Raw genomic sequence first — 64,979 nt, forward strand, 5'->3', positions numbered from 1 at the left:
GATAATGCACGGCCATATGTCACAAGGATATGTACACAATTCCTGGAAGTGGAAAATGTCCCAGTTCTTCCATGGCCTGCATACTCACCAGCCATGTCACCCATTGAGCATATTTGGTATGCTCTAGATCAACAACAAAAAAATGGTGTAGAAAAGTATTTAGTATTTTGAAAATACAAATTACAGTACATTGAAAATGCAAAATACAAGATGAAGTGTAGTTCAAACCAGTGTCAAACTACAAAATACTCAGAAGTAATTAAAATACGTATTTCAAATACATGTATCGGAAATATTGCCCATCTCTGGCTGCCTCAGACCACTGGTAGAACAGCTAACTGGGTCGTTAGATGCTTTTTTTGCACTCCCATGTAATTTATACACAAAAGATCTCCAATAAACAAAGAATCACATGGTTTATCCGCCTCTCTGTTAACACAGATAACTTCAGAACAAAGTTGACTACAAACACAATTGAAACAAACAAGAGATATATAAAAAAAATGCTTCAAATTAAAACCGAGATGACTTCGTTAAATAATAAATACAGTAGGCGATAGGCCTTTTTCAATCATATTGAAATACATGTAATGTTCAATCAACTGAGTATTTTACTACTTGTATAGGTTACTGTCTGTAGTTTGTCTCAATATATTTCATGTGTAGCCTAAAAAGTGGGCAATGATGTGCCAAATCTTGATTTAGTGCATTATTATAGTGGGTGTAAGCATTATAATATTTGCAACCATAGGTGATATCTTTCTAGCAGCTGATCCTTCGTCATTTTTGTGGAATAATTCTAATGCTTAACTAAGATTTGAATGGAGAAAGCTGATACGAGAGCAGCGGTGTTTTTTGGAAAATAGGGTGCTTGCCACAGGGCAGCTGTAACAGCATAGTGTCGCCAGCGATAAGGATAGCAGACTGCACAATAAATAACGAATATTGGTAGCCATCTAGATGTTACCGTGGTAGAGTCTACTCAATAGGGAGAACATGAATGGCAACAACATCGGGACACAGTGTCCTCCTTTGTTTTGTAAACCTAAATTCAATCGCTGTCGGGAACTGGGCACAGAACAGTATGCAGAAACACAGGGCTAGAGAAGAGAAGTAGATGAATAGGGCCACACCAGTACCATAGGTGGCACTATAAGCACCTTAAATTGGTTGCTATCTGCCAATACAAATTTGAAGAAGAAGAAAAAGAAGAAGAAATAGACCTCACCTACCTGTTACATGCATTCATGCTCCGTACACTGCGCGCAAGGACATTGCAACTTTATCCCTATCTGGATTGAAAGCGGAGTATAGAATAAATAATGTGCAGATATAGTTAAGGCCAAAATAAATGTTGGTTTGACATCGACACAGAAGATACATGTTTTGGACACTCCAGAAAAGTGCCTTCGAAGGTGAGAGATAACGTACTTCTATATAGCCTACTGTACAGTAATAGCTCATTGCGATGATGTAACGTTAACTGGCTTAGAGTAAATCGAACGTTGGTTACCGACTGGATTTAAACCTGGTTCCATGTAAAAGGACATTGGTGGACAAGACAACTACTGTTGCTATTGTACTTTTTACCCCCCCCCCCCTCCCAATGAGGCTTTCTTTCTTGTCTTTCAGATTGTTTATAGCAACGACATGACTACAGCAACAGGTGTTTTTTGTAGTTTATTTGATTAATGCATTAGTAACATTCACATTGGAAGCCAGTGGATTTCCTTGTCAGCCTTGTAACGTTATTTATGTAGCCTATCAAATGTGCACATTTGTGCCTACCAGCATAACAAGGTTCTCATAACATTGCATTGGTTGTCTTGAATATCATAACCAGAGGGGTGACACTGAGACTTTCATATTGTGTGTGTGTGTGTGTGTGTGTGTGTGTGTGTGTGTGTGTGTGTGTGTGTGTGTGTGTGTGTGTGTAATGCATGCATGCATGCATGTATCTGTAATGTATCAGTGTGTGTGTGTGCATATGAGTGTGTTCACGTGATCTGTATGTGTGTGTTTTTGTGTCATGTTTTCCATTCTCCTTTAGGGGGGGCCTATGTGTGTGTCAGTGAGATTTGGACTCGTCTGTGTGTGTGTGTGTCTTTTGTGTGTAGCACGTAAAGTGTGTATCTTCCACATGTATCCAATACACATCTGTTCAAAACAGCAGATCTGATTTTAGATGGAAGCTGACAGCTCTATTGGCTGCATCTTGTGGGGAGGTCCAACTCCTTTACCTCGGACCAGTACTTGATGCTCTTCCTTCCTTGCTCTCTTCCAGTCTGCGTATCCATCCCTGTTGTATCATTCCCTGTGGCTGACCTCTCTGCTCCAGCATGTCTCGAGTGTCCTCCACCCCCAGGTACAGCCCCAGCTCCAACCCCCTGGGCTACTACAGCGCTTACGAGCCCACCATGAGCTACCCCCGTAGGGGATCAGAGCTTCTCCACCTCGGGTTCCCATCTTCCTCCATGTACGCCATCTCCACCTCCAGGAACCTGGGCCTCACCAGCCCCAGCCACAACCACAGAGGGACAGAGAGGGGGAGAGCCCAGCTACCCCTCCCCAGGATCGAGGTCCCCCAGGCAAGTCGGCGCAGTGAAAGCTTCAGCCGAGCCCTGGGGGCCACCAACAAATGGTGGCCGGTTGGGGAGCGTATTAACACCAATGGGGGTAGTAGGGGTCTCTCGCCAACTCGTCCAGGGTACCTTATGGTGTCCACCTCGCCCTTGTCGCGCCGGCATCGCTTGGTCAGCCAGTCGGCCCTCACCCAGGACCTGGCCTCCATGGGGCTGTCGGACCAGCAGCCCTGCCCTGCCATCAGAGGACGGAGTCCAGCCAGAGCTGACTACTATAGCTTTCCCTACTGGGTCTCTGAGGTGAGTTAGTGGGACGGAAGTACTGTACATACTATATGCATAGTTCTATACATAGTTCTATGCATAGTTGAATGGTGGGTGAAGGAGAGTGAGTGAGACATACTGATACCATTATTCGTTAAAAGAATAAAATGTTATATACTGTGAGAGGCTGAGCTGATCTGTAGTTGATTCATAGTGCCTTCAAAGGTAGACTCAGCAATATGACGTACAATTGAAGTCAGAAGTTTACATACACCTTAGCCAAATACATTTCAACTCAGTTTTTCACAATTCCTGACATTTAATCCTAGTAAAAATTCCTTGTCTTAGGTCAGTTAGGATCATCACTTTATTTTAAGAATGTGAAATGTCAGAATAATAGTAGAGAGAATGATTTATTTCAGCTTTTATTGCTTTCATCACATTCCCAGTGGGTCAGAAGTTTACATACACTCAATTCGTATTTGGTAGCATTGCCTTTAAATTGTTTAACTTGGGTCAAATGTTTTTGGTAGAGGACATTTCTCCAAAAAGTACGATCATTGTCCCCATGTGCAGTTGCAAACCGTAGTCTGGCTCTTTTTTTGTCCTTAAACAATTGTTGGAAAAATTACTTGTGTCATGCACAAAGTAGATATACTGACTTGCCAAAACTATAGTTTGTTAACAAGAAATTTGTGGAGTGGTTGAAAAAATAGTTTTAATGACTCCAACCTAAGTGTACGTAAACTTCCGACTTCAACTGTAGATTCCTAAAGTAAACAGCAATAGTGGATCAATTTCCACAACAACTACGAGTGTGGAAGCTCAATGTGTTAAATGTGTCCGGATTCCCTATGCCTGCGCTATATTCAAATGCCAGGCTAAATATGATAATAACACAACAACAACTGATGGCAGTAGCTAACTAGCCAGCTAACCTCTGTAGCTAGCAAGCAATGCTAAAGTGATTGCAAACTGGTTAGCATAACTCTAGCCAAACAAACATATTTTTTTCAAAATATTAGCCAGCTGGCTAGCATTTATGAGGCCAGCAAACACATTCCTCACACACTAGGAATGTATTCCCTCTAACGTTAGAATGAAAAGATAGCCTAGTGATTAGAGCGTTGGACTAGTAGAATCCCCAAGCTGACAAGGTCAAAATCTGTCATTCTGCCCCTGAACAAGGCAGTTAACCCACTGTTCCTAGGCCGTCATTGAAAGTAAGAATTTGTTCTTAACTGACTTGCTTAGTTAAATAAAGGTGCCTCGGCCCAAAACACAAGTTTTCTGGAGACTTGTGGGAGGAGTCCTGATGACGTCGCCCACTGTATGCGCTTTCGGTAACCTGATTGCGTCCAGACTGAGGAGAAACCCGCACACAGTGCATCCCTGACCACCTTCTGAAGTGGTCAGCCAGATCTGAACACAATCAGACCACAGTGACTTTTGTGTATCTAGACCTGTCTTTTCAATGTGGTATTCTGATAGCAGAAGTCACATGTAAGTGTCAAGTGTAGACACAACCTAGGCTCTCAAGACACAGGGCTGGTGGTAAAAGCACACAAGGACATTGAGGTGAAATAATTTAGGTATTTGTTCAATACTCACTGTAGACCACTTGATGGCATCCTTGCCTATGTCCAACAGAGAGGGCAAAGAAATACTATCTTTGACAATATAGTACCAAAGTGGTAGAGACCAGAGAGCACTGAACAACTTGAAACCTTCACACAAAACTTTCATTGACACAAACGTAATACTTTGAGTTATGTGCATTTGCGCATGTCTCTCAAGTTAGGATTCAACCCTGCATTCTAAGAAACAGCAGGGTTGATGACTGTTCAGCCGCACATTTAAAAATCTCCTGAAAAGAATTACAGTCAATTGCATTTTTATTCACCTCACTGTCAGCAATTGTACTCACAGTGTGACCTCTGGAGGTGCCACTACTATGAGAATGACAACAAGACTGAGATCCATATGTAGGCATTCAGCCTCTGCCATAACCAAACTCACTTATTAGTCATCATAGATTGTATTTATTCAGGGTTTTATACAGCCTTTTCAATGTTTCAGTGAAATGAGTTGTGACCTTTATGTCCTAAATAAGTTTAGTTGGTTTCAAATAATTAAAAAAATGGAAGGGAGGACTGGCCTTATTCATAGTAGTGATGGGGGAAAAAATCTATAGTTACATCGGGATATTATCTTTGATGATATATTTTATTGTTTTGACAATATTGCAATATTTTTCCTTCATAGCTTGTCATCCATCTTTTTTTGAAAGATAGAGAGCCTATTTGTTTTCAGCCATTTTATTTCCATGACTGATCAAAACTAATTTACTCATGGCTCTCTTGCCCCTCTGCAGCAGACAGACATATGGTGAGCAATATGTTTGGACCATGGACTCGTAATAAAATCACAGTATTGAATAGCGATACATATAGAATCGTGAGAATCGCAATACATATCGTATCGGCACCTAAGTATCGTGATAATATCGTATCGTGAGGTCCCTGGCAATGCCCAGCTCTAATTCCCATTTACAACACCATGTCTTAGCCTTTTCCATTTGGTTTTATTGAATGTATGATTTAGCCTTGATGGGAGAATGTAGTGGTAAAATATAGGTTGATGAACCCTGAGCACTGTGGGTAAACCCTAAATGCAAACCCCCCCCCACTAATGTAAGAGGTGGAAGAAGCCAAACCACAAAATAAGTTGTGTCTACATCATTGGTTATTAAGTGTATGTTGTTTGTTTCTCAGTTTCTCAGTATCATCATCCTAGATGAGAGTAGACTTATGACTATCCATATCTTCTGAGTGGCAAATGTGAGTCATGTAGCCTGATCTACTGATGTGCTGTCTTGTTTGTTTGCCAGGGTGATGATGCCTCATCTAGCAATAGTAGGGTAGGTTTCCCTAGAAGGGCTTTTCCCACAGAGGCTTCCCTGGAGTCGTGGATATGTCCTGAATGACACCCTATTCCCTATATAGCGCACTATTCACCAGGGCTCTGGTCAAAATAAGTGCACTACGAAAGGAATAGGGTGCCATTTGAGATGCAGACCATGTGATGTATTGAGTAATACCAGGAATATTAGTCATGACTTTGGTGTTCTTTCTCTCTGATGTGAGCAGAGAGAGAGTGGGTGTGATATTTCAGAGTGTATGACTGTGGGTGAGAATGTCTTTTCAATTCTGTGAATGTATTCTAATGTTTATGTAGGTTTGTTTGTGTCAATATTATTGTGTGTATGTGGAAGTTTGCATTTCAGTTTTATGGCTTACATAGCATGTGCACTACCGGTCAAAAGTTTTAGAACACCTACTCATTTAAGGGTTTTTCTTTATTTTGCTATTTTCTACATTGTAGAATAATAGTGAAGACATCAAAGCTATGAAATAACACATGGAATCATGTAGTAACCAAAAAAGTGTTAAATAAATCAAAATATATTTTATATTTGAGATTCTTCAAAGTAGCCACCCTTTGCCTTGATGACAGCTTTGCACATTCTTGGCATTCTCTCAATCAGCTTCATTCCAGCTTCCTGGAATGCATTTCACTTAACAACTGTGCCTTCTTAAAGGCTTTTAAGCCAATCAGTTGTGTTTTTAGCCAATCAGTTGTGTTGTGACAATGTAGGGGGTATACAGAAGATAGCCCTATTTGGTAAAAGACCATATTATGGCAAGAACAGCTCAAGTAAGCAAAGAGAAACAATAGTCCATCATTACTTTAAGACACGAAGGTCAGTCAATGTGGAACATTTTAAGAACTTTTAAGTTTCTTTAAAGTTTCTTCAAGTGCAGTTGCAAAAACCATCAATCGCTAAGATGAAACTGGCTCTCATGATGACCGCCACAAGAATGGAAGACCCAGAGTTACCTCTGCTGCAGAGGATAGGTTCATTCGAGTTACCAACCTCAGAAATTGCAGCCCAAATAAATGCTTCACGGAGTTCAAGTAACAGACACATCTCAACATAATTTGTTCAGAGGAGACTGTGAATCAGGCCTTTGTGGTCAAATTGCTGTAAAGAAGCAACTACTAAAGGACACCAGTAAGAAGAAGAGACTTGCTTGGGCCAAGAAACATGAGCAATGGGCGTTAGACCAGTGGAAATTTGTCATTTTGGTCTGGAGTCCAAATTGGAGATTTTTGGTTCTAACCGCCATGTCTTTGTGAGGCGCGGTGTGGGTGAATGGATGATCTCGGCATGTGGATTTCCCACCGTAAAGCATGGAGGAGGAGGTGTTATGATGTGGGGGTGCTTTGCTGGTGACACTGTTGGTGATTTTATTTAGAATTCAAGGCACACTTAACCAGCATGGCTACCACAGCATTCTGCAGCAATACGCCATCCCATCTGGTTTGGGCTTAGTGGGACTATCATTTTGTTTTTTAACAGGACAATGACCCAACACACCTCCAGGCGGTGTATGGGCTATTTTACCAAGAAGAAGAGTGATGGAGTGCTGCATCAGATGACCTGGCCTCAACAATCTCCGACCTCAACCAAATTGAGATGGTTTGGGATGAATCGGACTGCAGAGTGAAGGAAAAGCAGCCAACAAGTGCTCAGCATATATGGGAACTCCTTCCAGACTATTGGAAAAGCATTCCAGGTGAAGCTGGTTGAGAGAATGCCAAGAGTGTGCAAAGATGTCATCAAGGAAAGGGTGACTATTTGAAGAATCTCAAATATAATGCTATATGTGCTATTTCATAGTTTTGATGTCTTCACTATTATTCTACAATGTAGAAAATAGTAAAAATAAAGAAAAACCCTTGAGTGAGTAAGTGTTCTAAAACCTTTGACCGGTAGTGTATGTGTGGTCAATTGAATTGTTTTTAATGCATTTCTGTAATGTTTCTGATTTTACAGCCATTCTTGGAAACCTTTATTAGTAATAAGACACATCCTAGCTTTACTGTTTCCAGAGAGACACAGCTCCTCTTCCTTTTCCTTCACTGAGAAGTACTGAGACCATGGGCATGTTCATTAGGCACCAAATAGAATAAACCGACTGAAATGAACTGTGGGCACTACTTGGACTTGTCCAATGAGAGAGGCTCATTTCCGTTTACATTTTAAAACGTTTCTATTGTTTGCCCTAATGAATACGACCCAGGATTTTGTAGGTAATGTAATTGTCCCCAAAATAAATAGTTTCCATGCTAACTTTTATCAGAAATCTATTCAGTACCCACTGCTGGCTCTAAAATATCCTTGTTAAATTGATCTTGAATGGAACTCTGCCATTTGAGTATTTTAGCCTTCCTCACCCAGAGAGCTCTTTCCTGGAGTGACACAGTGATTGTGGAATGCGGTCAGGCTGAAACTGTCCTGGTATAGTATATTGGCGAGGTGAGGTGACATCGGGAGGGAGAGAACCGGCGGGTTGAAATGTGTGCCTTGAATCACAACCAGGTTTGTGTGTGTGTGTGTGTGTGTGTGTGTGTGTGTGTGTGTGTGTGTGTGTGTGTGTGTGTGTGTGTGTGTGTGTGTGTGTGTGTGTGTGACAGATGTGTGTGTGTGTGTGTGTGTGTGATAGATATATATATATATATATATATATATATATCTATCAAGGACATCTCACTTACGACAGATGTCATCTACCATCCACCCATCCAATCATACCTGATTCATCATCAAAGTACATGATGGAGTTACGTGGCTGTGACATTGGACTCTGCCCAACACACGCTTAATGGCTCTGGGCCACCCAGCAATAGGCTGTTAACTTCACCTGTCTCCCTAATGTTCTGTACAGAGCTGTAAGGTTTACAAGGACGCTATCAAATCAAGGCTACAATTGCTGCTGTCCTCTGCGCTTTTCTGTGTCACGCTAGCTATATAGATTGATGTCAGGGCCGATGAGTCCTCCTAGGATGACGGCGTCTAGTCTAACCAGCTCATTCATTGTTCCTGTGTCCGTGTGTGTGCGTGACCATTTACCTGCTCTTTGATGTAAATGTCCACCTCTGACAGAACCCAGAGCGACCAGAGACTGGTGAGGTCCATGTGGGTTCTAGCACGTATACAAGGAACTGCCCAGACACTTCAGTCCTCTCGCTGTCCGGCTTTCCTTCTTACAAGGAACCATTTGTGTTTACCCGACTCTTAGAAATAAGGGTACAGTTAGGGTACAAATTGTTCCCTGACGTACAAAAAGATAGATCAAAATACACGATGTACCTTCCGAGGTACACATAATGATCTCACATGGTACTGTTCGGTACCTTTTTTTTTAGGTTACATGTGTGGATAATCTAGTATAATGGAACATTTTTGTACCCAATATTTTGAATGTAAAAGGTACAGTCATGACATTCTACGGTGAAGGTACATTTCTGTTTTCCAGGGTACGAACATATATTTTGTGAACCCTTAATACTCTCAATACCCACCATAAGGTACAATGATGAACTTTTGCCACTTGAAATTAGCTAACGGCTTTGTCACTGTGGTGCTATCCTAAAAGGAAGATTTGTACTATAATCATGATCATATTTCCCAGCATGCTGTACTGCAGGTAGATTTTTTTTTAGAACTGTTTTAAGTATCTAAACGAATTGAACAACCATGTCATGGGTGGTAACTCTACAATTTACTCAAAGGCAAGGCACACTGGGAAATTATATTGGCGGTGTGGCTTAGTGGGGGCGTTGCTTTCAGTTAGTTATTTTTGTCCACCTTTGAGTGGAAGTGTGGTACCAGTTTTAAGTGGTCTATGGTAGAGGTACATTTTTGCCACTTACAAGGAACAAGTGGCTCTGTCACTGTGATGGCACTCTATAAAGGCTAAGTGTACTTTATCTAAAGGCACGCTTTTGTACATGTGGACTATATGTAAGAAAGGTACTATCTGAGGTATGAACTGGGGTGCAATTATGTTCCTATAAAAAAGGTACAAAGGACGTATCTTACAGGGTACAACTACAGTGACAAGCTTTTGTAGCCCATTAAGAACAAATCTAAGCCTTTGTTTCTAGGAGTGTAGTGTTTACTTGGAAATTATCTGGTAACCACTTTATTGCCTCATTATTACCTGCTTAAATTCCTTTTAAATTGCAGTGGGATTCAGTGAAACAAGTAGGAAATAAACCACTTGGTTTCAGGTAGTTCAACATTTTCTTAATAAGCACCAGAAAGTACTCTAACTTTCTATATTGCCTTTTCTTTGTCTTTCTCTCTATTTTGCCTCTCTCTGTTTCACACTCTCTCTTATCTCTCTCTCTCGCGCTCTGTTTCTCCATAAAAAAATGCTATGAAGCAGGAAGATCATATTAGCAGAGACTATGTATTGCCATGTTCTCTAAGTTGAACATTACGTCATGAAGTCAAAACAATAGTTTAGATGCATGAGGCGCCCTAAAGCTGGCCTATTGGCTGGCAGCAACGGCACTGGCACTCACCAACCAATCAGAACCCCAGGACCACAACCAGCTAATGTTCCACCTTAAAGTGTGGTATTGTGGGAGATGACTCAGAAGCGATAGAGGTAATTGACAGCTGGCTGGGAGCGGAGAGCAGAGTGTGGGTGGTGGTGATGATGTCAGAAGACCCTGTCAGGAACTCTGGGGCTGCGTCTCAAATGGAAACATATTCCCTATATCAAGGTTCCCCAACTGGTGGCCAAGCGTAGTTTTATTTGGCTCCCCAAGATTTATTTTTATTTTCCAGGAAATCAGTTCCAAGTGATTTTAATTTTGGAAATAGATAGACATAGAGTGCCTTTAGAAAGTATTCACACCCCTTGACATGTTCCACATTTTGTTGTGTTACAGCTTGAATATAAAATAGATTAAATGTAGATTTTTTGGGTCACTGGCCCCAGAATGTCAAACTGGAAAAAGCAATGAAAAAATAAAAATCAGAAATGTCTTGAGTCAATAATTATTCAACCTCTTTGTTATGGCAAGCCGAAATAAGTTAAGGAATAAAAATGTGCTTAACAAGTCACATAATAAGGTGCATGGACTCTGTGTGCAGTAAAAGTGTTATAGCCTCAATAATAGTCTCTGTACTCTTTAATCGAGCAGTAAATTTCAAACACAGTTTCAACCACAAAAACCAGGGAGGTTTTCCAATGGCTCGCAAAGAAGTGCTGTTATTGGTAGATGGATAAAAAAGAAGGCAGACATGGAATACTCCTTTGAGCATGGTGAAGTTATTAATTACAATTTGGATGGTGTATCAATATACCCAGTCACTACAAAGATACAAGCATCCTTCCTAACTCAGTTGCCGGAGAGGAAGGAATCCGCTCAGGGATTTCACCATGAGGCCAATGGTGATTTTAAACAGCTAAAGAGTTGAATGGCTGTGAGAGGAGAAAACTGAAGATGGATCAACATTGTAGTTACTAACCTAAATGACAAAGTGAAAAGAAGGAAGTCTGTACAGAATGCAAATATTCCATAACATGCATCCTGTTTGCAATAAGGCACTAAAGTAATAATTCATTTTTTTTTGACAAAGCAGTTAACCCTTTTATTCCGGACAAATTATGTTTGGGGCAAATCCAACATAACACATTACTGAGTACTACTCTCTATATTTTCAAGCATAGCGGTGGCTGCATCATGTTATGGGTATGCTTTCAGTCGTTAAGGACTGGGGAGTTTTTCAGGATAAAAAATTAATGGAATGGACCAAGGAGCTCTCTAAACAGGTCAGGCACAAAGTTGTGGAGAAGTACAGATCAGGGTTGGGTTATAAAAAAATATCCTAATTTTTGAACATCCCAAGGAACACCATTAAATCCCTTATTAAAAAATAGAAAGAATATGGCACCACAACAAACCTGCCAAGAGAGGGCCACCCACCAAAACTCACGGACCAGGCAAGGAGGGCATTAATCAGAGAGGCAACAAAGAGACCAAAAATGACCCTGAAGGAGCTGAAAAGCTCCACAGCAGAGATTGGAGTATCTGTCCATAGGACCATTTTAAGCCGTACACTCCACAGAGCTGGGCTTTATGGAAGAGAGGCCAGAAAAAATACATTGCTTAAAGAAGAAAATAAGCAGACACGTTTGGTGTTCGCCAAAAGGCATGTGGGAGACTCTCCAAATATATGGAAGAAGGTACTCTGGTCAGATACGGCTAAAATTTAGCTTTTTGGCCATCAAGGAAAACGCTATGTCTGGTGCAAACCCAACACCTCTCATAACCCTGAGAACACCATCCCCACAGTGAAGCATGGTGGTGGCAGCATCATGCTGTGGGGATGTTTTTCATCGGCAGGGACTTGGGAAACTGGTCAGAATTGAAGGAATGATGAATGGCGCTGAGTACATGAAAATTCTTGAGGGAGGCCTGTTTCAGTCTTCCAGAGATTTGAGACTGGGACGAAGGTTCACCTTCCAGCAGGACAATGACCCTAAGCATACACCTAAAGCAACACTCAAGTGGTTTAAGGGGAAATATTTAAATGTCTTGGAATGGCCCAGTCAAAGCCCAGACCTCAATCCAATTGAGAATCTGTGGTATGACTTGAAGATTACTGTAAACCAGCAGAACCCATCCAACTTGAAGGAGCTGGAGCAGTTTTGCCTTGAAGAATGGGCAAAAATCTCAGTGGCTAGATGTGCCAAGCTTATAGAGACATACCCCAAGAGACTTGCAGCTGTGATTGCTGCAAAAGGTGTCTCTACAAAGTGTTGACTTTAGGGGGCTGAATAGTTATGCATGCTCAAGTTCTGTTTTTTATGTCTTATTTCTTGTATATTTCACACACAAAAAAAATATTTAGCATCTTCAAATTGGTAGGCATGTTGTGTAAATCAAATGATAAATTTTGGGGGGGTTTGTATTTTAATTCCAGGTTGTAGGGCAACAAAATAGAAAAAATGCCAAGGGGGATGAAGACTTTTGCAAGCCACTGTACTGATCTAATTAGTAGTTTTGTTTATTTTTTAACATCTTTCTAAAATAAATGCTGCCCCACCATTTGAGATCACTACCGAAACACACACATTAAAATACTGTAGAATAATTGTGACTTAAGCCACACCCCAACAAATATCACCAGGTGATGGGATTGCACCGCTCTCCAGCATGACCACATGGTGACTATTCTCTCTGTAAACTTCAGTAAATATATATACAGTGGGGAGAACAAGTATTTGATACACTGCCGATTTTGCAGGTTTTCCTACTTACAAAGCATGTAGAGGTCTGTAATTTTTATCATAGGTACACTTCAACTGTGAGAGACGGAATTTAAAACAAAAATCCAGAAAATCACATTGTATGATTTTTAAGTAATTAATTCGCATTTTATTGCATGACATAAGTATTTGATACATCAGAAAAGCAGAACTTAATATTTGGTACAGAAACCTTTGTTTGCAATTACAGAGATCATACGTTTCCTGTAGTTCTTGACCAGGTTTGCACACACTGCAGCAGGGATTTTGGCCCACTCCTCCATACAGACCTTCTCCAGATCCTTCAGGTTTCGGGGCTGTCGCTGGGCAATACGGACTTTCAGCTCCCTCCAAAGATTTTCTATTGGGTTCAGGTCTGGAGACTGGCTAGGCCACTCCAGGACCTTGAGATGCTTCTTACGGAGCCACTCCTTAGTTGCCCTGGCTGCGTGTTTCGGGTCGTTGTCATGCTGGAAGACCCAGCCACGACCTATCTTCAATGCTCTTACTGAGGGAAGGAGGTTGTTGGCCAAGATCTCGCGATGCATGGCCCCATCCATCCTCCCCTCAATACGGTGCAGTCATCCTGTCCCCTTTGCAGAAAAGCATCCCCAAAGAATGATGTTTCCACCTCCAAGCTTCACGGTTAGGATGGTGTTCTTGGGGTTGTACTAATCCTTCTTCTTCCTCCAAACACGGCGAGTGGAGTTTAGACCAAAAAGCTCTATTTTTGTCTCATCAGACCACATGACCTTCTCCAATTCCTCCTCTGGATCATCCAGATGGTCATTGGCAAACTTCAGACGGGCCTGGACATGCGCTGGCTTGAGCAGGGGGACCTTGCGTGCGCTGCAGGATTTTAATCCATGACGGCGTAGTGTGTTACTAATGGTTTTCTTTGAGACTGTGGTCCCAGCTCTCTTCAGGTCATTAACCAGGTCCTGCCGTGTAGTTCTGGGCTGATCCCTCACCTTCCTCATGATCATTGATGCCCCACGAGGTGAGATCTTGCATGGAGCCCCAGACCGAGGGTGATTGACCGTCATCTTGAACTTCTTCCATTTTCTAATAATTGCGCCAACAGTTGTTGCCTTCTCACCAAGCTGCTTACCTATTGTCCTGTAGCCCATCCCAGCCTTGTGCAGGTCTACAATTTTATCCCTGATGTCCTTACACAGCTCTCTGGTCTTGGCCATTGTGGAGAGGTTGGAGTCTGTTTGATTGAGTGGGTGGACAGGTGTCTTTTATACAGGTAACGAGTTCAAACAGGTGCAGTTAATACAGGTAATGAGTGGAGAACAGGAGGGCTTCTTAAAGAAAAACTAACAGGTCTGTGAGAGCCGGAATTCTTACTGGTTGGTAGGTGATCAAATACTTATGTCATGCAATAAAATGCGAATTAATTACTTAAAAATCATACAATGTGATTTTCTGGATTTTTGTTTTAAATTCCGTCTCTCACAGTTGAAGTGTACCTATGATAAAAATTACAGACCTCTACATGCTTTGTAAGTAGGAAAACCTGCAAAATCGGCAGTGTATCAAATACTTGTTCTCCCCACTGTATATATGTGTGTGTGTGTGTGTGTGTGTGTGTGTGTGTGTGTGTGTGTGTGTGTGTGTGTGTGTGTGTGTGTGTGTGTGTGTGTGTGTGTGTGTGTGTGTGTGTGTGTGTGTGTGTGTGTGTGTGTGTGTGTGTGTGTGTGTATATGTAAACTTTTTATATATATATATATATATATACATACACACACACACACACACACAGTTGAAGTCAGAAGTTTACATACACTTAGTTAGGTTTTCAACCACTCCACAAATTTCTTGTTAACAAACTATAGTTTTGGCAAGTCGGTTAGGACATTTACTTTGTGCATGACACAAGTAATTTTTCCAACAATTGTTTACAGACAGACTATTTCACTTATAATTCACTGTATCACAATTCCAGTGGGTCAGAAGTTTACATACACTAAGTTGACTGTGCCTTTAAACAGCTTGGAAAATTCCAGAAAATGATGTCATCACTTTAGAAGCTTCTGATGGGCTAATTGACATCATTTGAGTCAATTGGAGGTGTACCTGTGGATGTATTTCAAGGCCTACCTTCAAACACACTGCCTCTTTGCTTGACATCATGGGAAAATCAAAAGAAATCAGCCAACACCTCAGAAAAAAAATGGTAGACCTCCACAAGTCTGGTTCATCCTTGGGAGCAATTTCCAAACGCCCGAAGGTACCACGTTCATCTGTAATAACAATAGTACGCAAGTATAAACACCATGGGACCACGCAGCCGTCATACCGCTCTGATCAAAGAAAGTAGAACTGTTTGGCCATAATGACCATCTTTATGTTTGGAGGAGAAAGGGGGAAGCTTGCAAGCCAAAAAACACCATCCCAACCGTGAAGCATAGGGGTGGCAGCATCATGTTGTGGGGGTACTTTGCTGCAGGAGGGACTGGTGCACTTCACAAAATAGATGGTATCATGAGGCAGGAAAATTATGTGGATATATTGAAGCAACATCTCAAGACTAAAGCTTGGTTGCAAATGGGTCTTCCAAGTGGACAATGACCCCAAGCATACTTCCAAAGTTGTGGCAAAATGGCTTAAGGACAACAAAGTCAAGGTATTGGAGTAGCCATCACAAAGCCCTGACCTCAATCCTATAGAAAATGTGTGGGCAGAACGGAAAAAGCATGTGCAAGCAAGGAAGCCTACAAACCTGACTCAGTTACACCAGCTCTGTCAGGAGGAATGGGCAAAAATTCAGCCAACTTATTGTGGGAAGCTTGGAGAAGCCTACCCGAAATGGTTGACCCAAGTTAAACAATTTAAAGGCAATGCTACCAAATACTAATTCAGTGTATGTAAACTTCTGACCCATTGGGAATGTGATGAAAGAAATACAAGCTGAAATAAATCATTCTCTCTACTATTATTCTGACATTTCACATTCTTAAAATAAAGTGGTGGTCCTAACTGACCTAAGACAAGGAATTTTTACTAGGATTAAATGTCAGGAATTGTGAAAAACTGAGTTTAAATGTATTTGGCTAAGGTGTATGTAAACTTCTGACTTCAACTGTATATACTGTATTCTACACCATCTACTGCATCTTGCCTATGCTGTTCGGCCATCGCTCATCCATATATTTATATGTACATATTCTTATTCATCCCTTTACATTTGTGTGTATAAGGTAGTCGCTGTGAATTTTAGATCACTTGTTAGATATTACAGCAGTGTTGGAACTAGAAGCACAAGCATTTCGCTACACTCACATTAACTTCTGCTAACCATGTGTATGTGACCAATACAATTTGATTTGATATAGAAAGAGCATGGAACTAAAGCATGGACTGTGTACATTCACATATGACTGACACAATGCCACATAAGACATAAACATTCTGCTTGGCATCAACACGATGTGAAACAAGAGATCTGTTGTTTTACTCCTGCTGAGTCTCATTTCATTGAGTGACCAAAAGCTCTTGGGTAATGTCCTACACTTTGGCCACAAACTGACCGGGTACCCATGCCCAATGCTGTTGCTGTGCCCAACGTAACGGTGCCACTGTGTCAGTCTTATGTGAATGTACACAGTCCATACTCTAGTTCCATGTTTTACTCAATATGTTTAGGCCACTATAGGCTATTTCTATACCTACATTGTATTTGAGTTCCCTTTCCTCCACTTCCCCACACAGGTGCGTCCACAATGGCACCCTATACCCTACACAGTGCACTCCTTTTGACCAGGACCCCTACACAGTGCACTGCCTTTGACCAGAGATCTATGGGCCCTGGTCAAAAGAAGGGTGCAATGTAGGGAATAGGTTGCAATATCAGACACAGCCAGGGCCTTAACACCTTGAGGCCATAAGAAAGTTCAGCTCAGTGGGGGGAAGAACATGTTGGTCAGACCATGTTTACTGTAAGTGAGCCTGTGTTGCTGAAAAGACCAGAGGTACTTTGTCACTTGAATTGCTACATGAAGGGACATTACAGGACATTTTCTACAGCCAACTCCTCAGAGTGTCTATGTGTGTGCTTGGCCCAGGACGCAAGCTCCTGTATGAGCTCTTCCTTCCTCCAATGTAGGTAGAGCTCTACCTTCCTCCACTGGAGGTAGAGCTCTTCCTTCCTCCACTGTAGGTAGAGCTCTTCTTTCCTCCACTGTAGGTAGAGCTCTTCCTTTCTCCACTGTAGGTAGAGCTCTTCCTTCCTCCACTGGAGGTAGAGCTCTTCCTTCCTCCACTGTAGGTAGAGCTCTTCTTTCCTCCACTGTAGGTAGAGCTCTTCCTTCCTCCACGGTAGGTAGAGCTCTACCTTCCTCCACTGGAGGTAGAGCTCTTCCTTCCTCCACTGTAAGTAGAGCTCTTCTTTCCTCCACTGTAGGTAGAGCTCTTCCTTCCTCCACTGTAGGTAGAGCTCTTCCTTTCTCCACTGTAGGTAGAGCTCTTCCTTTCTCCACTGTAGGTAGAGCTCTTCCTTCCTCCACTGTAGGTAGAGCTCTTCCTTTCTCCACTGGAGGTAGAGCTCTTCCTTCCTCCACTGGAGGTAGAGCTCTTCCTTCCTCCACTGTAGGTAGAGCTCTTCTTTCCTCCACTGTAGGTAGAGCTCTTCCTTTCTCCACTGTAGGTAGAGCTCTTCCTTCCTCCACGGTAGGTAGAGCTCTTCTTTCCTCCACTGTAGGTAGAGCTCTTCCTTCCTCCACGGTAGGTAGAGCTCTTCCTTCCTCCACGGTAGGTAGAGCTCTTCCTTCCTCCACGGTAGGTAGAGCTCTTCCTTCCTCCACTGTAGGTAGAGCTCTTCCTTCCTCCACTGTAGGTAGAGCTCTACCTTCCTCCTTTGCAAGGCCTGGTTTGTTTGTTGCATACTTGTGATGTGTGGGTTGTTTTAAAGATCAAATGCCAGCCAAGTTAAAATGGAAATGTTGAAACGAAAACACACTCACGCATGTGAACGCACGCATGCACACACACACACAAAGATGCAGTAAGTACACGTTCACCTAGTAACAAGGTGAAGTTATGTATTTTTTTTTTCTTTACGTAATATGTAATTGTTGTACTGTATGTGTGTCTAGTTTTGTTCAATGTTGTTAGTGTAGCGAAGTTGTTTTGTCTGAAACATTGTTCCCCCTGCTGCTGTGGACCAGGTCTCTCTTGAAAAATATATTTTATCTCAATGAGAAAAACATGTATAAATTAAGGTTAAATAATTTTTGGGAATAAATAGCAAAAAACAATGAGGACAGAAACACACATGCACACAGTGATGCAGGCATGCAACCAGTGACATCGAGTTTGTTCACAGAGTTTGTTGTGGACCTGTTCCGTGTCAGTCTGTGAAACACTGCTCTTGAGGGGATAGTTCACCCAAATTACAATGGACAAGGTATGACAGCAATCCATGCTTTGGTTTTATTTTCCTGGCACTGTTTCGAAATGCTAATGTTTTAGCATTTGTGGCACAAATCCCATTCCAGTCATGATACCGGTATTAGCACTTTTCGGTGGGTGCTACACATTGGTGGTGGAAGAGGTGAGTTTCAACCTTACTATGTAAAGGGCTTTGAGTGCCTCACTTGGTAGAAAGGCGCTATATAAATCCAATCCATTACGAGATGATTTGAACATGATGCGCAAAACATGCTAATATCGGTATCATGACTGGAATGGGATTTGTGCTACAAATGCTAAATTGTTAGCATTTAGAAACTAAACCAAATGTATTACTTTTATTAACCTTTATTTAACTAGGCAAGTCAGTTAATAACAAATTCCTATTTACAATGACGGCCTACCAAAAGGAAAAAGGCCTCCTGCGGGGATGGGGGCTGGGATTAAAAAAAAAATATATATATATATATATATATATATATATATATATATATATATATATATATATATATATAAGAAAGCTTTGTAGAGCATTTAACACAAAATCCAGGGAGGGGCCAGCTGAGTATAAGACTATTATTTATTTATATATATATATATATATATATATATACAGTGGGGAGAACAAGTATTTGATACACTGCCGATTTTGCAGGTTTTCCTACTTACACAGCATGTAGAGGTCTGTAATTTTTTATCAAAGGTACACTTCAACTGTGAGAGACGGAATCTAAAACAAAAATCCAGAAAATAACATTGTATGATTTTTAAGTAATTAATTTGCATTTTCTGGATTTTTGTTTTAGATTCCGTCTCTCACAGTTGAAGTGTACCTATGATAAAAATTACAGACCTCTACATGCTTTGTAAGTAGGAAACACTGCTGATTTTGCAGGTTATCAAATACTTGTTCTCCCCACTGTATATATATATATATAACACACATGACAAGAGAGACAACACTACATAAAGAGAGACTTAAGACGACAACATAGCAAGGCAGCAACACATGACAACACAGCATGGTAGCAACACAACATGACAACTAAATGGTAGCAACACAACATGGTAGCAGCACAAAACATTGTACAAACATTATTGGGCACAGACAACAGCACAAAGGGCAAGAAGGTAGAGACAACAATACATCACACAAAGCAGCCACAACTGTCAGTAAGAGTGTCCATGATTGAGTCTTTGAGTGAAGAGATGGAGATAAAACTGGCCATTTTGAGTGTTTGTTGCAGCTCGTTCTAGTCGCTAACTGCAGCGAACTGAAAAGATGAGCGACCCAGGGATGTGTGTGCTTTGGGGACCTTTTAACAGAATGTGACTGACAGAACGTGTGTTGTATGTGGAGGATGAAGGTTGCAGTAGATATCTCAGATCGGGGGGGGTGAGGCCTAAGAGGGTTTTATAAATAAGCATCAATCAGTGGGTCTCGCGACGGGTATACAGAGATGACCAGTTTACAGAGGAATATAGAGTGCAGTGATGTATCCTATAAGGAGCATTGTTGGCAAATCTGATGGCCGAATGGTAATGAACATCTAGCCGCTCTAGAGCACCCTTACCTGCCGATCTCCAAATGATGTCTCCGTAATCTAGCATTGGTAGGATGGTCATCTGAATCAGGGTTAGTTTGGCAGCTGGGGTGGAAGAGGAGCGATTACGATAGAGGAAACCAAGTCCAGATTTAACTTTAGCCTGCAGCTTTGGTATGTGCTGAGAGAAGGACAGTGTACCATCTAGCCATACTCCCAAGTACTTGTATGAGGTGACTACCTCAAGCTATAAACCCTCAGACGTAGTAATCACACCTGTGGGGCCGAGGGGCATTCTTCTTACCAAACCATATTACCTTTGTTTTGGAGATGTTCAGAACAAGGTTAAGGGTAGAGAAAGCTTGTTGGACACTAAGAAAGCTTTGTTGTAGAGCATTTAACACAAAATCCAGGGAGGGGCCAGCTGAGTATAAGACTATTATCTGCATATAAATGGATGAGAGAGCTTCCTACTGCCTGAGCTATGTTGTTGATGTAAATTGAGAAGAGTGCGGGGCCTAGGATTGAGCCTTGGGGTACTCCATTGGTGACAGGCAGTGGCTGAGACAGAAGATTTTCTGACTTTATACACTGCACTTTATACACTGAGAGAGGTAGTTAGCAAACCATGCCAAAGACCCCTCAGAGACACCAATACTCCTTAGCCGGCCCACAAGAATGGAATGCCCTTGATTCTAAGCAACATTGCTTTGAATCAAGGGCAATGATGACATCATTGAGGACCATTTAAGGTGACAGTGACACATCCATAACCTAAGCGGAAACCAGATTTCATACCAGAGAGAATACAATAGACATCAAGAAAGCCAGTCAGTTGATTATTGACAAATTTTTATAACACTTTTGATAAACAGGGCAAAATAGAAATAGGCCTATAACAGTTAGAGGTGAGTTGGATTGCTGCATGGATTGCTGTCATACCTTGTCCATAGACTGCTTACAGGGTAAAGAAACCAATATGTAATTTGGGTGAGCTATCCCTTTAAATATCTTTGTCTCCCTCTCCACCCACTTCTTTCACCCATCTCTTTTCGCTTTTCTCATTAATTGCCCCTCTACTTGTACCCCTCCCCTCTCCCTCGCTTTCTCTCAGTCCATTCACCTCTCTCAGCAGCAGTCCAGAGGTGGCGTCCATCCAACACCATGGGTCACATGCCCACACCACTGTGCTTACCCCCCTCTCAGTGTACTAACACTCCTATTAGCATTTGTTACTCATTTGTCAGGCACATGGCCCCAAACAGCAGCTCAATACTCTAACGCTGCCACTTTGTGTGTGTATGTACGGTGCCTTCAGAAACTATTCAGATCCCTTGACTTTTTCCAAATGTTGTTACGTTACAGCCTTATTCCAAAATGGATTAAATCATTTATTCCCCTCATCAATCTACACACAATAAGCCATAATGACGAAGCAAAAACAAGTTCAGACATTTTTGCAAATGTATTACAAAAATAAAAAACAGATATACCTTATTTACAGAAGTATTCAGACCCTTTGCTGTGAGACTCGATATTGAGCTCAGGTGCATCCTGTTTACATTAATCATCCTTGAGCTGTTTCTACAACTTGATTGGAGTCCACCTGTGGTAAATTCAACTGATTGGGCATTATTTGGAAAGGCACACAACTGTCTATATAAGGTCCTACAGTTGACAGTGCATGTCAGAGCTAAAACCAAGCCATGATGTTGAAGGAATTGTCCGTAGAGCTCCGAGACAGGATTGTGTCAATGCACAGATCTGGGGAAGGGTACCAAAAAATGTCTGCATCATTTGAAGGTCCCCAAAAACACTGGCCTCAATCATTCTTAAATGGAAAAAGTTTGGAACCACCAAGACTCTTCCTAGAGCTGGCCGCCGGGCCAAACTGAGCAATCGGGGGAGAAGGGCCTTGGTCAGGGAGGTGACCAAGAACCTGATGGTCACTCTGACAGAGCTCCAGAGTTCTTCTGTGGAGATGGGAGAACCTTCCAGAAGGTCAACCATCTCTGCAGCACTCCACCAATCAGGCCTTTATGGTAGAGTGGCCAAACGGAAGCCACTTCTCAGTAAAAGGCAGAGCCCGCTTGGTCCCAAATCTTTCTCCATGTTTCTTTGATATCAGTATCGGTGTTTAAATGACGTGAAATCTCCCTCCAGCTGTTGTTTTTGCTAGCTTGTCTGAATACAACCGCATTGAAGGGTTGTAAAGGTTCTTGTATTGTCTCACCAGATCGCACAGACGCTCCTCCAAACTGGACATTGACATAATTGCGCTTAGCAAATCTCTAAATAAAAAGCACAAAAAAGGAAGCTTACAAGTCCTAAAAGAAAAGTAGAAGAACGTCCATGTTTTCTGTGTTTATACCAGAAAGAATACCAGAGAAGATGTGATGTAGACACGGGCGGGACTTCCGTTGCAAAACTCACTCAATACTGCCTCTCAGTCTTCGCAAGAAATGATACGTCAGGTCTCAATTTCCAGGTCGGAAAAAAACTGTGTCGAATGACAGAGCATATTACAAGGATCCGCCCCTTTTGTGACACAAAACTGCATTGCAACACTGTGCTACGCGCAGTCGGCCCTGTATGTGTATTGTCTGTAGACAATGTAAATCTATGGAAGGGCGTGAGAAACATGAGCCTCCTAGGTTTTGTATTGAAATCACTGTACCCAAAGGAGGACGGAAACTAGCTGTCCTCTGGCTACACCATGGTGCTACCCTACAGAGTGCTGTTGAGGCTACTGGGACCAAAAAACGGTCTTGGCATTTCTAACACACCAGACATTATTTTCCTTGAGGCGTCCACACTGGCCCATTATTTTCCTTGAGGTCCCCATTATTAGCCACTTAATGATAATTTTGCGCAAAAATGGACCAGCCCATCTGCTAGAATTCCAACACATATATATGGCTTATCGTATGCTACCACATGTTTCAAAATCTGCTACAAGCCTAACGGCCTCTCCCCTCCCTGGGTGGGGTGACTTTCTTCCTGTTATCAGTTTCACAATGGTCTGTCTAAATGTGTCTGTTTAACACTTCCTCTTTTAAGTGTAGAAACATGCATTTATCAGACTGGTTAGAATTCTGTTTGTTACAATTCTGCATTAAATGTAACAATTCTGCATTAAATGTATACCTTATTTAGTCATTATTCATAAAATTCCCATAACAAAACATGACTAAGAAGCTAAGATCCAAAATAGTTTTTTTTTATATCGAAATAAATCATGCCTCAGTATTGACAATTGGAGAAAGATTGTTCTAACAACGGTTCTCCCTGTATTGGTTTTTGGTGGTATTGTTTACATGCATGTGGCAACCTCTGTTTTGAAACCCTTGGACACGGTCTACCATTCCACAATACATTTTATCACAGGGGACAACTTTAGGACTCGTCATTGTAGTCTGTATAAAAATGTGGGATGGACCTCTCTGTCTGTAAGAAGAGAGCTGCATTCTCTTATTTACAAAGCAATCTTAAAGAAACTCCCTTCATATGGAACTTCATTAATTAAGTTCAGAATCATATGTTACCAAACCTGTTCTCAGGAATGGTTAACACTCAAGATCCCTTGAGTCTCCACAGATTTGGGAAAATCTAGGTTTCAACAAGCTATTCTAGTCTAGCTTTTACTGGGACTCCACCACAGCTAAAAGAAAAGCCTGGTCTTGTAGACTAGACGTAGCATAGTAAACAAAAATCCGGGACACTGAAATTAGTATGACATTTTCAGTTTGGTATGGTTACATAAGACAGAAGGTTACTTAACACCTCTTCGGGTTAGGGGGCACTATTTTCACGTCTGGATGAAAAGCGTGCCCAAAGTAAACTGCCTGCTACTCAGGCCCAGAAGCTAGGATATGCATATAATTAGATTTGGATAGAAAACACTCTGAAGTTTCTAAAACTGTTAAAATTATGTCTGTGAGTATAACAGAACTTATTTGGCAGGCGAAACCCCAAGTACAAACCATCCAGGATTTTTTTGTTTGTTGAGGTGACTGTTTTTTCAATTGTTTTTCTATGGGAATCTAGATTTCTGAGGCATCTGGTTGCAGTTCCTATGGCTTCCACTAGATGTCAACAGTCTTTAGAAATTGGTTGATGTTTTTCTTTTTAGTAATGAAGAAGTAGCCCTTTCCTTTCTGGGTGTCGAGCTAAGTGGACTGTTTTGTTTGGGGCGCGCGACCTGGGGCTCACTCCCCTTTAATTTTATCCGCTATTGAACACAGTATATTCTGTCTTAAATTTGATCGATTATTTATGTTTTAAAATACCTAAAGTTGGATTAGGACAGTTGTTTGAAATGTTTGGACCAAGTTTACATGTAACTTATTAGATCATTTGTAGTCATGTTGGGCGAGTTGGAACCGGTGTTTTTCTGAATCAAACGCGTCAAATAAATTGACATTTTGGAGATATAGCGATGGAATTTATCGAACAAAAGGACCATTTGTGATGTTTATGGGACATTTTGGAGTGCCAACAGAAGAAGATCTTCAAAGGTAAGGCATGAATTATATTGTTATTTCTGAGTTTTGTGTTGCGCCTGGCGGGTTGAAATATGATTGTCATGTGTTTGTACTGTCCTCAGATAATCGCATGGTTTGCTTTCACTGTAAAGCCTTTTTGAAATCTGACACGGTGGCTGGATTAACAAGAAGTTAAGCTTTAATTTGGTGTATTGCACTTGTGATTTTATGAAAGTTAAATATTTCTAATTTTATTTGAATTTCGCGCTAACGGAACAGGTTTTAAGGCAAAAAAACTATAATAATGAGAATGTCTAGCAACCTAAAGGTTGCGTGTTCAAATCTCATCACGGACAACTTTAGCATTTTAGCTAATTATCAACTTTGCAACTACACTGAATAAAAAATCTAAACGCAACATGCAACAATTTCAACGACTTTACTGAGTTACAGTTCATATAAAGAAATCAGTCAATTGAAATAAATAAATTAGGCCCTAATCTATGGATTTCACATGACTGGGCAGGGGTGCAGCCATGGTTTGGCCTGGGAGGGCATAGGCCTACCCACTTGGGAGCCAGGCCCAGCCACTGGGGATCCAGGCCCAGCCAATCAGATTTCGTTTTTCCCAACAAAGGGCTTTATTACAGACAGAAATTATCTGGAATCATCACTGGTGAACATTCCTGCAGTCAGCATGCCAATTGCACGCTCCCTCAAAATTTGAGACATATGTGGCATTGTGTTGTGTGACAAAACTGCACATTTTAGAGTATAATGATCATGCTGTTTAATCCGCTTCTTGATATACCACTCCTGTCAGGTGGATGGATTCTCTTGGAAAATGAGAAATGCTCATTAACAGTGATGTAAAAAAATTTGTGCCAAAGATTTGAGAGAAATAAGCTTTCTGTGCGTACGGAAAATTTAGAGGATCTTTTATTTCAGCTCATGAAACAGGGGACCAACACTTTACATGTTGCGTTTATATTTTTGTTCAGTGTACTTAGCATGTTAGTTAACCCTTCCCCTAACCTTAAACCTTTAACCTTGAACTCCTAACCTTCAACCTAACCTTAACCCTTAACCTAGCTAATGTTATCCACAACAAATTGTATTTCATAACATATCATACGAATTGTAATTCATAGCATATCAAATTAAATGAATGATGGACATCGACAAATTCATACATACCATACCAAACGTAACATATCATACCAATTTGAGTGTCCATGTTTTTTGTTTACTATGTTACGTCTACCCCTGAATCCATGTTGCAAAGAAGGAGCGAGGCCAGCTGAGAGCAGATGCATATTGTGCAAGAGAAACAGTACAGAGGCTATATGTTAGAAGCTTATGCATATTAACCCATCATTCATTAGCTAAATATAAGGCTAATAGTGCATTGAATGTATTACCTGAAAGAGGTAGGCTAGGACATCGATATACGTTTCTTGAACAGGATTATCTATTTTGGATGCAATTTGATATTACTGTAGCATAGACTATGCTGCAGCAAATGTACCTGTCACAAGGAAAAAGGTTACCAGCTGATGAGATGATGCATGCATTGTGAACTGAGCTCCATACTGAGATGCGCTGTCGGTCCGATAAATCTCGGTAACTGGTTCCCACTATTAAAACCTATTCTGTGTTACACATCTGATGTACACAGATACCTCACTGGTAGGGTGATAGTGGAGTAAATTTATGGCATACAGTGCATTTGGAAAATATATATTTCCAGATTTTGTTAGGTTACAGCACATCATCAATCTACACACAATACCCCATAATGACAAAGCAAAAACAGGCCTTTAGACATTTTTGCAAATGTATAAAAATAAAAACAAACAGACATATTACATTTACATAAGTTATCAGACCCTTTACTCAGTACTTTGTTGAAGCACCTTTGGCAGCGATTACAGCCTTGAGTCTTTTTGGGTATGACGCTACAAGCTTGGCACACCTGTATTGATATATGGCCAATATACCACGGCTATGGTCTTTGTTCAGGCACTCCACATTGCGTCGTGCTAAGAACAGCCCTTAGGCGGTGTGTTATATTTAAGCAATAAGGCCCAAGAAGGTGTATATGGCCAATAAACCATGGCTAAGGGCTGTGCAGCCTTTTCACATTCAATCACTGTCACTCAATGACATGTGTAAGATACACTCAACACTGTTCAAATATCTGCTTCCGTACTGTGCCAGGCTGTTGAGTTCGAACAGTACTTTATTGATGATGATAATATCTGATATTTCAATATCTAACTCCTTTTACATACATATCTGGAGCAGGTGCTATATGTCATATTATGACCCTGCCCTCTAGACTGCTAGTAAACACAGTTTATCGTAGTTCTTTATAATAACGCTTGAGTGTATGGCTGGGCGATATATTGAATTAATTTGAATGTTTTATTGTGCGATATTTCAGATGCCTGTATTGCATGAATCTAGTTTTATTTTTACATTTACGAGCGTTTATGTACGCTTATTCTCATGTTGTATTTTTGGTCTCGTCTCCTTCGCTCCTTCTGTGCTGTGTCAGAGAGGAAGAGGCGAAGCGAGAGGTTTTACTCTCGTCTAACTCTGTCCAAAATTGACCCAATGTTTCTATGGGCTTATTTTGGACCTATACTTGTATCCTGCCTTCCCGCCGTTGGGACAACGACTCCCATTGTTAGGGTGGAGACATGAGCATCTCCCCATTATATACAGGTCTCTGTCCGTGTGCACCTTTCCATTAACACACACACACACACACACCAAGCCCCTCCTCCTGCCACTCACAACAACCAAGATGAGAGATCACTTCTTCCTCTCTGACAAGCGGTTTCAACTCACTAATTGCATTTGAGGTTTGGTCCAACAAAATCAGTCATATGGATTCCGAAACACATTGAGACTCAAATTGCGCGCAGACCAGAACCTACAAAAACGGGAGTATCAATGAACATTGATTCTGGAAAATTAATGTTCAGTTTATTGCGTGCGGCATTGAGATAAAACGGACCGCTAGCAGCATTTTAGCCAAATACTGTTAAAGCATAAAACACAAATATATAACGAATTGGCAAGTCGTTCTCATTCGGAGAAATACGGATGGCCACTCGACATTTCAACATCTGAACAAAGTGGGCAGGCTAGCATTCTGTTCAAACTGTTGCAGACGGATAGAAGGGCGTGTTTATAACAAGTCAACTGGTCTACCTTGTTAGCTACCAATTAGATCTAAATTGGCTAAAATGATTACAGAGCTGCCAACTCCCACTCATTGGCCGTGAGACACATGCTATTGACCCTCACACGCCACACCTCTTATATATCACGCAACGAAAATTACTGCTTTTATTTGTCTGAGTCCATTGTGTAGTGTATTAACTTTTCAACTGTACTCCATATCGTTTTGACATCGTAGCATCTGCGACTTCAATTTTACATCAAGAGCGGAACCTCGATCATTGTCTTGTCTTGTCACAGCACTGTGAACCGCGGAACATTGAAGCATATGATTGGTCTTGTTAAGTACGGGATCTAGGGGGTTGGATGCGCGTTTAAAAAAAAAACGCTCCTCATGATTAGAGTGGAGCAGAATGGAGAGAGAACGTTCTCCGTTGACTTTATAAAACTGTAAAAAGAGCAGCACGGTAGCGCTGTTTTATGTACAATGTTGTCAACAAAATTAGGTTGCTGTTACTCCGGGTCCTATTGCAGTTTTGAATAAGTCCTACATATTACGTCCTGCATATTAAATGCTCCAGACCTCAAATATATATTTTGACATTTTAGTATTGTGCACATGCTAGGCAGAGATGGTAGGGGGACTCACAACTCATAAACTCATCATATTCCAGGTAATTAGATTTTAAAAAGTACAATTTTCCTGGTGGTCCTCCCCCAGACTCCTAGGCAAAATCTCACTCCAAGCTTTCTTCAAAAGTTGGCAGCCCAGGGATTTGCTGGCCACTCACTAGCACGTTGGCTTGTGCTTGGAAGATTGTTTGAGACCTATGTTAATTTTCTATAATGCCTGCTACAAGAAGTTAGTCATTATTAGTAGGGCTGGGCAGTATAACGGATTTGACTGTATACCGGTATTGATGTACTGACCGGTTTGGGTTTTTACTTTACCTTCTATAACGGTATATTAATGTTTTGTTTGTTAAATGTGATATGCCGTGTGCATATTTTACACGCTACTTGAGTCATCCCTCTCCTCTCTCTCCATGCCGCTTTCCACACAGACATAGCCCCGCCCCCTGTCACTCAATGAACACATTTGTTGTTCATTGAGTGACACATGCAACAATGTTGATCACAACTATGTTGTTTCCACTTTGCTTCTTAATATAAATCCACAAGCGTTCTATAATTACACTATTAATTTGTGTTTCTTACATATGCAAACAGCTAGTTTGTCTTTTCTTAGAAAGTTTAGCTAAATAGTTTTAGCCTCGAATGGCAATCGCTAGCTAGCTATCTAGCTAATATATGTACACTGCTCAAAAAAATAAAGGGAACACTTAAACAACACAATGTAACTCCAAGTCAATCACACTTCTGTGAAATCAAACTGTCCACTTAGGAAGCAACACTGATTGACAATAAATTTCACATGCTGTTGTGCAAATGGAATAGACAAAAGGTGGAAATTATAGGCAATTAGCAAGACACCCCCAATAAAGGAGTGGTTCTGCAGGTGGTGACCACAGACTCCGTTGTAGACTCCGTCTCATGCTACCACTAGAGTGAAAGCACCGCCAGCATTCAAAAGTGACCAAAACATCAGCCAGGAAGCATAGGAACTGAGAAGGGGTCTGTGGTCACCAACAAAAAAAAAAAGTAAATCGCAAGTCAAATCGCAATTGCAACATTGGGTTACAAATAAGGCCTCAGCATTTTGCCCATATTGTGCAGCCCTATGTGACAGTGTGGAAAGTATCTAAAATGAGTGCAGGAAATTATTTTGGGTTGAATTGAACAGTATAAAACAATCAGAATGGAGAAAGACCCATTGAAATCACTTAGAATGTATGTGTTGCCACCCTAGGGTCATGCATTACTCATAAAGCAAATGTAGAACTTTTATTATTCAAAAACATAAAATACTGTCAAACTATTTTTAAATACCATGTTATGATATTTTAGCCATTTCCCCCAGTGGTCTTTTTTTTTATTTATTTTTTTACAAAAAAGGCATTTTAATAGACAGACTTGAATGCCAGATCAGTGATTATTTCAAAAAAGCAGATTAATCTATTTTTTATAAAATAATTACATCATTAGTGGGTCTTATGGGTGTGGAAGGCTCATATTTAGCCTAGGTATAATTTCACAATCCCTGAATTTATTATATTATTGCTGACTATTTGCAATGCAGCGTATTTTACCTTTAATTGTACAAAAAGCTTATTTAGAGAACACTTAAATCGAGATATATATCGTGAATCGCACATAACTTTGAAAAAATCAAGATATGATTTTTAGACCATAACTCCCAACCTTACGTGAGTGGCGTTTCATAAGAGGAATGCACTGATTCTCAGGGAACGGGTCAGTTCCACGCTGCTTACGTAATGATGCGGCGAAAAGCGACACTTTGCTTTCGTACGATTATGGAGCTGTGTTTGTGGTTGTTGGGTTTCCTGTTTATGTTTTGAGAGTGGATGTATTACTTTTTCTTAACACCCCCTCTAGCTGGTATTATTCTGCGTACAGATTGAATGTGACTGTAGAGTTATGATGGGCCAATTAGGAGTAGGGTCGAGTTCATTGGACCCCAAATGGCAGAAAACGGGGAAGGGAATACCTAGACTGGAGAGCTAATTTTCGTTTACGGTTGCAAAACCCTTTTCGACTGTGTGCCTTAATGAGCACAACCCTGAGATGCCAAAAATCTGCTTGCGTAAAAAAAAAAAAGCTCAGATCCAGGGGAAAGGTTTGATTGGGTAATGTGTTACATTGCTCTTACTGTACCCCAGGGTCGTATTCATTACTGTACACCGTAGCAACACGTTCTATAACGGAAAATGAAAACAACGTTTCTTATTGGCCAGATCCTGTTTCGCGCTGTTTGCTCCTTAGTGAATGCGACCCAGTTTTGTCATTCATTCACAATATTCTAGAGAAACGCGTGGCAATGCTTGAGCTAGGACCAACTGTTGCTTTAGTTAGCTAAAGCAACACACGTTGGACGTTATTGACTTTTGATTGACATAATGCCATAAGCATGACATATTGCTTGTCATACCATGTTATTGGTTTTACTTATGACATTACACTGATATTATGCATTATATTGTCAAGCTAAATTCACATGTCAAGGTGGAAGAAACAAATGCTGTAAGGCAAAGTATAAAAATATATGGATGGAAAAATGTATCTATATAGAGACCGACAGACGTAAAATGTACGCATGACAGTAAGTAGCTTTGGATAAAAGCGTCAGCGAAATTGCAATATTATTATAGACGACGGATATATCATGCATTTCCACCACCCTCCTCTCACTCATCCTCTCCGCTTTCATCCTCCTCTGTGAATGGGGAGAACGTCTCGTCCTCTGCTGTTTGACGTCTACTGAGTCCGAGGGGGCGTGTGCTGTGTAGTAAAACGAAAGGGCACTGCACACCGACTCTAGTTTATTCAACCCACACTGAGAGAGGTGGAACCTTATGCAACCGAATCGGCCTCAGTCTGCAGGCAGTGATATTCCAGATTGAGTTTGGGGTCTAATGTTATTCTGGTAGGCAAAGTGCCGGTTGGGGCCTATATGTTTCTGTTTATTTATAAATAAAGGCTAGTATATAGGCTTGACTACCTGATCTATAGGGTTGTCTCACTTCTGACGGACTGCAAATCGCGACAATTAATCATCAGCGCCTGTTTTATTTGATCATTAAAGTGTTTCGAAGGATTAATTGAACACCTTGTCCTCGATGAGAAGAACATTTTCCTTACCAAGTGCAACCACGTTACACAGGGACCAGCTACTGTTGCACCCGCGGTAGACAACTTTTCAGCATCGCCACCTCTAATTGATTGTATCGTCTGCTGTATAGACCGTAGCCTACACCGCCATCATGCCTAGTATGCGACAGTCGTATACCGTCACGGTGCCCGAGGAGCCGCCGGTCACCGCATTCCCCTTCATAAAGACGGACCTGCGCAGGAAGAGTCCTCCAATGTCGCGCTCAATGTTGGTGTCCACATTTGTGGGTCTTCTTATTAATCAAGCCAAGGTAAGTGCGCCTATTCGGTATGCAAGCAAATGCATATTCAGGTAGCCGGTGCCCAAATTGTGACTGAGCGAATATATTGTCAGACGATTTTTGATATTAGGTTAATGGGCCTATTTCATATTTACATTTATCATCGGATAGATTTGTTTTAGTTACAGGCGACATTTCCATCAACAACATACACCTCAGGAAAGGATCATGTTGGCAGCTATAGTCTACGTACTTACGTAACAATATCACTTACCCTGTCAGCAACAGATTAAATGTGTTATGAAATTGCTTTTAGAGTTTGAGCCCATTAAACTACACTTTCCACGTTGGAACTTGGAATCTTGACGGGTCCGTGGCTTAGTTATTGATTTGCCAAAGCAAAAGTGAAGCAAGGCTAACTTAAATTCTGCACCTGTAGGTCGAATAGGCAAGCCTACATCCTCTCCAAAAGAAGTGACACGTTATTTCGACACCCGTGATAATATAAAATAATAGAATTACACTTTTGTGTGGTGGAATGTTGTCATCCTACACAGGCCAATATAGGCTCAAGGTTGTTGCATTGTTAACAAATGTGGATCCAAATATGTTATGAAAGCCAGCATTCAATAGCAATCGTTTCAATCCAATAACAATAGTTTCACATTATGTTCAAGTCATCGGGCATCTGAAAACAGTGCTCGAAACAGCTGCCTGCCTGTCAATTTACTGTAATCTCGTGCGGCTGATTTGGTTACATAATCTGCAGTTTAGCAGTTCTTACAGAGCATCCTGTACACAAGCGTTTCTCAACCACGACCCCCTGGGTTACTCTGGGAAGTAACGACAGCAGTAACAGCAAAAGGTTGGGAACCACTGCTCTAAACTTAGTGCGTGCACCGCTGGCCGTAATGCACATAATATAGGCCTGCTTTCTTCTGTTCCAGCTGTGCTTTTTTGGCCCTGAATGTAGGCTACACTGTACAGTACAGAGAATTAGTGACGGGACAAATGTGTGCCTTTCCCTTCTGAAGCTCCAATGCAACATGCACTATAGTCTACTGAAAGGAGAAGAATTAGGCATAAAGAAAAAACATAATAGTCCGTGCCACATCAATGTTAACACTACACAGTACTTTAAAGTCGTTCTTCAAATAATATGTGTTTTTTTAAATAGCATATATGTAGGCCTAAAGACCTGTATAACATATCACAACATAGACAGGGGTCGTATGTATCAAGCGTCTGAGTACGATTTTGATTAGTTTAGCTTTTCTTATCATACGGAATAAGATTACATGGACATGGGGGAACTGATCCTAGATCAGCACCCCTACTCCAAGACCCTTTATGAATACCGGCTGGTTAATCCTTACATGAATAACTGAGGAAATGACAGGATGACCCCTAGTGGACAAACCAAAGGCCCACAATGCCCTATAGCACCCTGTCTCTCATTCCTTCTATCAGTCAAGTTCTCAACACAAAACCTCGCAATGAAACACCAAACAAACCACCATTCATAATCATTGCCCTCAGTGACTGCTGCTTAGCCCTTGAAAGTCAAACGTACCGCAGTATACACTTGACAAAAAACACTGTTTTACCTCACCGTGTTCCCTGGTTGATAGAGGAATGTCCCATCAGCACTTGTGGGTGAAGATGACCTGATTTTGCCTATTGTTACATAACCTCAACACACGATAGGGTATCGAGAACACTGTTATCACCATTTGACCATTTGGCCTAACAATTAGGGGCGTGGCGTTGTTTTACGACTTTGAAAGAACACCAATAGATAAGGAATGTCAGCCTGTGTCTCCAAGAATGTCTCGTCTTATCTCATGTACTGTACAGTAAGCTGTGGGTGCGTGGGTCCTCAGAATGGGCTGAGGGCCTAAAGATATGGATGTCCTTTACGGGGGACATCTAGAGAGCAGAATGTTCCTCCGTCAGCACCATCACAGTGACAAGCATCGCATAACCGTAATGCAACATTATTTCTGCTTTGACAACATTATCAATGGTTCTAATACGTTATCAATGCTTTATCCACCACAGTTTTTAGTCTTATTGGTATGAGCAGTACAGTCTGCCTACGGTGTGGCTGCTGGGTGGTGCACCATATGCCAACTTTATGTGGGTATGAGTGTGTGTATGAGAGAGCTATGAAGCGGGTTTTGTGCGCGTGCGCGTGCGTGCGTGCGCCCAGTCACAAGTTGTTTGGCTGTGACTAGTCCTGCAAAGCAAGGTTGGAGAACACAGCGTTCTCCCCACTCTTACACTTTCAACCTGTGCCAACCAATGGAATATCTGCCTCCTCAGAACAGATGGGCCGTTAGCCAATCAGGGCCCTTTATTGTTGGACCCCCCTCCATGTTCTGAGTGAGCCACATGCCAATAGAGCCCATTCTCTACAGGCCTCTCCTCAGTAATCACTGTAACAGTGTCCCTGGCGCTGGTGTTATTTCTACCCAGGGTGTGAGAAACTGACCTGTGCATGTGGCTCAAGCCATATGGTCCGTCTCAGCGCTAACGATGAGGAGTGGGCCCAGACACGCTCTCTGAAGGGCCATGTAAAGCAGCACTGTCTGTACTCAGTACTCACACTCCAGCTCAATGAATTTGGCCTTTAGTCAGTGCCTGCACTGCTCTACCAGTGGAAAGTGAACTATGAGAAAGAAGTATGAGGAATTTGGTACCTGTATGGGTGTGAGAAGTGGCATTGTGGTGCTACATACTGTACAGTATGTGGAGTGGTTTGGGGTGGGACAGGAGATAGTCACTGACTCACATGTATCTGACTGCTGTTTCTACTTCATTCACAGTGTGTGTGTGTGTGTGTGTGTGTGTGTGTGTGTGTGTGTGTGTGTGTGTGTGTGTGTGTGTGTGTGTGTGTGTGTGTGTGCATGTTCCTTTTAGGCCTGTGTGTGCCTGACTGTTTGTGTTTATACTGTACCCACATGCACGTGTGATGCCACCCCAGTCCTGTCAGCTGTGGCGTCAGGCGGGTGCTGCCTCCCGTAGGTGTTTCATTCGTCAGCAGATGTACCGACGCACTTTCACCAAACCCTCCACTTCAATCTGGACTAGCCTAGCTAGAACACTAGAGGAATATGTAATATTAATATGTAACTTCCAAGAATTTCCAATTCCCTGAAATGTCCCTCTAATACAGCAATGTGTATTACGGGGACACTGTATACAGCAATGTGTATTACGGGGACACTGTATACAGCAATGTGTATTACGGGGACATTGTATACAGTAGGTTACATGTAGCAGTTAGCTTGGAAAAGCAACATTATCCATTAACCCATCTTAACCCAGAACTGGTGTAACCCAGTATTCAGGGAAGATTATCTTAACACATTATGGCTGATGGTGGGGTGTATATGTAGCTTACTACGACTGTGATATGTGGTTGTCTCACCTAGCTATTTTAAGATGAATGCACTAACTGTAAGTTGCTCGGATAAGAGCGTCAGCTAAATTATTAAAATGTTATGTTTCTGTATAGCACTTTGTGACCTGCTGATGTAAAAAGGGATTTATGAATACATTTGATTGATTAATGTAATGTACAATTATATTAAAAGTCTATAGTGTATACAGTAAAGCAACTATATGCTTATGGCTTAACCCAGTATTCAAGGAAGACCTGGTCTGTCTAGTGGGTTCCCGTAAGGTTAGACTTTGTGCACGGGGGCATTGTCATGCTGAAACAGGAAAGGCCTTTCTCCAAACTTTTGCTACAAAGCTGGAAGCACAGAATCATTTAGAATGTCATTGTATGCTGTAGCTTTAAGATTTCCCTTCACTGGAACTAAGGGGCCTAGCTCAAACCATGATAAACAGCTCCAGACCATTATTTCTCTTCCACCAAACTTTACAGTTGGCACTATGCATTTGGCCAGATAACGTTCTCCTGACATCTGCCAAACCCAGATTCATCTGTCGGACTGCCAGCAGGTGAAGTGTGATTCATCACTCCAGAGAACGTGTTTCCACTGCTCCAGAGTCCAATGGCTGCGAGCTTTACACCACTCCAGCTGACGCTTGGCATTGCGCATGGTGATCTTAGGCTTGTGTGCGGCTGGTCGACCATGGAAACCCATTTCATGAAGCTCCCAACGAACAGTTATTGTGCTGACATTGCTTCCAGAGGCAGCTTTGAACTCGGTAGTGAGTGTTGCAACCGAGGACAGATGATTTTTACGCGCTACATGCTTCAGCACTCGGCGGTGTGGCCTACCACTTTGCGGCTGAGCCGTTGTTGCTCTTAGACGTTTCCACTTCACAAACAGCACTTACAGTTGACCGGGGCAGCTTTACCAGGCAGAAATTTGACGAACTGACTTGTTGGAAAGGTGGCATCCATGACGGTGCCACGTTGAAAGTCACTGAGCTCTTCAATACGGGCCGTTCTACAGCCAATATTTGTCTGTGGAGATTGCATGGCTGTGTGCTGAAATAGCCAAATCCACTAATTTGAATGGATGTCCCTATACTTTAGGCCATGTAGTGTATGTGTGGTGACAGTATTGACACTGACATTGAACACAAGCTAAGTCTCTATAGTCTATACAGTGTAGAATTTAGGCTTATGCTTAACCCAGTATTCATATGAATGGATTGAATAGGGACAGTTAATTGCTGAATTACCGAGTCATGTGTACAGTCGATCTCTCCGTACAGTAAATGTTAAATAATTGAGATCCATTCCATCAAAACCAACATAGTAGTTGTAGGGCTACTCACTCTCTTACCCAGGGCACATCGCCTAGTGGTTAGAGTGTTGGGCCAGTAACCGAAAGGTTGCTAGATCGAATCCCTGAGCTAACGAGGTCAAAATCTGTCGTTCTGCCCCTGAACAAGGCAGTTAACCCACTGTTCCTCAGGCCGTCATTGTAAATAAGAATTTGTTCTTAACTGACTTGCCTAGTTAAATAAAATAAATACAAATCAAAAAGGTTCTGTGACATCACCATGCGATAGGAGCCTGTTGGTGGCGGTGTTACTTTGCGGAATGGCGATGATTAGCAGAGCAGTGGCAGATTCCTCCAGTGATACTATGTCATATGTGATCCGTGTGGCAGGGTGACAACCCGTGTGAGTGTATCACACAGCCCCAGGAGGCTTTCGCACACATGCGGAATGCGGTATACGCCGCCAGACGCTGTCATATGTTCAGTATGCCGACTATTCTCATCCCAGCTCTATGTGCTTACACCGTAGTAATACCTCACTGTTACTATAGTACTACCATACCCTTCAGACAACGTTACACCACTCCAGTGAACATTCAACATGCAGTGTACACTACTGTCATCAAAGGCCATACAGTTCACGCACTGTGTATAATTAAGCAATAAGGCCTGAGGGGGTGTGGTATATGGCCAATATACCATGACTAAGGGCTGTTCTTACGCACAGCGCAAAGCGGAGTGCCTGGATCCAGCCCTTAGCCGTGGTATATTGGCAAAATACCACAAAGCCCAGAGGTGCCTTATTGCTATTATAAACTGGTTACCAACGTAATTTGAGCAGTAAAAATAAATGTTTTGTCATGTACCACGGCTTTCAGCCAATCAGCATTCATGGCTCGAACTACCCAGTTTATAATGTCCATGTTTTCACAACAGAGTCAAATACTCCGTGGGGGTAAATAGTAATACCACCAGTTTCTTTCAGTATTCACTGGATAGAGGGTTCTATTTCCTGACTCACAAGAGCAGGCTTAAACTGGTGACCTCGTGTTTGGTCCCATGTTCTTGTAAGTTGTCATGTACCATAGTGTGACTGAGTGAAGAAAGATTTCTGCTGTGCTCTAACCCGTGTCTCTCTTTCTTTGCCTCAAAAGAACTCCAAGAGTCCTCAAGGCCTGGTGGGACTGAGAAACCTCGGCAACACAGTGAGTAAACCATTACTTCAATCACTAACACACGAGTCTGTTTGTACACTGTGTTTATGTCTGGTCTGGTTTGTAGTGGATCTGATGTCGTCTATCCCCTCTCTCTCTGTCCTGGTGTAGTGTTTCATGAACTCAATCCTGCAGTGTCTAAGCAACACTCCTGACCTGAGGGACTACTGTCTGAGGAACACGCACCGCACCGACCTCAACAACAACTGCAGGGCCAAGGCCGCTCTCATGGAGGGTAAGGCACACTACTGATCCAACTAGGAGCACTTTACTTAAGCCTGAGTGTAAAGTGCATTGTTAGAATAACATTAGGACGTTACCAGCTGTCAAATTCTGAAAAGGTTGGAAGTGGGCCAGTGTGGACTATTTGGTAATAAAACATAATAATAATCCATTATTTCCCTTAGGACAACATTGTGTAAAGAAGCACTAACCATGATTATGCAGCATCATTATCATCCTAAGAATATTTCCAGAACCACCTGGGGACACTAGAATACTGACCTCTAATGTGTAACATAACCTCTATGCTTAATACTTGGACAGATTGTGTCGTAAATTGATTTGAAATTTATAGGAGCTATTCTGCGCAAGCACACACACACACACACACACACACACACACACACACACACACACACACACACACACACACACACACACACACACACACACACACACACACACACACACACACACACACACACGGTTTGGAAATGATTAACATTTGAACAGTAGCTAAGGTCTGTCTGCTACCTGATTGTTATTCTTCACATGGCTCCTCTCCCCTGCAATGTGACCTCTGCTTCACAGTACAAGGGCTCTAAAAGTGGTCTCATTTTCTTTCCCCTGTCTCTCTCTCGCTCGGTCTCCCCGTCTCTTTCTCTCTCTCTCTCTCTCACACACACACACACAGAGTTTGCCAAACTCACTCAGACCCTATGGACGTCAGTCAGCAGCGAGGCCATCAGTCCCTCAGACTTCAAGACCCAGATCCAGAGATACGCGCCCAAATTTGTGGGATACAAGTAGGTTAATTCAGAAAAGGGCTGTGGTCTGTTCTAGTAATTATATTTCTATGGTCATACGTGTGCCGTGAGAACGCGAGTTCATAAATTAGTGTTAGCTATTAAAAACGGCATCTCGCTCTCGCTCCCTTTCCCAGTAAGGCATTAATGTATGTTAATATCTTTCATTTTAATTTCTTATTTTGTGGTTGAAAAAGAAAGCTTTTGAAATGAAATGTCTTTCTCTCTCTCTCCTCTAGTCAGCAGGACGCTCAGGAGTTCCTGCGTTTCCTATTGGACGGCCTTCACAACGAGGTCAACAGGGTCACAGTGAGGCCCAGGCTCCCGGCCGAGGACATTGACCACCTCTCGTAAGTCTCACCTGCTGTAGCACCAACCCAGGGGCATGTTCAGTAGTTTTAACCGTTTTGAAAAGGACAAGGAAAATCAGCGTTTCTTAGTGGACAAGCCTGGGTAGTCCCTTACCGTTTCAGTCCGTTTCCTTCTGTTTGGTGCCTACCCACTGGGCACAGACACTAATTCAACGTCTATTCCAAGTTGGTTCTACGTCATTTCATTAAAATGACGTGGAAAAAATGTTGATTCAACCAGTGTGTGCCTAGTAGATAATGAACCTGACCTGTTCTCCTAGGATTAGACATGCCTAGACATGCCTCATGATATTCAGGCAGTTAACTGCCTTTGTAATGAGTCATGTTTTATTGGTTAAAGATATTCTCTGGTACTTTTGTATAATTTTTAGCCAGTAGTTCTGAAAGTAGCGCACAAGAGCCAAAAGTGGTCCCTGAAAATTGTACACTACTTCACAAATGTGTTGATATGTGTAACACGTCATTGCTCTCTCTCTCCTCTACTGTGTGCATCTTGCTAGCTCTCACTCAAATGGCGAGAGGCTGTAACTAGAATTGCTAGGGGGCTGGCCCACGTGGGGGTAAATGTAGGGAAAATGGCATAGGACAGCCTCCAGAAAACAGTTGCTTTCAAACTAGGTATTTCGTGGCTAATTGAAGTAAGTCAGTAATTCTGTTAACAGATTATGCATGCATGAACTACACATTGCCACATACAGCCCAAAGCTGCAGGTTTCAAAAATACTTACTAGTCAGCAAAGTACCAGAGCATGTCTTTAAGTGCTTTTTTACCAAGACTGGGTGCCCCAGTTAAACCGATCTGTATTAAAGAGGAGTGTGTATGTTGTAGAGGACAGCTTGTTTGATTGTAAACTCACTTGGGATCTGTGTTAGAGAGGACCCAGCTAGCACATTTGGTTCCTTGGAAGTTGTGGGAATGTACGTTTTTGGTATCCCATTGGTTCTGTGAACGAAACGTATGGCTTCCTGACAGGGGAATCATATTTTTTTTTAAGTGAAAATTTAACCTGTTCTGGGAACATCCATTTTTACGTTTCAGGGGGGTTCTGAGAATGTTTTACTATGGTTCCCTGAAAGTTTTCCTGGAAGGTTTTTTTAACGTTCTGAGAATGGAAATGATAGGTTATTTGAAGGTAATTAAATAACATTCTGAGAACATGTTTCAATAAGACTTTTAATAACACTGCTAGCTTGGGTTAACGGTTTTGAGCTCCAAGCACTGATAGGACACATGGAAATGAATTTGCTTAGGCATTAACCTATGATTTTCTGTTCTCTATCCATGGAATTAGTCCACTACGCCACCAGGATGGAGCTAGCATGCCATGTTTTTTTACGCATACAATGCTGTTCATTTTAGTCCATTCAAACGGACCCTATTTCAAAGGAAACACAAAGTCATTAATATCACCTGAATAGACTTAACAAGAAGAGAATAGAGTTTTTTTTGACACAGAACAGAATGTATATGTTTTTCAATAACATTATGAAAATGTTTTTTTTTGTGGTTTTTATGGAATGTTTTCTTAATGTTCTGAGAACATTACTTTAAATGGAAGCATGCAGAAAACGTTCTGCTGAAGTACTGAAATCCCCACAGAAGAACGTTGTTTCTTAGAACATAACTTTAAATATAACCATGAGTAAACCTGCAGAAAAAGTTATGCTGAGGTACTGAAATTTCTACGGAAGAACATTCCCACTGGGCACAGACGTCCATTCAACGTCTATTCCACGTTGGTTCAACGTAATTTCAATGAAATGACATGGAAACAACATTGATTCAACCAGTGTGTGCACAGTGGGTTGTATCTTAATGTTCTCTGAACTATTTCAGAACATTCACAATGTCAAACCAGTTGGAGAACGTTCCTAGAACATTACAAAAATGTAAATGAAATGTAGCCATGTTTGAACTTATGGGAAACGTTCTGTTAAAGTAATGAAATACCAAGAAAATACTGGGGGGGGGGGTTCAAGTTCCCTTAATGTTCTGAGGATCTTCCAAAAGCCAAACAACTATCCTGCTCCATTCCCAGAAAGTTGTGGGAAGGTTGCATGCAAAATAATCATAGGACAACCACGCTCTCACCAGGCTCTAAGAAACATATGGTTCTCAGACCGTTATGTGCTAGCTGGGGAATATATGTTCTAGAGTACAGGTTGTTTGACCGTAAACTGACCTGGGATCTGTATTAGAGAGGAATCTGTCTGTTCTACAGGACAGCTTGTTTAACGTAAACTGACCCAGGATCTATGTTAGAGAGGAGTGTGTCTGTTCTAGAGGACAACTTGTTTGACTGTAAACTCACCTGGGATCTGTGTTTGTCTCCTCCACAGTGACAATGAGAAAGGGAAGAAAATGTGGAACAAATACCTAGAGAGAGAAGACAGCAAAGTGGTCGGTGAGTGACTGAGAAAAAGTGTGTGTATTACAAGTGTGTGTGTGTAATGTCCAATGTGTATCATCGTGTGTGTGTGTTTCTCTGTGTAGATCTGTTTGTTGGCCAGCTGAAGAGCTCTCTGACCTGCAGTGAGTGTGGTTACTGCTCCACAGTGTTCGATCCATTCTGGGACTTGTCACTACCCATCGCTAAGGTCAGTGTACACACACACACACACGTACACACTCAGACATGCAAGCAGGCATGGACACACACACACACACACACACACACACACACACACACACACACACACACACACACACACACACACACACACACACACACACACACACACACACACACACACACACACACACACACACACAAAGAAACAGTGAAAGCTGTGTCTGACTGAGGGTGTTTGTGTCCGCAGAAAGGTTCAGGGGAGGTGAGTCTGACAGACTGCATGCGATTCTTCACCAAAGAAGATGTACTGGATGGAGATGAAAAACCAGTAAGGGACTACTGCTCTTGGTGTGGGTGTGTGAGTGAGACTGTGAGTGAGTGAGACTGTGAGTTTCTGCATGTAATGACCAAACCCTCTCTTCCTCTCTTCCTCCAGACATGCTGCAGGTGTAAAGCCAGAAGGAAATGCACTAAGAAGTTCACTATCCAGAAGTTCCCCCAGATCCTTGTGCTTCGTATCCTTTCTGCTACATCATATTAGCCTCCCCAACATTGGTTCCCCTAACAATTAAATTACTCTCAATCTTGTAGTAGTACAACTTCATAGGATGTAGAAGAGTAGCAATAACACAGCATAACCAGAGCTAGAATTAACTGTTTCTAATTAACTAATTCTAGGAACTTTGCAGCCAAAATCATTGTAATGTTATGTTTCAAAAAGTGTATTGAATGTCTATGGTTCTGGGATTAACCCAGTAGCCAGCTGAGCTATGAAAGCTAGGTATAGCTCAACGCTACTTCAATATCTATATATGCTGCTATGCTATGAATAGCTACTGTATCTATGCTACTATGCTCGAGCTGTACATGTGCTTGTCCTTAACGGAGCCTGTCTCCCAGACCTCAAGCGCTTCTCAGAGAACCGCGTCCGAACCAGTAAACTCTCTACCTACGTCAACTTCCCCCTCAAAGAGCTGGACATGAGGGAATTTGCCTCCGAGAACAGCAGTAAGTAGTACCCACACACACGAAACAAGATCTGTAAATAGGCTAGCACTCTGTCTCCAGCTACTTTAATATTTTTAGAATTGCTTTTAGTGCCATTTCTTGATTATTGAGTGGTCTAATATAAGCACTGGCTCGACTGACTAGATCAACTGGCTTCATTGAACTCAGGGCACATACAGTACACACACACACAGTTCAACTGACTTGCTTTATAGTCTATAGATCTGCCATCCTCTTTGTTAAATCAGGCTTAAAACAGACATTGTCTTTAAATAATGATGGGGTGTCTGTTGAAACTGAATGAAGGCCTCAGTGATGTCAATGACATAACACTAATCTCTGTCTCTGTGTGTGTGTGTGTGTGTGTGTGTGTGTGTGTGTGTGTGTGTGTGTGTGTGTGTGTGTGTGTGTGTGTGTGTGTGTGTGTGTGTGTGTGTGTGTGTGTGTGTGTGTGTGTGTGTGTGTGTGTGTGTGTGTGTGTGTAGTGAACGCAGTGTATAATCTCTATGCGGTGTCCAACCACTCTGGGAACACGCTGGGTGGCCACTACACAGCCTACTGCAGGAACCCAGCCCTGGGGGAGTGGTACAGCTACAATGACTCCAGGTATGTAATGACGCCATGATGTCCCCTCCACCCTATATAACCGCCTAACATTATCATACGACCACTAGGTGTACATTTTACGACTCGGAGTCAATGGCTCTGTTTTCGGTGTGTTTGTGTCTGTATGTCTCTATATTTCTATATCTCTGTGTCTATAACAATGCTCGGACTAACGCGCACTTGTTCTCTGCGCCCTCCCTACAGGGTGAGCCCCATGTCATCCAGCCAGGTCCGCAGCAGTGATGCCTACGTGCTCTTCTACGAGCTGGCCTCCTCCTCGCATTCACGCCTGTGAAGCTACATGTCATGGACATATAGGCTACGGAAAGCCTGGCAGCCTGGTCATATGGATAATATATGGACTACATAGATCTACACAGCACCTGGATCCTATGCAACGAGCCTAAAAGGCCTGTGTCTGGTCTGATAGTTGATTTTTGAGCCTTGCTCTGTATATATGTATACAGTAGCCCTTGGCACCATGGATTCAGCTACAACACATAGGCTGCACTTCCAGGATACAGATATTGAGTTGATGTTCAACCATAGCTGTTCTCCCGGGGACGTTGGGAAGAGTGGGTGTGTTCGTGCGCAGTCGCCATGCCGACAGTGAAAATATATTTTTTTTATGCACTACAACGAGGTCTCTAAGACCCTAAGCCGGAGTTTCGGCATTCACTTCAAGGTCACCACTGAGACATGAAAGACTATCACGTAACCTTCCGTTCTGTAAATTATTCTATTTAAACAAATGTCACCATATGTGTGACTTTAGAGATGGATGGATGACTCTAGTACCATCTGGGGTAGAACGAGGTCAGTGTTTGTCAATGCGTGTATGTACAGTTGTAAAAGGCTTAAACACAACTAGGAATTACTTCAAACAGTATTTGACTTGGGTTCCTATACTATTTGAAACTCTGGGACTTTTCCATATGTTCCATTGCAACAGGAGAGCTTAATCAAGCACAGCTAAAGTATTTGTAATGATTTTAAATAGTATTTGAACCCAGGGTCATATTTATTAGTGTAAATAATAAAGGTTTTTTTTGCTACAAAATCTAGAGTTTGTTATTGGACAAATTCAGCTAATCCCTAACCCATTTGGTCTGTATTCGTCCGTTCGGTGTCTACGACCCTGATCTGTTCAAAACAAGGACTCACAATTGTGTAATTTTCTATCCAATATTCAAACACACCTGTACAGTAAATGGCTTTGATTAAGAGTAATCTTCTCCACCTGTGCCAACTATGAACTCATAAAGGGACATTTCAGAGAAATTACATGTTTAGATATTTATTCCCTTATCTTGAAAGCAGTTTATTGACAAACAGTGACTACAATCCACACTTTGTTCAACTAGTCTCTGCTAACAAATGCTAATATTATTAAATGGCTAACTGAAACAGAAACCAATGTAGGTTAGTCTTCCCCATTTAAGCATGTTTTAAATTTCATGTCCAAATGATCTCTATAAATGGATTTTGTTGCCCAGTTAACCATGACTTTAAACAATTCAGAGTATTAAGGGCCCATTCATTAATGCAGAAAACAACACAATGGCAGCCTGTCACTTGGTTTGCTGGAGCTAAGCTAATAGATGGGGTTGGGGGGGAAGTGTTACCACCTTCCATTATGGAGATGTGGATGTCTAATCAGATTGCATTTTTTCAGCAAAATTAGATGGCAATAATTAATTTGGATGTCTTGTGCACCTGCCCTGTTTGCACCTGCCCCCCTAAATGTCTAAATGCCCAAGGCCTGTATTGATAAAATGTCTCTCAGTAGGATTGCTGATCTAAGACTAGGTCCTACCTGTCCATACAATCTTATTCATTGTGATATTATAAAGCAAAAACTGATCCTAGACCATAACTCCTACTCTGAGACTATTTGTGAATACAGGCCATGAGGTCAACATGAGAAGTGATGTTGGTTCAGTCCTGATCCACTGGGGGGTGGTGTCTCCACTAACATACTCCCATGGGAGATTGTGTGTGTGTGAGTCCAAGGTTATTCAAGTCTAAATCTTCTCAGTAGCAGCAGCTTGGCCCAAACACAGTGGATAGTTGTTGTTTTGCGTGGGGCTAATTTGGAGGTAACCTGCCTGCTGCCTTTCTTTGTGCTCTCTTTCTACCTCTCTCTCTGTCTCTATTCTCTGTCTCTCTCTCTACTCTCCCTCTCAACTCTGTCTCTCTTTCTCTTGTCTCTCCCTCAGCCTGCCTCTACATCTAGGTCAGAGTCACCCCATTTCTCTCCTCAGTGACCTCTGGCTGGAGACTAATCCTTATGTCACTGATCTTGTTAATGTGGGTATTAAAGAGAGAGAGAGAGTGAGAGAGAGAGTGAGAGCGAGTGATGGTGTGTGTGGGTGCATGTATGTGTGCGTGTGCGTGTGGGTGCATATTCAAGCTTGTGTAAGTGGGTATTTATTTAGCAGGATGGGTCACCATTGAGACCAGGGTCTTATCTGCAAGGGAGCTCTGTGAAAAGGAAACATACAATACAACAAAATACATCAAAAACACAACTCTCACATATAGTATTACCTCCCTTATACTATAAACTGTCCAATGGAGACCAGCGAGCCTAATTTCAAGGTGTCCTGAAGGCTATCCCATGAGCTGGGGGCATAAAAACTAAAAGCATTTTTCCCCAGGTCAGTGGAGACCCGTGGGACCTCCAGAACCAGCCAGTCTAGAGAGTGGGTCTGAAAACGTCTGGATCTTCAGTTAATACATGAGCTGAGGTAGTGGGGGAGTTTCTGCAGAACCTCTTTACAAAAAGTAACCAATGCTGGGCCCTTCTGGTAGTCAAAGACTCCCAGCCAACATAACTATACAAAATGCAGTGATGTGCACGAAAATCTTCCCCCAGTGCTAAAACGCAGTGCTGAATGACAGACTGAATCTAAAGGTTTTAAAGCAGAGGCTGCCGCATGTAGATTATATCACCATAATCAAGTACTGGGAGAAGCGTTGCTTGAACAGATCTTCCTTCTACTTTCCAAAGTGAGGCAGGATTTATTTATCTCGGTGCTCTCTCTCCGTCTTTCCTACCCTCTTAGTCTCTTTCCTCTTCTCTCTCTGTGCTCCCTCTCCCTTTTCCTACCCTCTGTGTCTCTTCTGCTTCCACTCTTCTTCCTTTTCTCAAGGCTGGTGAGTGCAGTTTAGAAGCTTTAGTTGAACAGGGTGCTGTGTTGGATTAACACCCCAGAGTCTAAATAAAATTAGCATAATACAAAAATCGCCATCATGTTTAGGACGTAGAGCCGGATTCATTTTTTTATGGGCTGCTCGCTTAGCGGCAGAGTGGACGAGGAAGAGGCAGAGAGAGAGGGATGTTGTTCCTTTCTCGCTGCCTCAATCTGGGCGTTAGATGCCACGTGACATATAGGGTTCCACATTTGATCTCACAAGGAGCCCCCTCACACTGATATAGGCCTTGAAGGACACGCACACACACACGGACACACACACATGTACAGTTGAAGTCGGAAGTTTACATACACCTTAGCCAAATACATTTAAACTCAGTTTTTCACAATTCCTGACATTTAATCCTAGTAAAAAATTCCCTGTCTTAGGTCAGTTAGGATCACCACAAAATTTTAAGAATGTGAAATGTCAGAATAATAGGAGAGAGAATGATTTAATTCATCTTTTATTACTTTCATCACATTCCCAGTGGGTCAGAAGTTTACATACACTCAATTAGTATTTGGTAGCATTGCCTTTAAATTGTTTAACTTGGGTCAACCATTTCGGGTAGCCTTTCACAAGCTTCCCACAATAAGTTGGGTGAATTTTGGCCCATTCCTCCTGACAGAGCTGGTGTAACTGCGTCAGGTTTGTAGTCCTCCTTGCTCGCACACGCTTTTTCAGGTCTGCCCACAAATATTCTATGGGATTGAGGTCAGGGCTTTGTGATGGCCACTCCAATACCTTGACTTTGTTGTCCTTAAGCCATTTTGCCACAACTTTGGAAGTATGCTTGGGTTCATTGTTCATTTGGAAGACCACATTCTAACTGATGTCTTGAGATGTTGCTTCAATATATCCACATAAGTTTCCTGCCACATGATGCAATCTATTTTGTGAAGTGCACCAGTCCCTCCTGCAGCAAAGCACCCCCACAACATGATGCTGTCACCCCTGTGCTTCATGGTTGGGAAGTGTTCTTCTGTCTTGCAAGCCTCCCCCTTTTTCCTCCAAACATAACAATGGTTATTATGGCCAAACAGTTCTATTTTTGTTTCATCAGACCCGAGGACATTTCTCCAAAAAGTACGGTCTTTGTCCCCATGTGCAGTTGCAAACCGTAGTCTGGCTTTTTTACGGCGGTTTTGGAGCAGTGGCTTCTTCCTTACTGAGCGGCCTTTCAGGTTATGTCGATATAGGACTCGTTTTACTGTGGATATAGATACTTTTGTATCTGTTTCCTCTAGCATCTTCACAAGGTACTTTGCTGTTGTTCTGGGATTGATATGCACTTTTTGCACCAAAGTACGTTCATCTCTAGGAGACAGAACGCGTCTCCTTCCTGAGCGGTATGACGGCGGCGTGGTCCCATGGTGTTTATACTTGCGTACTATTGTTTGTACAGATGAACATGGTACCTTCAGGCGTTTGGAAATTGCTCCCAAGGATGAACCAGACTTGTGGAGGTCTACAATTTTTTTTCTGAGGTTTTGGCTGATTTCTTTTGATTTCCCATGATGTCAAGCAAAGAGGCACTGAGTTTGAAGGTAGGCCTTGAAATACATCCACGGGTACACCTCCAATTGACTCAAATGATGTCAAAGCTTCTAAAGCCATGACATAATTTTCTGGAATTTTCCAAGCTGTTTAAAGGCACAGTCAACTTAGTGTATGTAATCTTCTGACCCACTGGAATTGTGATACAGTGAATTATAAGTGAAATAATATGTAAACAATTGTTGGAAAAAGTACTTGTGTCATGCACACAAGTAGATGTCCTAATCGACTTGCCAAAACTTTAGTTTGTTAACAAGAAATTTGTGGAGTGGTTGAAAAACTAGTTTTAATGACTCCAACCTAATTGTATGTAAACTTCCGACTTCAACTGTATACTCTACACAATATACTTTATATACACACATGTGCACATCACTTTCTCGGTGCTCGGATGTATAAACACATTCCATGCCGTTTCTCACATATAATAATTTGGGGGGGTGCTTATGTTTGTCCTGATATTGCAAAAATTTCAGTACAAGTAGTGCGTAGTCTGCCCTACATGCACAAACAGCATTAGGATATCTTAATTCATCTTGGAAATATAGACCTGTAAACACAGAGATACAACAGGCAGAAATATCAACTATGAATATTTATGATGAATGTAATCTTTACTTTTTGGTAGCTGATTTATAGACAAGTTCTATAACTTGCGGTATAACTTGTGCCTCCAGGATTGGACTCCTTATTATTAAGAAGTAAGCTTTGCTTCATTACTAGTCCAATACGACTGCCTGAATCCAACATGATGTTCCGCTGGCTCACTGCATTTGTGATTCGCATTGGGATGTTCCAGTGCACAGTCCACCATCCCGGCTGTCATCCCGGCTGTCTGCCCTGGAGTTGCCGTATACAGTGCCTTCAGAAAGTATTAGTTTTTAGTTTTGTTACAGCCTGAATTTAAAATAGATTCAATTGAGATTTTGTGTCACTGGGCTACATTTCCATTTGACATTTTAGTAATTTAGCAGACGCACTTACTCAGAGCGACTTACAGTTAGTGCATTGCAGAGGAGGCTGGTGGGGGGAGCTATAGGAGGATGGGCTCATTGTAATGGCTGGAATAGTATTAATGGAATGGTACCAACCATATGGAAACAATGTGTTTGGCTCCGCTCCATTGATTCCTCTCCAGCCATTACAATGATCCCTTCCTCCTATAGCTCCTCCCACCAGCCTCCTCTGGTGCATTCATCTTAAGATAGCAAGGTGCGACAACCACATGTCATAGCTACTTTATTGAAGAAAAATATACTTACTAAGTCAGAGCTTCAGTAGTAAGGGGGGAAAGAGTCAAGTGCCAGTGTTAGTTCACAATACCCCATAATGACAAAGTGGAATTATGTTTTTAGAAATGTATTAAAAATGAAAAGCTGAAATGTCTTCAGTCAATAAGTATTCAACCCCTTTGTTACAGCAAGCTTAAATAAGTTCAGGAGTACACATGTGCTTAAGACACAAGTTGCATGAACTCACTCTGTGTGCAATAACAGTGTTAAACATGATTTTTGAATGATTTACCTCATCTCTGTACCCCCACACATACAATTCTCTGTAAGGTCCCTCAGTTGAGCAGTGAATTTCAAACACAGATTCAACCATAAAGACCAGGGAGGTTTTCCAATGCGTCACAAAGACGGGCACCTATTGGTAGATGGATAAAAAATATATACAACATATACAACAAACACACATTGAATATCCCTTTGAGCATGATGAAGTTATTTTTTTTATTTTTTTTATTTTTATTTAACCTTTATTTAACCAGGTAGGCAAATTGAGAACACGTTCTCATTTACAATTGCGACCTGGCCAAGATAAAGCAAAGCAGTTCGACACATACAACAACACATAGTTACACATGGAGTAAAACAAACATATAGTCAATAATACAGTGAAAAAAAAAATAAGTCTATATACAATGTGAGCAAGTGAGGTGAGATAAGGGAGGTGAAGGCAAACAAATATATGTATAAATAAATAAAAATATAAAAGGCCATGGAGGCGAAGTGAGTACAACACAGCAAGTAAAATAAAAACTAAAAAAACAATGGAATGGTTGGTTTGCAGTGGAAGAAAGTGCAAAGTAGAGACAGAAATATTGGGGTGCAAAGGAGCAAAATAAATTAATAAATAAATACAGTAGGTAAAGAGGTAGTTGTTTGGGCTAAATTGTAGATGGGTTATGTACAGGTGCAGTAATCTATGAGCTGCTCTGACAGCTGGTGCTTAAAGCTAGTGAGGGAGATAGGTGTTTCCAGTTTCAGAGATTTTTGTAGTTCGTTCCAGTCATTGGCAGCAGAGAACTGGAAGGAGAGGCGTCCAAAGGAAGAATTGGTTTTGGGGGTGACTAGAGAGATATACCTGCTGGAGCGCGTGCTACAGGTAGGTGCTGCTATGGTGACCAGCGAGCTGAGATAAGGGGGGACTTTACCTAGCAGGGTCTTGTAGATGACCTGGAACCAGTGGGTTTGGCGACGAGTATGAAGCGAGGGCCAGCCAACGAGAGTGTACAGGTCGCAGTGGTGGGTAGTATATGGGGCTTTGGTGACAAAACGGATGGCACTGTGATAGACTGCATCCAATTTATTGAGTAGGGTTTTGGAGGCTATTTTGTAAATGACATCACCGAAGTCGAGGATTGGTAGGATGGTCAGTTTTACAAGGGTATGTTTGGCAGCATGAGTAAAGGATGCTTTGTTGCGGAATAGGAAGCCAATTCTAGATTTGACTTTGGATTGGAGATGTTTGATGTGAGTCTGGAAGGAGAGTTTACAGTCTAACCAGACACCTAGGTATTTGTAGGTGTCCACATATTCTAAGTCAGAGCCGTCCAAAGTAGTGATGTTGGACAGGCGGGCAGGAGCAGGCAGCGATCGGTTGAAGAGCATGCATTTGGTTTTACTTGTATTTAAGAGCAGTTGGAGGCCACGGAAGGAGAGTTGTATGGCATTGAAGCTCGCCTGGAGGGTTGTTAACACAGTGTCAAAAGAAGGGCCAGAAGTATACAGAATAGTGTCGTCTGCGTAGAGGTGGATCAGAGAATCACCAGCAGCAAGAGCGACATCATTGATGTAAACAGAGAAGAGAGTCGGTCCAAGAATTGAACCCTGTGGCACCCCCATAGAGACTGCCAGAGGCCCGGACAACAGACCCTCCGATTTGACACACTGAACTCGATCAGAGAAGTAGTTGGTGAACCAGGCGAGGCAATCATTAGAGAAACCAAGGCTGTCGAGTCTGCCAATGAGGATGTGGTGATTGACAGAGTCAAAGGCCTTGGCCAGGTCAATGAATACGGCTGCACAGTATTGTTTCCTATCGATGGCGGTTACGATATCGTTTATGACCTTGAGCGTGGCTGAGGTGCACCCATGACCAGCTCTGAAACCAGATTGCATTGCGGAGAAGGTGTGGTGGGATTCGAAATGGTCGGTAATCTGTTTGTTGACTTGGCTTTCGAAGACCTTAGAAAGGCAGGGTAGGATAGATATAGGTCTGTAGCAGTTAGGGTCAAGGGTGTCCCCCCCTTTGAAGAGGGGGATAACCGCAGCTGCTTTCCAATCTTTGGGGATCTCAGACGACACGAAAGAGAGGTTGAAGAGGCTAGTAATAGGGGTGGCAACAATTTCAGCAGATAGTTTTAGAAAGAAAGGGTCCAGATTATCTAGCCCGGCTGATTTGTAAGGGTCCAGATTTTGCAGCTCATTTAGAACATCAGCTGACTGTATTTGGGAGAAAGAGAAATGGGGAAGGCTTGGGCGAGTAGCAGAGGGGAGGGCAGTGCTGTTGTCCGGGGTAGGGGTAGCCAGGTGGAAAGCATGGCCAGCCGTAGAAAAATGCTTATTGAAATTCTCAATTATAGTGGATTTGTCGGTGGTGACAGTGTTTCCTATTGACAGTTATTAATTACACTTTGGATGATGTATCAATCCACCCAGTCACTACAAAGATAGAGGTGTCCTTCCTAACTCAGTTGCCGTAAAGGAAGGAAACCGCTTAGGGATTTCACCATGAGGCCAATGGTGACTTTAAAACAGTTAGAGTTTAATGGCTGTGATGGGAGAACACTGAGAATGGATCAACAACATTGTAGTTACTTCACAATACTAGCCCAATTGACAGAGTGAAAAGGAAGCCTGTACAGAATAAAACTATTCTAAAAAAAACGCATCCTGTTTGCAACAAGTAACTGCAAAAAATGTGGCAAAGCAATTCACTTTTTGTCCTGAATACAAAGTGTTATGTTTGGGGCCAATACAACACATTGAGTACCACTCAACATATTTTAGTGTTGGCTGCATCATGTTATGGGTATGCTTGTAATCGTTACGGATTGGGGAGTTAAGGATAAACAATTAACTAAATGGCGCTAAGCACAGGCAAAATCCTAGAGGAAAACTGGGTTCAGTATCTCCCAGACACTGGGAGATAAATTCACCTTTCAGCAAGACAATAACCTAAAACACTAGGCCAAATCTATAATGGAGTTGCTTACCAAGAACACAGTGAATGTTCCTGAGTGGCCAAGTTATAGTATTGACTTAAATCTGCTTGAAAATCTATGGCAAGACCTGAAAAGGGTTGTCTAGCAATGATCAAGAACCAATTTGACAGAGCTTGAAGAATTTTGAAAAGAATAATGGGAAAATGTTGCACAATCCAGGTGTGGAAAGTCCTTAGAGACTTACCCAGAAAGACTCACAGCTGTAATTGCCACCAAAGGTGATTCTAACATGTATTGAGTCAGGGGTTGAATACCTGTCTAATCAAGATTTATTTTACATTAGAGTATTTTGTGTGGATCGTTGACAAAAATGACAATTAAATCCATTGAATCCCACTTTGTAACAACAGAATGTGGAAAAAATCAAGGGGTGTGATATTTTCAGAAGGCACTGTATGTGTGTACATGTTAATTGCCCTTATATGATTTGATATGCCCTGGTATGTGAGTAAGACCTTTAAACAGGTCAACATTCACAAGGCCACAGGGCCAGACGGATTACCAGGACGTGTACTCTGAGCAGACGCTGACCAACTGGCAAGTGCCTTCACAGACATTTTCAAAAACTCTCCCTGTCTGAGTCTGTAATACCAACATGTTTCAAGTAGACCACTGTGCCCAAGAACACTAAGATAACCTGCCTAAATGACTACCGACCCGTGGCACTCACGTCTGTAGCCATGAAGTGCTTTGAAAGGCTGGTCATGGCTCACATCAACACCATTATCCCAGAAAACCTAGACCCACTTAATTTTCATACCGCCCGAGCAGATCCACAAATGATGCAATCTCTATTGCACTCCACACTGCCCCTTTTCTCTCCCTCAATGTGATCAAGACAAAGGAGATGACTGTGGACTACAGGAAAAAGAGGACCGAGCACCCCGCCTTTCTCATCGACAGGGCTGTAGTGGAGCAGGTTGAGAGTTTCAAGTTCATTGGTGTCCACATCAACAACAAACTAACATGGTCCAAGCATACCAAGTCAGTCGTGAAGAGGGCACGACAAAACCTATTCCCCCTCAGGAGACTGAAGAGATTTGGCATGGGTCCTCAGATCCTCAAAAGGTTCTACAGATTCTGACTGGTGAGCATTCTGACTGGTTTCATCACTGCCTGGTATGGCAACTGCTCGGCCTCCGACCGCAAGGCACTACAGTGGGTACTGTGTACGGCCCAGTACATCACTGGGGCCAAGCTTCTATAGGACCTCTATATCAGGCAGTGTCAGAGGAAGGCCCTAAAAATTGTCAGAGACTCCAGCCACCCTAGTCATAGACTGTTTTCTCTGCTACCGCACGGCAAGCGGTACCGGAGCGCCAAGTCTAGGTCCAAGAGGTTTCTAAACAGTTTCTACCCCCAATCCATAAGACTTCTGAACATCTAATCAAATTGCTACCCAGACTATTTGCATTGCCCCCCCCCCCCCCCCTATTTTACACTCCTGCTACTCTGTTATTATCTATGCATAGTCACCTTAATAACTCCACCTACATGTACATATTGCCTCAATTACCTCGACTAACCGGTACCCCCTGTATAAAGCCTTGCTATTGTTATTTTACTGCTGCTCTTTAATTATTTGTTACTTTTATTTCTTATACTTTATTTATTTATTTTTTAACTGCATTGTTGGTTAAGGGCTTGTAAATAAGCATTTCACTGTAAGGTTGTATTCGGTGCATGTGACAAATAACATTTGATTTGATTATTTGACTTGTAAAATGAGTGATGCCTGAAACATGCCAATTCTTTGATCATTTGTGTTTCTGTGCATTCTAGTATATATCACTTTTTTTAAATTATGTTGGACCTTCTCTTAAAATGACACTCCTTTAAATGAACAAAGGCCACGCTCTACCTTCAACATGACAATGTTGTCATTGAACCAGCATTATTTAGTCCTTTATTATGACAAATAATGCATATTTTCATGTTTTTATCCCATTTCCTATAAAGGCAGTAGTAAGGCACAGGAGTAGGAGGCTGCTTTTCGGAAATGGCGTGAAGTGGTTGGCGAGCTGCGGTCACTCGTTCCAGTTCCTGAATTGGCCGTCACAGCTACAGCTTCCAAGACTACAAGGAAGAACATAATGAAGCACCTGGGCATGCAGCAATGTGTTGAGGTGGTGAGAAATCCTGACGGGAACAACATCAGACTGGCCATGAAGATGTCGTCTGACCCTGTAGAGACGTTTTCATGGTTGCTCACAGAGTTGGAGTCAAAGGGGCCTGAGACCCCAAGGACTGTCATATGCTGTAAGAGAATTGAAGACTGTTCTTTGCTGTATAACCAGGTTTTTCAGCATTTCCTTGTGGAAGACACAATGGAAAAAGACTTTTCGACATGTACCACTCAGAGCACAGACACCTGAGCACATCAAACTGCACATCATCGCAGCCTTGAAAGATGAGTAATCTAATCTGAGTTGTGATGGATACTTCAGCACTGGGAATGGGGGTAGACTTTAAGGGTGTCATGTAGTCAACTCTGGACCACCTCAAGACCTTGAGTCCTACATGCAGGCACATATAAGAGCGGGGAGGGACGGCACAAGCTCACATTCACTTATCCTGTACCATGGAAGACAACGTGTTGGAGTTTCAGATAAGATGAGACTGTATGTGTCAAACAGTACCAGCTGCAAGCGGGTGAAATTGTTACAGCTCTTTGATAAGGTCATGCAACCAATATCACACAAACATGACTGCTGTGACAATTGTGCTACCTCATGCAACTGCAAGGACGTATGTGAGGGCAATTCAAGTCTTTTGGAGAGGCATGTAGGACGACAATAACAACCCAGATATAGGCTGGTCAGTGAAGAGCATAGGCAATACCTGAGAGAGAAATTACATGACCTTGCACTTGAGATGGCGCACACAGGTGTTCATGGGAGTGTCTCTGTTTATTGTGCATCAGCCAATGGCGGTAACCCTGACAAAATAATAGACAACATTCTGAGTGCAATTCCCTTTCTTTTCTGAATTTAGGAAATGTTTTCTGCTCTGCCTATTACTGACATGAGACATGCAATAGCCCTACCCTCTGTCATCATAGAGGTTTTTGGGGATGATGAACACTTGAGTGGTCATGATTATGATTCAGTGTTGGGACAACTTGGGGCTTTTGCAAACATGACTGTGTATACATGAGGACTTTTACATGTTGATTAATACTGTAGGTATTCTTTCATCTGCTTAACACTTCAAAAGACTTATGGTATGTAGTCTAGGATATTATTTTTGTGGAAACAGGCCCTTTTACCATTGCGCTGTAGAATAGTAGAATATATGCCATACACACACTGTAAATAAATACTTTAGCTTAAATATTTGTGGGCCAAGATGTGACCTGTCACCCATAGCATTTTTTATCTTTCACTTTTCTCCTTAATAAATATTCCAGATTTTGAAACATTAATGCTCAGTGGATTGTATGACTTTATTGTAATTTGTAGTTGCCTTATTTGGATGAAATAAGTAACAACGTATACTACTATAAACTTTACACAACTTTCAAAGTAGAAAAAGTGTGTGCTTTCCCCCCAGTGTTGGCTCAAAGAATTGTGAAAAGGCTATAGCATTTTTTACTACTTGAGATTGAGGGCTTTCCAGACTCTGACTTCTGCTCACAGTCTTAATCAAATCGCTGCATGAGGTTTGTCTGCCCTCCAATGGTTCTGCTGACTTTCTGTGCAATGTCAAACTGGACATGGGCTCCTTGATGTTGGATGAAGTCTTTTGTGAGGCGTACATGGTGTTCGCAATTCTTGCATCAAATACCTTGGTATTTCTCTGGGCCGATTACCTTGAATACATATACCAATTATTTCCAAAGGACCTCTAAGTATCCTTGACTTTGTATCAGAAGTAGTTGTAAACAAGCAGGTCACCCGTGATAGAAGTCAATATTAGACGCACATCCATGTGTGAGGGAGATGTGGAAACCGGCCACTAGGGGCAACAGCTGTTACATTCAAGTAGGTTTCGGTTTTGCTGGGGCGTTGTGGATGGGCGCACGCATCTGCCGCCGATTCCAAAGGTTGCATGTTCTAATCCGGTGATGGAAAGTTGCTTTGATATTTTGGTTTTCAGCCTATCCCAAACCTTAACCCTTAATCCCTAACCTTAAGAATTTGGGTTCAATGCCTAAACATAACCCTAACTGTAATAAACAAAGAAACAATCAAACAAAAGTTCACCTGTAGCTGCATGGCCTATTCCATTGACAAAAGTTAACTGTAGATAACTATGTTGTTCGTAAGTAGAATACTTTAACTATACAGTGATCACGTTCGTTGTTGTCACTTACAGCCAATGATGCAGCAAATTAATTCCTATATTTTTGTTCATTAAAATAACATCAAATTGATCAGAAATACAGTGTAGACATTGTTAATGTTGTAAATGACTATTGTAGCTGGAAACGACAGATTTCTTATGGAATATCTACACAGGTGTACAGAGGCCCATTATCAGCAACCATCACTCTATGTTCCAATGGTACGTTTTGTTAGCTAATCCAAGTTTATCATTTTAAAATGCTAATTGATCATTAGAAAACCCTTTTGCAATTATGTTAGCACAGCTGAAAACGGTTGTTCTGATTAAACTGTCCTTCTTTAGACTAGTTGAGTATCTGGAGCATCAGCATTTGTGGGTTCGATTACAGGCTCAAATGGCCAGAAACAACTGAGCAAGAGGACAAGCACATTAGAGTGTCTAGTTTGAGAAACAGATGCCTCACAAGTCCTCAACTGGCAGCTTCATTAAATAGTACACGAAAAAACACCAGTCTCAACGTCAACAGTGAAGAGGCGACTCCGGGATGCTGACCTTCTAGGCAGAGTTGCAAAGAAAAAGCCATATCTCAGATTTGGCCAGTAAAATAGAAGATTAAGATAGGCAAAAGAACACAGACACTGTACAGAGGAACTCTACCTAGAAGGCCAGAATCCCGGATTCGCCTCTTCACTGTTGACGTTGAGACTGGTGTTTGCGGGTATTATTTAAGTTGAGTTGAGGACTTGTGAGGTGTTAGTGTATATCTGGCGACTGGTCATCTGTTGCTGAGCCTGGGTCCCTGAAATATGCCTTGTCTCGCTGGACTCTGCTTTCATAAACAGACACTCTTTTGGTACTTGAGGGGATCAAGACAGCCCTGGCACATCTTTCAGAACCATCCTCACGCACTGTTGCACCTACGACACCTAATCTAGTGAGCATCTCCACCAAAGCAAGACATTTGATGTGTCGAACTGAATTATTTTCTATTTTTACCCCTTTTTCTCCCCAATTGGTAGTTACAGTCTTGTCTCATCACTGCAAATCCCCTACGGACTCGGGAGAGGTGAAGGTCGAGAGCCATGCGTCCTCCGAAACACAACCCTGCTTCTTGACACTGCTCACTTAACCCGGAGGCCAGCCGCACCAATGTGTCCAGCTGGCGCCGGGTCCACCACAAGTAGTCGCTAAAGCGCCATGTAACAAGGAAAACCCAGCCGGCCAAACCCTCCCCTATCCCGGAAGATGCTGGGCTAATTGTGCGCCACCTCATGGGTCTCCCGGTTACGGCCAGCTGTGACACAGCCTGGGATCGAACCCGTGATGCAGTGCCTTAGACCATTGCGCCACACGGGAGGCTAGAGGTGTCATTGATTTACACTGGGTTCCAACCCTTTTTTAGCAGGGAAGCCTGGTTCTCGACGAGGCTATCATAAAGCTAGAGAACTGTTAAATGCTATTTTCCTACAAATATAAACACTTTCAACACATTCTATCATCACATTGCACACAAAGTTTGGAATCAATCTTGTTGGCTTTGTTTACATGTAAACCATTAGCAATGTAGCAAACCCTAATTACTTATAATGGGAAAATATCAACCAGTTTTTCACTCTTAAAACTCCCTTCAATTACCTTCACTAAACTCATGGACCATGTAGTTAACCATGTTATCTCATATTGTACTTTTGCACATTACGTACCTGAATTACCAGGGTGGAATGATGAGATGGACAGAAGTTAGTAGTAGTCTGTACCAGGCATTCTCCAAGATTGAAGAAGAAACATCCAAGACCTCACGATGCCACTAATGCTAACATGATACAAGGGATGGCTCCATAAAATAACAAACTAAATAAAACATATTTGTGTGCATTGTATATTATCAGCAGTTGGAAGTAATATTTTATCTGGACTGAGCACAGCATACCATTCCCTAGTTTGGCCCATAATAATGCAATCTGCATTCATTCCTGTTAAGTTGTAAATTATGGTTCTCAATGTGTTGTTTGGCAGTGATTTCAGATAGAGGAAGGCGGCAGGGCTCTGGTTCTTTGCCATAGTGGTTGTGCAGCAGGTTGAGTCTTGGACTGGTCTCAGGCCAATAGAACAAATTGATGGAAAGTGGTGTTGGGGGAAAAACATACGACACTATCTCTGGTCTGACGAAACCAAGATTGAACTATTTGGCCTGAATGCCAAGCTTCACGTCTGAAGGAAACCTGGCACCATCCCTACGGTGAAGCATGGTGGTGGCAGCATCATGCTGTGGGGATGTTTTTCAGCGGCAGGTACTTGGAGACTAGTACAGAGAAATTCTTGATGAAAACCTGCTCCAGAGCACTCAGGACCTCAGACTGGGGCAAAGGTTTACCTTCCAACAAGACAACAACCCTAAGCAGACAGCCAAGGCAATGCATGAGTGGCTTTGGGACAAGTCTCTGAATGTCCTTGAGTGGCCCAGCCAGAGCCCAGACTTGAACCCAATCGAGCATCTCTGGAGAGACCTGAAAATAGCTGTGCAGCGACACTCCCCATCCAACCTGACAAAGCTTGAGAGGATCTGTAGAGAAGAATGGGAGAAACTCCCAAAATACAGGTGTGCCAAGCTTGTAGCGTCATACCCAGGAAGACTCGAGGCTGTAATCACTGCCAAAGGTGCTTCAACAAAGTATTTAGTAAAGGGTCTGAATACTTATGTAAATGTGATATTTCAGTTTTTTTTTATAAATATTTCTTAAAACCTGTTTTTGCTTTGTCATTATGGGGCATTGTGTGTAGATTGAGGGAAAAAACGATTTAATCAATTTCAGTATAAGGCTGTAACATAACAAAATGTGGAAAAATGCTTTCCAAATGCACTGTACCTACAGTACAACCAGGTCATATCAATTAAGAACCAAATGGAAGAAAACGTCTGAAAGAGGGAGGACTACTTGGACTTGTTTATTAAAAAAAAGAAAAAAGATTGCAGTTGCCAGAGTAGCCTGGAGCAGGCATTTTCATTGACAGATGTATGTCTCCTTGTTTGTCTGTTTTTTTTGTACTTTATTTCGTTTTTACGTCATTTTGTATCTATTTACCTACTTTGGCAGTTGGGACTGCTGCTCCCGCCTAATAGAGTAATTTGAATAGTAGCATTTGAATTAATTTGGTTACACACAAACATGATGGCCAATAAACTAGTGTGGTATCACTTTCATGGTTCAATATTGAGTTTCCCCTTCCTCTGTTCTGTTAATGAATAGATAAGGTGTGTGTTTGTGTGTGTTTGTGTGTGCGTTACACTCACTGTCTGGACAGTTGACAATACTGTCTATGGGGCTCCCTCATTGGCCTGAGTGGATGTGGGGGTGGCCTCTGTGGGGTTAGATGTTGGGTTGGTCACTGGAGTAGAGGTGTAAGTATCAGCAGTGGAAGATGCGAAGGTGAACACATCGGTAGTAGTAGCCTCTGGGTTTGTAGGTGGTGTTGTTGGGGTGGGTGTGTTTTCCGCAGGTGCAGGAGAAATGTATGCATAGAGAATGGCTGACGATAAAAGAAGAGGAAAGAGTTAACAGTCACCATTGCACACACCTACCATATAAGCACCTTCAAATAAATCACATAAAATTCATTACTCACTGCTCAATTGTTTTTATACACCGAGTGTGCAAAAAATTAGGTATGTCTTTCTAATATTGAGTTGCAACCACTTTTGCTCTCAGAACAGCCTCAATTCAAATAAAATTACTTTTTAGTTGTCACATGCGCCGAATACAACAGCTGTAGACCTTACCGTGAAATTCTTACTTACAAACCCTTAACCAACAATGCAGTTCAGGAAATAGAGTTCAGAAAATATTTAGTAAATAAACTAAAGTAAAAAATAAAATAAAAAGTAACACAAAATAACAATAACGAGGCTATAGACAGGGGGTACCGGTACCGAGTCAATGTGTGGGGGTAGAGGTTAGTCGAGGTAGTTGGACATGTAGGTAGGGATAAAGTGACTATGCATAGAAACTAAACAGCGAGTAGCAGCAGTGTAAAAACAAAGGGGGGTCGAAGTAAATAGTCTGGGTGGCCATTTGATTCATTGTTCAGCAGTCTTCTGGCTTGGGAGGAGAAGTAGTTTAAGGAGCCTTTTGGACCTAGACTTGGTGCTCCGGCACCACTTGCCATGCGGTAGCATAGAGCACAGTCTATACCTTGGGTGACTGAAGTCTTTGACAATTTTTTGGGCCTTCCACTGACACCGCCTAGTATATACAGTTGAAATCGGAAGTTTACATACACTTAGCTTGGAATCACTAAAACTCATTTTTCAACCACTCCACAAATTTCTTGTTAACAAACTATAGTTTTGGCAAGTCGGTTAGGACATCTACTTTGTGCATGACACAAGTAATTTTTCCAACAATTGTTTACAGACAGATTATTTCACTTAGAATTCACTGTATCACAATTCAAATGGGTCAGAAGTTTACATACACTAAGTTGACAGTGCCTTTACACAGCTTGGAAAATTCCATGGCTTTAGAAGATTCTGATAGGCTAATTGACATCATTTGAGTCAATTGGAGGTGTACCTGTGGATGTATTTCAAGGCCTACCTTCAAACTCAGTGCCTCTTTGCTTGACATCATGGGAAAATCAAAATAAATCAGCCAAGACCTCAGAAAACAATTGTAGACCTCCACAAGTCTGGTTCATCCTTGGGAGCAAATTCTAAATGCCTGATGGTACCACATTCAACTGTACAAACAATAGTACGCAAGTATAAACACAGTGGGACCATGCAACCGTCATACTGCTCAGGAAGGAGCCGCGTTCTGTCTCCTAGAGATGAACGTACTTTGGTGCGAAAAAGTGCATATTTATCCCAGAACAACAGCAAAGGACCTTGTGAAGATGCTGGAGGAAACAGGTACAAAAGTATCTATATCCACAGTAAAACGAGTCCTATATCGACATAACCTGAAAGGCCGCTCAGCAAGGAAGAAGCCACTGCTCCAAAACCGCCGTAAAAAAGCCACACTACAGTTTGCAACTGCACATGGGGACAAAGATCGTACTTTTTGGAGAAATGTCCTCTGGTCTGATGAAACAAAAATAGAACTGTTTGGCCATAATGACCATCGTGCTTTTGTTACTTCTAGGTTAGACTACTGCAATGCTCTACTTTCCGGCTACCCGGATAAAGCACTAAATAAACTTCAGATAGTGCTAAATACGGTTGCTATAATCCTGACTAGAACCAAAAAATTTGGTCATATTACTTCAGTACTAGCCTCCCTACACTAGCTTCCTGTTAAGGCAAGGGCTGATTTCAAGGTTTTACTGCTAACCTACAAAGCATTACATGGGCTTGCTCCTACCTATCTTTCCAATTTGGTCCTGCCATACATACCTACACGTACGCTACGGTCACAAGACGCAGGCCTCCTAATTGTCCCTAGAATTTCTAAGCAAACAGCTGGAGGCAGGGCTTTCTCCTATAGAGCTCCATTTTTATGGAATGGTCTGCCTACCCATGTGAGAGACACGGACTCGGTCTCAACTTTTAAGTCTTTACTGAAGACTCATCTCTTCAGTGGGCCATATGATTGAGTGTAGTCTGGCCCAGGAGTGTGAAGGTGAACGGAAAGGCTGTGGAGCAACGAACCACCCTTGCTGTCTCTGCCTGGTCGGTTCCCCTCTCTCCACTGGTATTCTCTGCCTCTAACCCTATTACAGGGGCTGAGTCACTGGCTTACTGGTGCTCTTTCATGCCGTCCCTAGGAGGGGTGCGTCACTTGAGTGGGTTGAGTCACTGATGTGATCTTCCTGTCTGGGTTGGCGCCCCCCCTTGGGTTGTGCCGTGGCGGAGATCTTGGTGGGCTATACTCGGCCTTGTCTCAGGATGGTAAATTGGTGGTTGAAGATATCCCTCTAGTGGTGTGGTTTGGCAAAGTGGGTGGGGTTATATCCTTCCTGTTTGGCCCTGTCCGGGGGTATCATCGGATGGGGCCACAGTGTCTCCTGACCCCTCCTGTCTCAGCCTCCAGTATTTATGCTGCAGTAGTTTATGTGTCGGGGGGCTAGGGTCAGTTTGTTATATCTGGAGTACTTCTCCTGTCTTATCCGGTGTCCTGTGTGAATTTAAGTATGCTCTCTCTAATTCTCTCTTTCTCTCTTTCTTTCTCTCTCTCGGAGGACCTGAGCCCTAGGACCATGCCTCAGGACTACCTGGCATGATGACTCCTTGCTGTCCCCAGTCCACCTGGCCGTGCTGCTGCTCCAGTTTCAACTGTTCTGCCTGCGCCTATGGAACCCTGACCTGTTCACCGGACGTGCTACCTGTCCCAGACCTGCTGTTTTCAAGTCTCTAGAGACAGCAGGAGCGGTAGAGATACTCTTAATGATCGGCTATGAAAAGCCAACTGACATTTACTCCTGAGCTGCTGACTTTGCTGCACCCTCGACAACTACTGTGATTATTATTATTTGACCATGCTGGTCATTTATGAACATTTGAACATCTTGGCCAAGTTCTGTTATAATCTCCACCCGGCACAGCCAGAAGAGGACTGGCCACCCCTCATAGCCTGGTTCCTCTCTAGGTTTCTTCCTAGGTTTTTGCCTTTCTAGGGAGTTTTTCCTAGCCACCGTGCTTCTACACCTGCATTGCTTGCTGTTTCGGGGTTTAGGCTGGGTTTCTGTACAGCACTTTGAGATATCAGCTGATGTAAGAAGGGCTATATAAATACATTTGATTTGATATGTTTGGAGGAAAAAGGGGGAGGCTTGCAAGAAAGAAGAACACCATCCCAACCATGAAGCACAAGGGTGGCAGCATCATGTTGTGTTGGTGCTTTGCTGCAGGAGGGACTGGTGCACTTCACAAAATAGATGGCATCATGAGGCATTATGATGTGGATATATTGAAGCAACATCTCAAGACATCAGTCAGGATGTTAAAGCTTGGTCGCAAATGGGTCTTCCAAATGGACAATAACCCCAAGCATACTTCCAAAGTTGTGGCAAAATGGCTTAAGGACAACAAAGTCGAGGTATTGGAGTGGCCATCACAAAGCCCTAACCTCAATCCTATAGAAAGGGCAGAACTGAAAAAGCATGTGCGAGCAAAGAGGCCTACAAACCTGACTCAGTTACACCATCTCTGTCAGGAGGAATGGACTAAAATTCACCTAACTTATTGTGAGAAGGTTGTGGAAGGCTACTTGTAACGTTTGACCCAAGTTAAACAATTTAAAGGCAATGCTACCAAATACTAATTGAGTGTATGTAAACTTTTGACCCACTGGGAATGTGATGAAAGAAATAAAAGCTGAAGTAAATCATTCTCTCTACTATTATTCTGATATTTCACATTCTTGAAATAAGGTGGTGATCCTAACTGACCTAAGACAGGGAATTTCTACTAGGATTAAATGTCAGGAATGGTTATGGTTAATGGTTAAAACTGAGTTTAAACGTTAATTGGCTAAGGTGTATGTAAACTTCCGACTTCAACTGTATGTAAACATTATCATAGTGACATTTATTACATCCAATGTTTAATTATTAAAGTGGCTTGATTATCTTTTTGGCTTTCCTGTGACATCGGGTGCTGTAAGTGTCATTGAGGGCAGGTAGATTGCCCCCGGTGATGCGTTGTGCAGACCGCACCACCCTCTGGAGAGCCTTGCGGTTGAGGGCGGTGCATTTGCCATACCAGGCTGTGATACAGCCCAACAGGATGCTCTCGATTGTGCATCTGTAAAAGTTTGTCAGGGTTTTGGGTGACAAGACAAATTTCTTCAGCCTCGTGAGGCTGCTATACATAGGAATTGGAGCAAATAATAATATTGACAAAGCTCTTCTGATACATATATCATGTTTTGTACAGTCTCAAATGTGATTAGAAATATTGTGCACATTACATCAATAAATATTCTGAAAAGATATAAAAAGAAAAAAGCATGTGAATATTTGTATTTTCTAATTCCCTTTTGTGATATATACACTACCATTGAAAAGTTTGAGGTCACTTGTTTTTGAAAGAAAAACACATTTTTTTGTCCATTAAAAGAACATCAAATTGATCAGAAATACAGTGTAGACATTGTTAATGTTGTAAATGACTATTGTAGCTGGAAACGGCTAGTTTTTTATGGACTATCTACATATGCGTACAGAGGCCCATTATCAGCAACTATGTTGGAACTATGTTCCAATGGTACGTTTTGTTAGCTAATCCAAGT

The 64,979-nt window shown here is 42.0% G+C and overlaps 1 protein-coding gene across 2 annotated transcripts; it reads left to right on the forward strand.

The window, feature by feature from the left end:
* The first annotated feature begins 1,210 nt into the window (after positions 1–1,210).
* On the forward strand, positions 1,211–44,480 carry LOC139530286 (ubiquitin carboxyl-terminal hydrolase 2-like). Of its 2 annotated transcripts, XM_071326541.1 has the most exons (13): positions 1,211–1,415; positions 2,285–2,882; positions 37,551–37,601; positions 37,722–37,845; positions 38,527–38,638; positions 38,878–38,988; positions 41,350–41,414; positions 41,504–41,607; positions 41,830–41,910; positions 42,019–42,097; positions 42,483–42,590; positions 43,076–43,196; positions 43,401–44,480. In XM_071326541.1, exons 2-13 carry the CDS (start codon positions 2,340–2,342, stop codon positions 43,489–43,491), a joined length of 1,590 nt encoding a protein of 529 aa, XP_071182642.1. In that variant the 5' UTR covers positions 1,211–1,415; positions 2,285–2,339; the 3' UTR covers positions 43,492–44,480. The 2 variants fall into 2 exon arrangements, with proteins under 2 accessions (XP_071182642.1, XP_071182651.1); XM_071326550.1 differs by lacking the exons at positions 1,211–1,415; positions 2,285–2,882 and adding an exon at positions 31,115–31,717.
* Positions 44,481–64,979: the final 20,499 nt, after the last annotated feature.

The sequence above is a fragment of the Salvelinus alpinus genome, chromosome 1 (genome assembly GCF_045679555.1).
Source record: "Salvelinus alpinus chromosome 1, SLU_Salpinus.1, whole genome shotgun sequence".
NCBI lineage: Eukaryota > Metazoa > Chordata > Actinopteri > Salmoniformes > Salmonidae > Salvelinus > Salvelinus alpinus.

Excerpts from the sequence above, each read along its gene's own strand:
- LOC139530286 (XM_071326541.1), top strand. The coding sequence starts at position 2,340 with ATGTCTCGAGTGTCCTCCACCCCCAGGTACAGCCCCAGCTCCAACCCC. Across the intron at positions 2,883-37,550 it reads TTCCCTACTGGGTCTCTGAG|AACTCCAAGAGTCCTCAAGG; the intron begins GTGAGTTAGTGG and ends TTGCCTCAAAAG. Across the intron at positions 37,846-38,526 it reads CAAGGCCGCTCTCATGGAGG|AGTTTGCCAAACTCACTCAG; the intron begins GTAAGGCACACT and ends ACACACACACAG.